Genomic DNA, 64,882 nt, shown 5'->3' on the forward strand with positions numbered 1-64,882 from the left:
CAATTTTCCATATATTTGAGGTTGATTGGATCAATCGTAACTCTTTGTAAGATGGGACCCTGATATTACATGGGTACTCAAGCCTGAAATTAACATGAATTACATTAACAATTAACATGAGTTAATTGAACAAATCTAAGTTTATTGAATCTTACAATTTTGCAGTTAAGAAGCTGCTGAATGGACCACAATTTGTCTCTTGTATTTTACTTAATACAGTTGTCCTATAGATAGATTCCTCTGAAGCAGGGCACATCACTACCATGAATCGACACCAATGAAATATAATCCTGAAACAGGTTTTCGATCCTACAATATTCTACTGCTTTATGAGTATAAAATTGTGCCTTAAAATGTACTGCACAATAGATTAGCAATATTCCGTTCTAGTAAAATATTAATGTCTTCTGTAATAGAATTTGCTTTTTTCAGGCAATTAAATTCAATAATAAACACATTCAAAATATTGGTATGACTTTAATCTCATTATTACACTGTATGCAAAAAAAATAAAGGTTCAGAAGTGATAAGATGCTGAATCAGATCCACATGCTAAAAGTCAAGGTTAAACCTAGCTTATGTCATGTCATTAAAAATATGTTTAGTCGTCTAGTCCAGCTGACCAATCACAACTTCTCATTCATCTACTGGCCCACCAACTGACCAATCCATTGAACATCCGATTCCATTCAGCTTTAAATATATATACATACCCTTAAGCTTTATCGTAATGACCACAATATAGGCATACTGTCAAGAACCGTTCTTATCAGAGCTACCAGTGACTAATGGAAAATTGTAGTCTCTTTCAGGACTATCAAATGGTGATACAATGTAAACTCTTCTATTAACGTACAAAGTTAAACGATTAAAAAGGAAAAATTAAATCAAAAGATAAGAAATCAGTCCACACTGTCTTGTACTACCAAGCTTCAGGGTAACAGAGGGTTGCTTTTATGACAATTGCTCCTCCACAAATTTCTCTGTATATATTAAAAGTGGGGGAAAGGGTTATGAAAGGGGTTTTTTCATGCAGAATCATATGAAGATTAGTATTAAGGTTGAGGAAGGTTTGAAGCTCAAGTTTGTATTTGGCTTTACGTGTGCATTTTCAGTAGGAGCAATTGCCGCAGGAGCAACTGTCATGAAACAGTAATAACAAGTTTCACATCTAAATCCTGGAATAAAAAACCCGCCAAAACACTGAACATAAAAGAGACTGAATACTCCCAATCACTGACATTGATCTTCAGACTGTAAACTCACTCATGATGCTATTAAAATAAGCAAATACATACTATACATTCCACTTAGTACTCTCAAAAATATAAATATGACTAAATGCCCAATTCACTTTATCTCCTCTAAACATTGAACAAAAGCCAAAATAATTGTTATATAGATGGCACACATTAACATTGTATTGCAGCAAAAATAATGTCCAACAAAAATTGTCAAGACTAATGCCTAATGCTTCATTTACATGGCATGGACATCAGCTCATGAATGCACTCTTGTAAAAATAAAGACAAAAAACAAACAATCAAGCAGAGTTTGTCCAATAAAACTCCATATAATTATATTCAACTCTGTACATTAAAAAAAAACGTAAATAATAGATTATTAGCAATTAGCAAAAAATAGCAATTTTCTGACCCTCTGGAAGTTTCCTGAGTCTAGATGTAGACAAAACCTTTGAACGTTTTACAAGACCTACTTACAGATGAAAAGTTTGATAGTGGAGGGAACAAATAGCTAAACACCCCCCCCCATATTTGTATAAGATTCAATCATTCAAACCCTTTATGCATGGAGTGAAAACTATGAGTCATAGGAATGAAACAGACATGTATCTTGGTGCCTAAATAGGTTTTTATCTAAAGAAAAAAAGGCGAAAAAATGATTAAGAAGAAGGAAATACAAAGGAAAAGGAGCGTTTGATTTCCCCTCATTTATTACACAGCATACCTGTAATATGTAAGTACCAGTATTGAGGAACAACTTTAGTACTACAAGCTAGGCCTGAGAATGAGAATTGAATATAAATATTTTTTTCTTCAGTTAATGTGCTGACAAAGGATAAAATATTTTCATGAAAAAAATGCAGATAGGACACATACCATAGCACTATTTAATAGTATTGCGTTCACACATGCTTCAGCACACGCATCACTTCATAGACCTTTCCAATTTTTAAAAGCCTCTAAGTTAAATTTAAAGATTATTTCATTTCATGAAATATTGAGTTTTTTTAGCTGGTGAAATGTATCATTAGTAATTTGTTAGGGTGATAAAATCCGCTATCAAAATAGACCACACAGTTATCTATAATAATTATGTGCAAAATGTTTGCTTAAATCTACAATTAACAAAAAAAAACTCCCCTGACATGTGAACCACTAATTACATGTAGAGTACATCACAATCAGCTAACTGAAATATTTAGATATAATTATTATCAATTACATGTAAAAAATAAAAATTAAGAAAAAAACATTTATAGTTTTCTTCCACTGGAAAAATGTCATTCAACAACAACTTTTATTGGTCCAATAATGAGGGGTAGGGGGTTTCTTGTCAATGTCATGAAATGCTCTTCCAAGTAGTATACTGGGTTTTTTTTCACCAATTAATGAGTACAAATACTGGGCTCTAAGCACACATGAAGCATGGTACATATACTATGACAAATTACTTTTAGATTGCCTGATAAAATATTTCAATTATTGCATCAAATAATGGCAAATACAGTTAATAAGACCTTCAAAGATTTGGACTCACTGAAATGTTCAAGGCTATTTGTCTCAATTCATGGAAAAGTTTGGCAAGAGTCAATAATTATAATCAATAAAATGCAAACAAAAATGCTAACATGGCAATAAATGAATAACTAGTAGATCTGAATAGAAATGAATAAAGGCTTGATGTAAAAAGAATAAAATTGTTAATCAATGAAAACATACCAATGAATTAATACTATGTCAGCAAGTCTAGCATTTCATGCAAGAGGTAAAATTAACAAACAAAATGAATGAATTGATTAATACATGAATTAACAAGTGTCGCTAGGGCGAGCACATAATACGCTCGCCTGTAACGCAGAAAATGGAGTTCTTGGTCAAGCAAGAAAAGTGAAAGGTGGCGACTTGACCAATGACCTTTTGACCTAAATCTCAATAGGCTTCCTGGGATCCAAGCTAGTATCATACAAACAAAATTATAGGTTAAGTTAAACTAAAGTTATCACGTTTACAAGGACTCAAGAAGGGTAAGATGAAAACCTGTCACTGTGACCTTGACCTTTGGACCTCAAAATTGATAGGCTTTCTAAGGTCCATGCTAGTATCATACACACCAACTTCTCTGGGCCTAGGTTAAGTTAAACAAAAATTATCGCGTTTACAATAACTGCAGAAGGGCAAGATGAAAACATGTCACCGTGATCTTGGCCTTTGATCTTTGGACCTTAAAATCAATAGGCTTCCTGGGATCCATGCTAGTATCATACACACCAAATTATATGAGCCTAGGTTAAATCAAACTGAAATTCTCGCATTTACAAGGAAAAGTTAAGACGGACTGGCGGACGGACTGACGGAACCCAGCGTGATGCCATAATACGTCCCGTCTAGGACGGGCATATACAAATAAAATGGCATTTGGCATCATGAAGCAGTATCTGATACAAAAGATATCACAGTACTGTGCATCATTTGCTCTTTTCGTGTAAATCTATTCAACCGGTAAGATTTGGCATACTTTTCATTTATACGTAATGCTCTTTGGTGGTCATCTAACTGGATTCTCTTCAAAATCATTTTGAGATCATTAAAATGTCATTTATGTTAAAGTCTAAACCTTATAAAGTGTAAACTGTATGCGAGAATTGGCTAAGCAGTTTATCTTATACCGCGTTCTCACTTAGCCCCAGCTCACGATTTAGACCCGCGAGGGGAGTCTAACTCGCCTTTTTTCCCCAGCAAAAAGGTAGGATCTGACCTGCAAGCTGGGGGAGACACAACAATTTTTTTGCAGAGTGGACAGAAAGCCGATTGCAAACTTGTTTTTCTACGCACGCAGTCCGTCAAGAGTACACTCGAGTTTATGCAGTCCCATACCTTACGAATTGTGTATTGTATAACTGCTTTCCATTAGTTATGTGCATGCAAGTCACGGCACTGTACTACTGGTTTATGGTTAATTTTCAAGGCAAGCGCGCGCCATAGTTTGTTTACATATTTATCGCGGAGAATTGTGGGTAATTGGCAGAACTGACAAGCAAGGCGAGTCTGCTTCACAAGCTAGGGCTAAATATGAACCCGAGGGAGAAGACGGCCCACGAGCTGATGCTGACTCGCGAGGTGAGTCTGATCTGCGAGCTTGGGCTAAGTGAGAACGCTATAATAGGTGAGTACTAGGTAACATGAATTATTGATTTGGCAAGTACTGCACTCATTATTAGGTACTACGCCTTTGACCTATTTTAAATCAACAAGGACTTGTTTCAAAATTAACCTCAAGTATTCACTGCAGGTAACAATATCAAGAGAAAGTGTTTTTCTACAAACTAAACTGTTGCATTGTTATCATACATGAGATTTACATTATCTACTACATTCTACATGTAAATAGGTAATATCAAACCAACATTAAAAGTATCTACATGTAAAGCTAAAAACCAAGTACACTGTTAAATTGCCAAAACAGATAGGCATAGATGGGTACATGTACCAGTATTGCTTAGGGGAAAAAAATCTGTAAACAAAACCAATAACGCGGCTTGCATACAAGTATTTTGCGAAGTACTATTAAAATTACTTAGATACTAGTTATTTGTACATACATGTTAAAATATTTGGCTGGCCATTTTATCAGAGGTAGGAGTGACCAACACAAATGAAAATAGCTGATATTGCAAAATATCCTACCCTTTTTTTTTTACAAAGTACACATAAAGCTGACAAAAAAAAATAGCTAAAATCAGCTAAACAGCTTAACTAAAGGAATACGCTAGCTTTTCGAATAGCCAATTAAAAATATTCTTTCAACCAAGATGAAACATGTGTTGATGAGTCAGGGTTGGGCTCAATTACTTTCTTCAATTACAATTACTTTTTCTTCAAAAATTTCAATTACAAATAACAATTACTCAAAAAAATGTAATTAATTAAGTAATTGATCGATTACTTTGTAATAGAGCCCAACCCTGGTTTGAGTACATATTAGAGGTAAAAAAAACACCCTAAATACAACCATTATTGAGAATGAAAAGCTAAAAGTACAACGCAAACCACACTTTTATCATTTTGTGTCTTGGAGTCATTAATAGAACACATAGCATATGTGAGGAAATTAAGATGGTGTTTCCAGATCTATACATTAACTACCTTTAGTTTTTTGAAGCACTAAATGATTTTTGGACACAATTTTTTTTGCTGGGCTTCACTTTTGTAATATATCACAGAAATATGTGAAAAGTGGGTCTTTGCAGCTTAGATTTTACAAGTCATATCAATGTTAGCCTATACTTTTATCTCTTACACCCAATTAATATTGGATTCTGTATGCTTTCATTTGGTGATCTTTACTACAACCCTATCCCATGATGAATTTGTTAAAACTGCTATAAAGTTATCTTCTTAAGTTTCAACCTGGCCATGGTGCAAAACATCAAGATGATTTCTCCAAGTCTCAGCCACTGACTACTCAAGCCTGAAGTTCCCTTCGACCTTGAAACAATAATAATACTCAATATTTATAACACGCTTTTCCCACATGGCCCAAAGCGCTCACAATTTCAGTTAACATATTTATACAAACAAAAAATCAGAATGACATATTAAATAAAGGCAGTTGCCTAGAACAAAAGAGTTTTAAGGGACTTCTTAAAGGACTCGATTGTTGGGGATTGTCTTAATGTGAGAGGGAGTTTGTTCCATTCCATTGAGGATGCAACAGTGAATGTTCTATCTCCTGTCTGTTTTCTTTTAGTTGGATATGTTAATTTAAGTAGGTCTTCATAGGATCTAGTTCTTTAACAAGCTCACAAAAGCATTTCACATAAGAACGTAGAGAGAGAACACATTTTTAGCCCCCATTGCTTTGAGGCACATCAAGCCCAGATGACACATAATTTTTTTACGGATGAGAAAAACAGAGGAGTAATAATAAAGAAAGTCTGTGTACTATACCTTTCTTGAGCAGACACAAAAAGTAAGACTAGTTACATTTCACTAAGACTAGCTGGTTAAACACGACATACTGTATGCATCTCATATGCAAGCAATATCGCAATGGACAAAGCAATTGAAAAGTCATTAAACATGAACATTTCCTCCCCATAAAAAGCAAAGACACTATTACACCATGTATGTTGATTGTCGATACAAACATACAAACAAATAGAAAATTGAAAGACAAAAAAAAAAAGGTGAATCCTCTTGATATAAAGCAGAAAGTGATCAGGATATGCTAGGGTGTTTGATCACTATACTTTTTTTTTAATTCTTAGAATGATGTTTAATTCAATTTCAAATCAATTTGAGTTTATTCCCTGAATATAGTACTCAAAATACAATAATACAGTGATAGATGAAATTACATGTACATGATTAAAATGGAAAATGGCTGCTGCATAAAACCCTAGATGCCTATTTCCGTTGCGATTGCGCAATCAACAGCCGAGATATGAAATTGAAAAGCCCGGCTATAGGGTTAAATTAATTTGTATAGGAAGAGAATAACCGAGAATGAATAAAACATCCCATGTTTCACCAGACAATGTTACAAGCTACTGAAAATCCTTTCATCTGATTGGCTGAGAGCTAATTAGTCAATGAAAAAATAACTGACAAAACTTTTTTCTGAAATGCACACATGGTGAGCACTTAGCATGGCATGAAATCAGGTCTATTGAAAAAAAAAAAATGCTTTAACTCATTTCCAACAGTGACTGTGTTTAGCAATGCTGTTGTTAATTATAATGTTTCTATATTAGAAAAATGGCTTGAACACATCCCCTATGATGAAATCATGGTATTATAACAAATTCTATGGAGACTGCTATTTGGTGTAGATATCATTACAAGAACCTTGATAATCTGCATCAAACAGTAGTCACCAAAGAATTCTTTGATATTTGACACACTAAATGCCTACAAGGTAAGCAATTCTCATGAATTGAACTTATTTTTTGTATGATTTCTTCCACAAAGTCAGGAACAGGTGAATGACATCCTATGAGCTCACTCAGTATCACATGTAACTTCAAACTATTCCCTGCTCTCCTTTCACCATCAATACTGATGATATCCTCAAAAAATGACCGTCCAATTTCATTATGGAGGCTAGTGACTTTAAGAGACCTGCTCATCGCTCTACGAAAAGCTGCATCCTCAACATGGTTAAAAGCGACTTTGAGGGTCTGGAAATCCCGAGAATTTTTCTCTATATGTGTTTTTAGATCTTTTAGAGTAAAGGTGCACCCCTCAACATCATTGGCGGTGTCTGGTGTTTTAATTAACTCATGGTATTTGTGACGAAAGCCTTCATGATCCTGGGTGCCTACAGCGACACCATACCTTGTGGATGGCAGCAAGCCTTGAAGAATAGCCCCTGATGGTCCTACTGGAACGGCAGCATCTCCACAGGGACAATCCAGCTTTGCAAACAGGTCAGGCTCTGTAGATCTAATGGTTACAGATGATGGTCCAGGTATGAATTCAGGACTTAGTGGCGTGTGAGGCGGAGTCATCTCAATGCTTTGCTCAGCTGATTAGAAAAAAGCATGGGAGAAATAAGACCCAAAAAAATGATTTCTATATTTTCACAAGTTCTATGAAATGTGGGGAACTTCAGGCGTTGAATTTCTTCACAAGACACATTTCTATTGGAACAGATTGGAAAAAGAAATAACACAAGAAATCTCCATGGCAACAAGGCCAATCAATGGTAATGGCTTTCAATGGCCTAAAAGATTTAGGGAGGAGAACTCCACTTGACTTGGCTTTCTACATGTCCAGTGGCTTTCTACATGTCCAGATTGATAAAGTTACATAGGTTTTTTATGAAAAACAACATATTCCAAGACATTTTGCATAGTATAATACATAGGGGTACTCCAGGCCAAAATTAATTAAACTTTTATATATAGTCAAATTTAAGAAGCAGGACAATGAAAATTTATCCAAATCTATAAAACAAAGTTTATATATTATCCAGGGTGCTACATAACTTTTTTGAAGCACTTGCCCAGTCGGGCAAGTAAATTTTCAAATAGTTGGAAAATACTTGCCCGAATATAGATTTCACTTGCCCGAAAAAATCCTTCAAAAAAATGTTTTATTGCTTCAAAACAAGTTATAGCCTTATAGTTTTACATACCATACCATTGACGGCTTTAAAAATACATTTTTCAACATGACTACTGATGTACCTTGTAGTTGTATTTCTTTTTTTTAATGATTTTTATCTTGAACATCATGACAAAATATATGGTAAATATGCTCTTTAATTAATTTCCTAATCTCATATATTTTCCATATATTTTGGAGGGGACTACGACACACAATAAAAAAAGGGGAAATCACTGAAAATAACCAGAGAAAAAAAATAAAGGGGGGAGAATGAAAGAAAAAAAGTAAGAAGAAAGACAGAAAGGACGAAGAAATAAAGAAAGAAAGAGAGAGAATGGCTGCGGGGAAGAGAAAAATGGAAAGAAAGAAAGGAAGAAAGAAGGGAAAGGAGGATGGAAAGAAAATAGAAAAAAAATGAGAGGAAGAGAAAGAAAGGAAAGAAAGGAATGAATAAAAGGAAAAAAAGAAAGAAAAAAGGTAAACAGAAAGGAAGGGAAAGGGAAAGAAAGAAAAAGACAGAAAGAAATGAAGGAAAGAGATGAAGGAAAACAGAAAGAAAAAATAAGGAGGAAAAGAAAGGATGGATGGAAAAAAAAGAAAGATCAAAGACAAAAAAAAAGAAAATCAGAAAGAAAGAAGGAAGGAAAGAAGGAAGGAAAGAAAAAAAAAATTGAGGGGATGAGAAAGGAAAGAAACGAATAAAAAAAGAAAAAGAAAGAAAAAAGGTAAGAAGAAAGAAAGAAAAAAGAAAAGGTAAAGGATTGATGGAAGGAAGGAAAAGGGAAAGAAAGAAAACGAGAGAAAGGAAAGAAGGAAGATAGGAAGAAAGAAAAGGTATAAGGATATATGGAAGGGGAAAAAAAAGATAAAATGAAAGACAGACAGAAATGAAGGAAGGAATGAAGGAAAGAGATGAAGGAAGGCAGAAAGAAAAAATAAGGAAGAAAAGAAAGGATGGATGGAAAAAAGAAAGATCAAAAGAACGAAAGACAGAAATAAAGAAAAACAGAAAGAAAGAAAGGAGAAAGAAAGACAAAAAGAAAGGAAGGAATGAAGGAAAGAAATAAAGAAAGAAAAAGAAAGAATGAAAGGGATGAAGAAAGTAAGGAAGAAAAAAGACAGGAAGAAAAGGTAAAGAATGGATGGACGGAAGGAAGACAGTAAGAAAGAATGAAAGGAAGGGGAAAATGAAGGAAGGATTAAAGAAATAGGTAAACAAAGGTTGGATGGAAGGAAGAAAGTAAAAAAAGATAGAAAGAAAAGAATGACAAAAAGAAAGACAGCTATAGTAACAGAAAAAATGAACAAAAGAAGGAGGGAAATTTAAAGAAATAAAGAGAGATTCAAAAGAAGGAAAGATAGGCAGAAAGAAAGAAAACAGAGAGGAAGAAAGCTCAAACTATCCAGTCATAAATAAAGAAGAAAATTTATCAATTTCCTTGGCTAAAGAAAATAGTTACGAAAGAAACCACGTTTATCAACATACACACAAATGCATATGTGGGACTGTCAAACAAGGTGTGTGCGATACAGACGATCATTCGAAACCCGATCTTTTTTAAGCATAACAGAAGTGAAAATTTCTCCTTAAATTACTGCTTACAAATGACAGAGCTACCCCCAATATTTAGGAAATATGGACACTACAAGAATTTTTATTGGTAAGAAATGTGAATTTTGACAGTTCTGTGGGAGATTTCTTCCAGAGCAAACTTCGTTCGTGCAGCACCGTACTCCGTAGAAACTTGACTACATGCATCGGCTGCGTGGACTACTAGTATGTGCTAGCTAGCTAGGTATGCAAGACTGCCATTGATTCTGTGTGTGTGTGTGTACGTCTCTGAGCTGTGTGTTTATTGCAGAAAATGGCGCAAATTTTGCAATTCGAAAAAAGAAATTAATGATATTGCTTTTTTGGTCTCTTTTTCTTTTCTATATTTTGATGGTGAAATATGGGGAATCTTTCTAAAATATAATTTCCATAGGAGAATTTTGCTTGCCCGATTCGGGCAAGCAGTTTTTGTCTTTGCTACAAAACACTTGCCCGACTCTAACTTTTACTTGCCCCGGGCAATCGGGCAAGCGCTTATGTCGCACCCTGTATTATCAAATTCCTAGTTTTTCAGTATCCAAGTGAAATAGTTTTACATGAATGCATGCCATCATGAATATATGCAACAAGTGAGCTGTTTGATGACTGTCATGTCCTAACTAAAAATCTAATATGTTGTTTATCATGTGTAAAAAAAGTAATAAAATCTGTAACAAAAGTAAGTTGCAGCAATGATGATGGCACATATAAATTTAGTAGTCAATCTTATTGTAACATTCCTGTGGTAAAAAAAAAATGATAAATCATAACTTATTAAATAAAAAACAAAAAAGAGAGGCCAATATCATTGGCTCACTCATTGAAAAATACATGATTACATGCTTTAACCGTTCAAGAAAAATACTGAGAAAAAAAATTAAATGCCACAACTTCATTACTTTTAATCCAAATTTAAAGGAGGGGGTCCAACCTAATAGTATACTGAAATACTAGTAATTGGAGAGAAAAACAATCTGGAAAAGGGGTTGTTTGAGTTTTTTAAAAAATAACAAGGAATAAGAAACTAATTGCGGAACTTAAGAAGTGAAGATTAAAGTCACCAAAATAAACAAATGTAAATCTCAAAATCAGCACTCTCCCATGATTTTCTCCACAAAGCATATTTTCCATCTGGGCCACAGTCAAAAATATTACAAGTAGTGTATTCTCTTATGTCCTCATGACAAAAAAAATTATACAATTCTGATTAAAAATTTTGAAAATGAAGCTATTCTGGGATTTTTGCGATCGATTGATGTATTAGACATTCACGTCTACAAAAGAAATGAACTTTACAAATGAGATGACAAATATAAACAAGTGGAATGCCTCTGGCCGTCTCACCTGCATCACGCGATTCAATATAGCAGCAGTGCTGATTTTGAAAACTACTATAACTCGCACAAGATGTTCAGTGATACTTGGTTACTCTTATTTCCACGTTTTATGAACTAGACCAATACACTTATAGAGATATGATGGCAATTCAACAAATACCCCCAACGTGGCCAAAGTTCTTTGACCTTACATGACCTTTGACCTTGATCATGTGACCTGAAACTCGCACAGGATGTTCAGTGATACTTGATTACTATTATGTCCAAGTTTTATGAACTAGACCAACACACTTTCAAATTTATGGCTGTAATTCAACAAATACCCCAATTTGGCCAAAGTTCATTGACCCTAAATGACCTTTGACCTTGATCATGTGACCTGAAACTTGCACAGGATGTTCAGTAATACTTGATTACTATTATGTCCAAGTTTCATGAATCAGATCCATAAACTTTCAAAGTTATGATGGTAATTTAACAGAAACCCCCAATTCGGCCAAAGTTCATTGACCCTAAATGACCTTTGACCTTGGTCATGTGATGTGAAACTCATGCAGGATGTTCAGTGATACTTGATTAACCTTATGTATAAGTTTCATGAACTAGGTCCATATATTTTCTAAGTTATGATGACATTTCAAAAACTTAACCTTAGGTTAAGATTTTGATGTTGATTCCCCCAACATGGTCTAAGTTCATTGACCCTAAATGACCTTTGACCTTGGTCATGTGACATGAAACTCAGGCAGGATGTTCAGTAATACTTGATTAACATTATGGCCAAGTTTCATGAACTAGGTCCATATACTTTCTAAGTTATGCTGTCATTTCAAAAACTTAACCTCAGGTTAAGATTTGGTGTTGACGCCGCCGCCGCCGCCGTCGCCGCCGTCGCCGCCGCCGTCGGAAAAGCGGCGCCTATAGTCTCACTCTGCTATGCAGGTGAGACAAAAAGCATGTGCAAGTGTTGGTACTAAACATTAGCAAACAATCCCTAAACAAGCCTTTTCACTAGCAGTGCTAACTTTGAAAACTACTATAAAATAATCATTCACAAAAACACCATTCATAGAATGACATAATACCACGTTCATTGACCATAGATGACATTTGAACAGTGACTTGTCAACTACACCCATGTCCACATTTCATTCACTCTATCCATAAACTTTCAAAGTTATGATGGCAATTCAACAATTACCCCAACATGGCCTAAGTTTATTGACCTTAACTGACCGTTGACCTTGGTTTTGTGACCTGAAACTCACAGGGGATGTTCAGTGATACTTGATTACTCTTATATCCCAAGTTTTATGAAATAGATCCATAATCTTCAGAGTTAGGATGGTAATTCAACAAATACCCCCAACACGGCCAAAGTTCATTGACCTTAAATGACCTTTGACCATGGTCATGTGACCTGAAACTCGTACAGGATGTTCAGTGATACTCGATTACTCTTATGTCCAAGTTTTATGAACTAGATCCATAAACCTCCAGAGTTAGGATGGTAATTTAACAAAGACCCCCAACACGGCCAAAGTTCATTGACCTTAAATGACCATTGACCATGGTCATGAGACCTGAAACTCGCACAGGATATTCAGTGGTACTTGATTAACCTAATGTATAAGTTTCATGAACTAGATCCATAAATTTTCAAAGTTATGGTAGTAATTCAACCAATACCCCCAACTTGACCAAAGTTCATTGACCCTAAATGACCTTTGACCTTGGTCATGTGACCTGAAACTCGAGCAGGATGTTCACTAATACTTGATTAACCTTATGCCCAAGTTTCATGAACTAGGTCCATATACTTTCTAAGTTATGATGTCATTTCAAAAACGTAATCTTCGGTTAAGATTTTGAAAATAATTCTCCCAATATGGTCTAAGTTCATTGACCCTAAATGACCTTTGACCTTAGTCATGTGACCTGAAACTCAGGCAGAATGTTTAGTAATACTTGATTAACCTTACGTCCAAGTTTCATGAACTATGTCCATATACTTTCTAAGTTATGATGTCATTTCAAAAACTTAACCTTAAGATTTGATGTTGACGCCGCCGCCGTCGGAAAAGCAGCGCCTATAGTCTCGCTCTGCTATGCAGGCGAGACAAAAATGATTACATCTAAACTTACGAGAAAATATATAAGATTCAGAAACATCGTACCTTAGACCGCAGTAACCGCTAATTCCTTTCAAATGATGATCAAAACTTAGTCATCCTCGATTCCTTCGTTGGTCATCGTAAGTTGCCATCTTGGATGACGTCATCATCTTTACAGACGTATTTACCAGTCGCTATTATACCGCGATTCGTGCCGCTTCTTTGCGCTTGTCTATGTGCGTGCGTTCTGAACTTGTTGCTCGCATTGATTGGCCAGGATTTATTCTAATCGGAAAGCCTCGATAAAAGCATAACTCAATGAACGTAGTGGTAGTGCGCGCGTTTATAATAATAGCAAATATCTCGGGAAATATCTCTCACTCGGTCGATCGACATGCATGAGGGGGAAAAAGAAGGACTTTCCAGTTTTTTAATACACAGAAATCAGGTAAAGTCGGAAATAGGGAAATAAGACAGATAGCAGGAAAAAAGCCAGACTTCCGTATAAAGATGGAAAAGTGGCATCCCTGTAATTAGGCAATACATATTTCAACTTTAGGCAATACAATCAAGTTTGACAGCTATAGAACAGGGTTGTCATGCAGTCAAGCTATGCTCACAGTGACGACCCCTGTAACTTTTTTACTTGATATGTTATACAAAATAAAACTTTAATTATTTTCCTCATAATTAGAAATTATTTTATTTTAAATCTCTTTGATACAAATCAAATATTTTGTTACATAATCTGTTCATTGTATTTACTTTGTTAATTTGTATATGAAAAAGTTGCAGATAAACATGGAATTGAAATAAAATAAAATGAGAAAAATGAGATGAAATGATGAAATGCAATGAGATGAGATGAAATGAGCCGAAATGAGATGAAATGAAATGAGATGAAATGAGATGAAATAAGATGAGATGAAATGAGATGGAATGAGATGAGATGAGATGAGATGAAATGAGATGAAATGAGATGAGATGAAAAGAAGTGAGATGAAATGAGATGGAATAAGATGAGATGGAATGAGATGAGATGAAACAAAATGAAATGAAATAAGATGAAATGAGATGGAATGAAATAGTCTGAAACTCAACCTCCCACCCACATCTTCAATTACATTCCTGCACCTTACCTATCATTGGCTCACTTGACGGTGACGGAACTACACACTGATTCTTCATGCACTTGTGTCTCCTGATACAATATACTGCACAACAACCTACAATGACTGCAAAAACTCCAGATAGCCAGTAGATGACACGTATAGATATGTGTGGCAATGGGGAGCCATCTGAATAAAAACAATGAATAAAAGTAGTTTCTCAAGGTGATTATGAATTAACACATTCTACAAGTGTGTCATTACAAAGGTATGAGTGTAAGAAAAGTCCAGGGGTGGTATTCTGAAAACGTTCTTATCTTTGTTCTTATCTTTTATCTTATCTCATTGAGATAAGAAGACGCTAAAATCATTGCAAATCGGTATTCTGAAAACCTTCTTAACGCGTTCTTATCTTTGTAAGGACTGCCTCCTTCTTATCTTCAACACGCCCATTTTTAGGATATTACAATCAAAATGCGCTTTATATTGGCAGTTTAACCAATAGAAGCGTTCCTTATGTCAAGAGAATATCATGGGCGCTGTGCGTACACTGTTTCTGGCGCATTGCGCGAAATAGGCATTTTATACGCAATGACTGATAATTATTTCGAGACACGTGCACAAAATAAAGAAAGAAAAAAAGTAAATAAAGCAGGTACGAATAAACAATAAAATATGAAGAGAGACAGTAAGTAGACAGAAGGGTGTCAGAATGAAGCAGAAATTAAAAAAAAAGATGAAAGGAACAAAGCAGAAAATAATGAAAGAAATAAAGAGTAAACGAAAGTAAGCAATCAAAAAGGACTTAATAAAAAAAATATATAATAAAAATAAGGAAATAGAAATAGAACGATTATCAATGATAAAGTGAGGAAGAAAAAATAAAGAAAGAAAAGAAAGAAACTTAAAGGAAAAAAGTAAAAGGACAAAATAAAAAAGATTAAAAGAGGATAAAATGAAGTAATGAAGAAGTGAAAAAGAAAAGTTTGAAAAAAAAGACAGTGTGAAAGAAAGAGAAAACGAAAGAATAAAAAAATGTAAAAAGTGAAGGAAGAGAGGAAAAGGAAAATGAAACAAAGAAATAAAGATGAGAGAGAAAAAAATAAAGGAAAATTAAAGCAAAAATAAAGATTACAGAAAGATAAAAGAATACCCATAATAAAAGAAAGAACAAACGAATGAACGAACGAAAAAAAGAAAAAAAAACCCCAAAAATAAAAAGGAAAAATAAAAAATAAAAAAATAAGGGGAAAAAATAATATTAAGGGAAGGAAGAAAGAAAGAAAAAGGGGAAAAAAGGAAAAGCACATATAAAGACGAAAGAATGAAAGAAAAAAATAAGGAAGAAATAAAAAGATTACAAAAATGTGACGGAAGAAAGAAAAATGAAAAGAAAAGGAAAGGAAGAGAGAAAGGGGAAAGAATAAAAGCAGAAATAAAGACTTATTCAAGAAAAGAAAGAAAGGGATAAAATTAAAAGGGAAAATAAAAAAGGAAGAACGATGAAGAATAAATGAAACAAATCGAAAGAAAAGTAAAGAAATTAAAAGATTCAAAAGAATAAAACAAAAAATATAAAAGAAGAATGAACTTAAAGAAAGGAAGAAAGACAGACACATAGAAAGGAAGAAAGACAGACAGATAGAAAGGAAGAAAAAGAGAAAATAAATAAAGAAAGAAAGAAAGAAAAAAGGGATAGAAAAAAGAGACGGGAAAATAAAGGGTGAATGAAAGAAAGGGTGGGAGAAATACTTGTGGGTACTTGTTACTACTAGTGGCCATCGATTTTAAGCAAAAAAGAACGCGGACATCGTGAGATGTGATAACCCTCTAGCTATCTTAAATATCATCATAAATATCGTGAAAGATAAGAAAGAGAAAAGATAAGAACGTTTTCAGAATACCACTTATCTTCATTTTGTTCTTATCTTTTTAGCGCGCTTTTGTATTATATGCGCGAGTAATACATTTACGCGCTCAGCATAGGATGTTTAGCAAGATAAGAAAAAGATAAGAACAAAAGATAAGAAAAAGATAAGAACGTTTTCAGAATACCAATTTGAGATCGTGACGTAGATAAGAACAAAATTAAGATAAGAACGTTTTCAGAATACCGCCCCAGGACTTGGGCTTATCTTACATTCATATCATAGCGCCCTCTCTCATTACTTCTACTATTTACTACAGAAGTCTACCATGTATATGAATGTCAGAATGACCCAAGTCCATGATTCTAAAAACGACCCGAATCCACCAGACAAAAGGCCCCACCCACAAGAAACATAAATATTAATGTTCATAAAAATGTACTCTTAAATTTGTTCTTGATGTTCTCTGATGTCTTTTGGCCAAATATACTTTAATTGCCCAAATAAAAAAAAATATCAATTTTTTTTAATTTTCTCGAAATGACCTATGGACTTAGGCCTTTTTTAAATTCAGATACTCAATATCAAACTTCAATGGGTTCAAGACTTCATGCAGATTAAAAGTTATGCCTTTTCATTGGCGAGGTACAATACACACATCCAATAAAATGTCTAAAAACTGTACACGAGTGAACCATGGTATATGATTTATCCATTTGATCTTGGCCACACTTGTTATTATGCCTAGATGCCGTTATATCTGCCAGATCAAATGAATATTTACTTTACATTTCTTGTTTCATTATCAGAATTCACTTTTGTCTGGTCTGATATCAACCGAATAAAGGCTATAGTTATCAATTCATAACAGTAAAATATTATTAAAGCAGACACGAATCAGTAGCAACCTAACGCCCTTAATTACCCAAATCTGGCCAGGTTGCTAACCTCTACTGCAACATTCTGAGCAGTGTAGTCTTTTAATTTAGACCCATTGGAGTGATAACACACTGATTATTGGAGTGATAACACACTGATTCACTAATCAAAACATTAATAATGCAATACCGTAACTATTTGTTTACCAAGTAGGTTAACAGGTACTTTTCCTCTCAAAATAATTAAGCTTCTCTGGAATTGTAAAATTGAAAGCTGATATATTTTTCTGTATTATAAATAATTACCTCAAAGGGCATAATTTTAAGACTAGCTTTTTATAACAGACAATGAATGAGAGACCATGCACAGTTCGCTCCCTCTTTAACAATGGCCATCAAGTGGAATTCAAAGCTAACATTGCAGAATAGAGCTTTATTCCAACAATGAGCAATATCATCAGCAACATCAAATGCTCAAGTTGCTTCATACCTTTGCTCTATATAAATTCTATAATTCTGCATCACTTTTTTCAAAATATCCTAAGTAGGAATCTCACCAATTTGAGGATTGGTGGGTATATTTGGTATATAGCCTGGATCTATAATGTTAGTGTGGCAATGAGCCATGACCTCTTTGACCTTGTAACCACAAACATAATCAAATCATATTTGCTCCAATATGCATGCAGAGCCACTTTGGACATTGAAATTGTTTGGTTCAATCAATCAATTCAAACTTTATAAAAAAACACGAGTCACAGCCTAATGGCTGAATTGGTCATTGGTTACATAATTACATATTTTAAACAGTAAAACACTGTATACACTGAGATAAGAAATGTCTACCGGTACTTAAAAAGGCAAAATTGCTTAGGTAATGAAAATAAATAAACATTGAATAATAATTATTTTTAGAAAAGGGACTATAAGACAGGAAATGATTCCAGTCGAGGTCGAGCTGAAATTTCATATTTCATGGATACGGGTGAAAGACAGCACTTGTAATTCTTGAAATGAGGGAGAATCCCAGGATAGACAGATTGAAGCAAGATTGTCGCAAAAATAATCAAAATTTAGTACAAAATATTAAATGAATTTATGACAGTTTGAAATCATTGATTTGTATTTTACTCTGGTGATTCCATTACTGGCAATGTTGCTTCAAATAACATTTTTTTGTTGTTGTTTGTTTTTTAAACATTCCTCTCAGAAGCCATCAGTCCTCACAGTAGATATTGTTTGTTTGTTTTTAATCTGTTTTAACAAAAAAAAGAATTGCAATTAATCCTGATCAGATATAAATGAAAAAAACATGATTTTCATGACATGAGAGAATTTGGAAACATTGAAAGTCAAGAAGTTCAGAGGAACCTAAAACACTCAGCCATTTTTTTTTGTCAATTCAAATATAATCAAAATCCAAATACACTCAATCTAAACTTGAATTGATCGTTTTCTGTTTATTTCATGAAGATGCTTTCAAGTGAAAAATAATAGCATACCAGTGGGGCTTGGCTTTGTTGAGGAAACAGAGGTAGTACTCCCAGATATAGTCGTTTGTGTCGATGTTCCCTTGGTTGTTGTGGATGGAGCTTCAGTAGTTAAATCTGAAGAATATTAAACATATCAAATATAATAGAACTTTTTTTATTAACATGATGTGCACACTTGTAGACTTGTTATGCTGGCTATTTTTTCATGAAATATACCGTAACTGATATGATACCTAATTCCTCTGGAATATGTAAGCAGTATTTCTAGTTTCTTCACAGGCTAAATCCATTTCGTCTACAATTATTAAATTTATTTTTCATTTCATTTGGTCTGATACCCATTTAGTCTAATTCTCATTTATATGTAGTCTATATTTCATTTAAAAGTCTAATGCCAAGATACGCTTGATTTTCACTTCATATACTCAAATTTGGTTCATAACTGTTCATCTACATAGACTAAGTGGTGTCGAACCAAGTTGATATTAAAATGAAATGGGACTATATATATATCCAATTATAAATGGAAAATGAACTAAATGGCAATAAAACCAAATGGTAAACTCGTAGACAAAATGGTTATGTATCTAGGATTAGACACTTATACATGCATAACTTTGGTTTTCATGAGGCAAGAACTTTGATTTTGGTCTCATTTTACAGCTAAATATTACAGGAATAATAACAATACACATCTTTATAAAAATAAACGTCATAGAATCATTTATAAATTATGATTTGTTTTTATATTTATTTTATTCTTTAATTTGTAAGTTCTATCATGTGGAATGTTACTTTGCATTGCTGCATGCCAGGTTGTGAAAACCATGATTTCAATTCAATTTGATTCAGTCAATCCTACAGAATTGCATTTTAAATCTTAAATCTTTATAAAATGGATATAAGGAATGTAGATGCATACCTAGGGTAGTTGGGGAAGCTGTTGTTACATCACAGCTATTGGATGGAGCTGATGCACTTTTGTCACTGATTTCTTCTGGACAGCGATAAGGACATGGTACATTTTCGCAGTCCTCCGGGTGTGATATACTCGGGTCCTTCAACTGTTCAATGCTACATGGGGAACATTCTTTAATCCGCCCTGAGCCAAACTTATCACAGTATTCTCTGAATAAAATGAGAGGATGTAAATATGGTATGTAAAAAAATAAAAATAGGAAACAAGAAAGTGGATTGCTCTGGTAAAAGTTGCTAATTTTGAAAATCTGCACATTATTAGGGATGAATTACATGTGATTTCACCAAAATACAAAAAATGTGCTTCTGACGGAAAAAGATGTATAACATATTATTTCTCTTCCAAATGTATAATAAAATACAAGATAACCTGAACTTTTTAGACAAACTGATAGGCATTAATTATCTAATAAGACAACAAATGCCAAAGGGTTATAATGTACAGGATCTAACGGCACACTGTACATGTATACATGTACATGTAGGTGGTCCTAGTCTGCAGGCACAGACCCTGATTGAAACTTTGATAAACAAGTGTGTCTCCACGCAAAGACTAGCACATACAAATCTCAAGAGGACCTTCAGTACACAAGGCAAGAGTAAGCTGCAGTTCAGACCCTTTACTCGAGTGAAGGGTTTGCCCAGCAGACTAAAGGTGGTCCAGTGCAGCAGCGTGTGCGAAGCATGGAGGCCATGCCTGCCAGACAAATTTTTTAATGTTATGGTGGTGCAAAATCATAGATGATGAATAGCTGACCACTGAGCTTCATAAAGTTAGAGCTGCCCATTGCTATGCAATTTTGATTGAATTAGTAATGATCTTTGACTTGAATCCTAGAAAATGTTACTACTGACTTTAAACTGAATATGAACCCAACCCCAAACTTGACCCTCACCTTAATCCTAATCATGTTATCATGGTAAGAAATTCTTCAGAGCGATAGGCAATTTTGCCCTTATGTATTAGTCAAAATAACCCCTAGAATTTGCAAAATGGAATGCTTTGGGGTGATCATCTTTTCTAGTTTCCCTAAGATCAGCTATAAATGATAATCAGGAACATTAAAAAAATAAATATCCTACTGCATACAGTGCTCAGAATAAGATTAATTTTACCACATAATTGCTTGAGCAAAAAAAGTAGCCTTTGAAATGAAAGATATGGCCCTTGAACTTGGCAATCGCCCTAATGTAGCAAAAAATAGCTCCTAAAAATCATAATTATTTTCCTACCATGCAACTGTATCATGTCTTGAGAAAAATTGAAGATATCGAACAGTCGCAGGAAAAAATTGGGGTCACCTTTAAAGTTTAAGCTACAAATGCAACTGAAAACATAATTAGGAACTCAAATAGTATTATACAGAGATTTGACAAACCATGCTTCACAGCACTGTCCTATGGTATGAATGGTACAGACAGAATCTTCCATATCAACACATAAATCAATTCCTATACTTGATTTCCATTCATTGTACTGCTTATGGTACCCAATATGCCTTTGGCAGATAAACAAATAAATAGATCATTCTATAAAGAATCCAGCTACATAATGAAGTGTATTATTATAGACTAACCAATAATCAAAGTATGCCCTGTCCAGAATAGAAAATTAATAATCTATGAGGTCTAACTTACCCAAAATGTGGAGCTCGTGGACATTCCGCACCTAGACTAGGATCTGGTATTTGCCAAAAGCGAGGACCACATTCAGTCAACTATTAAAAACAAAGTCATAGTCATACAGGGCTGTATTTTTCAAGTGTCTTGTTAACTGAAAACATTCATTGCCGGCCGCACAGAAATGTTGTTAGCCTAACAGTGAGCCCAGTCACATCTTTCGGACTGTGAAGTCAAAACATGTTTGTCAATGTGTAAGTAATGCATTGTTGTGACATCAGGCATCACTGGTACATTACCGGTTTAACAGGGTCTCTGTTAGCGCACTGTTAACGCTAACGTTTCTGTGTGGTCAGTGCAGGTGTTGACATATACATATTGTACATGAACTGAGGGTTGTTTCCATCAGTGCATGTATATATGTGTACCAGGGTGACCAGATTTGGGCAGTACAAATATGGGACACACCTTGAAGTCAATTGGAATTTAGCCTCCCTGGCCACTATTTTCAAATGATACAAAAGATTAATGTTTCAATCAAATGGCCCTCACCTTGCATTATGAATATTGGACCTCATGACTTATGGTCCTGAGTTTATGAACCCCCTTTCCCTATTATGACTAGCAAACCTTCAGGTATAGGAACTTCCACATTATGAATAGCGGTCCTTATGACAAGAGGGTATTATGATTAGTGGTCCTTATGACTAGAGAGTATTATGATTAGTGGTCCTTATGACTAGTGGGCTTACCCTGGTGGAATATATTTTTTTATATTATCTTAAAATCTATCACCTATCGTATTTTCATTGTACACAGTTGGAAGTTTCATTTGCTATTAGTATTAATTAGAATTGTAAAGATTTTCCCCACATACACTGTATGAATGAAATACCAATAATGGATACAAAGACTTTGGATAGACCAATGCTAAAAAGCAGAGGCGCAAAAAAATCTGCTTTTATAACTTCTGTATAACTACTGCTGAACTTTTTCTCTACTTAGGTTTAACCAAAAAAAATGAATAATGCATTTAAGATTACAGACATTTTCATCATGTTTTACTTTTTTTCTTGTTTATAACACTGTATAAAAAGATGAATATTTTCACAAGAATGTGTTCAAAATTGTGAAATATAGGACAAAACAGCATCCTGGGCTGCTTGTGATGGATCACACTAATAGCGCCGCTTGGGGATGGCTATGGGGAGTTCCCTTTCCCATACAAAATCAATTCAGTGGCGGACGTGACCCAGAGGAGACAATGATTGGAGGGGCACGATATTGTTTGTGAGCAATCTTGTGCCCCTCCAATGCTTTGTCTCCTCCGGGTAACAGTCCTCCACTGGTAGGGATGCTAGTAAATTTTCTAAATGGGCCTAAAAAGAAGCCAAAACACATCAAGCTTCATATATACTGTACAATACAAAGTAAAAAAAAAAATGCCTGAAATGGGAGGTTGCCAGAGCCTAAAATTGATTCAGGCAAAATACCTGAATTTTGGCATCTCTGTAATTAAGCCCTAATTGTCTTTTCAGGTTTTCACAACATGCAGAAATCTGCGGATACGCAGGAGAAAAGGATCATGCCTGCTTTTATCTTCTTTTTTTTGTATACGGAAGAGGGAGGGCAGGATTCGTATTTGTTTTTCTTTTATCAGCAGTTAGAAAAGATTAATTGCTAAATGAGACATGAGGAGAGGCCAAATGTACATGGACTGTAGGTACATCAAATGTCCCAACAGAAACATCTCAATTTTATTCCCTTATTCTACTTCATTACGGTTATATTGTCATAGTAACATAGAAGATTGAAGATTGGCAGTCCAATCTTGGCACCGATCAAATCCAGTGCACATTTATTCTAAATGATTTGAGTTTTGCCACAAGAAAGAATGTGAAATGACCTTACTTGCAAAAGATTTATTGCATTGAAGAATATAAGAAGAGGAGACCACACATCCGTCATCTTCTTGCTTGTTAGTCCATCTGAAGAAAAGAAGTAAATGCATAAATTGAAATTCTGCATTGTGGTCACACTTTAGAGTCCAGGGGCACTAAAGGAAAATGTGTAAAAGGACTCTTTTGTTTTCTAGTGAAACATGTAATGGTGTTTCATATAGGTCATATGCTGCTGATTGTGTCTCACCCATATGGAACTCCATTGCTATGTAACAGAATCGTATCCATGTGTACTTGGCTCATTGTGACATACTTGCCATATTATGTAAGTAACATCCCATTAAATCTCAGAAATCTCATGAAATCCTAAAAAAATAAGTCCCTTTTATATACTTCTTATTCTCCCTTATGAGTACCAGGTATTACATTGGTGTGTAGGTTCTATTTAAATGTGTTTAACGGTTGCAGAGTAATTTTTCTGACACTCTTGCAGCTAATAAGCCTGGAAATGATAGCATGTCACCTCTGGAGGCACCCAAAAAAAACATGTCATCATGGAACGGTAACCTCGTGGTTTTTGTTGAAAAGACTGATGGTTAAACAGATGTAATTGAAAATTCTTGCAGGTAAACTCTAATAAGACTTTAGATGACCTTCAGGGAATAATTTTCCTGGTATCGCATCGCAATTTGCTCCACATTTTTGAAAGACTGCTATGCATTAAAGTCTGTTGTATAGCACATTTTTACATAGGACTGTACATTACTTAGTCAAGAGCTTTTCTCTAATGACCAAAAATGCCATTGCAAGGAAAATTATTCCCTGACCTTTGATCTTTGTCTGAAGGCATCACACTATCACAGCAAATCCCTAAAGCCCAAGTCTGAATAAAACAAAAAGAACTCATTAAAAGATAAGTTGAAAAATTGTTTCAATAATTTATACAAGCTCAAGGGCTTTCAAATTCCAGAAACCAGAAAGAGGGCATAGACATTTGTCAAGTGAGGAAATTGGTTGGCATCATTTATTTTCCATCATGTCAATAGAACAGGGGGGGTATTCTGAAAAGTCTCGTAAGTTTCCACTTAAGTTTCCTCATAAGTTACCCATTTAATGGAGCGCTAATAATGTACCTCCAAATTCGTATTCTGAAAACTCTATTAGCGCTCAATCAACTCCCTTTAGGCCACGCCCCTACTGAGCCGAATTAGCCAATCAAATGCGCTCTTACAACGTAAAATTGTCTCCCAGCGCGTAGTGTCTCTTCACTTTGCTGGCTTGCAGCGCAGCGCCCGGCTGCTGCAGGTGGACTGCACCACGATATTGATACAAAAAAAATTTGCTGAAAAATAATGCTAAAAGCATTTGCATCGGAGATTAACAGGAGGGTCATTATGTTGTTGAAGCTAACTGTTGTCTTTTCCCTTTCTCTCATTTATTGTACCTTTGTGATTTTCTCTTTTTTTTCGAACGCGTTCTGATTTCACATCCACCTATTGTAGCTTTCTTTGTTTTGTTTTTTTTACAATATTTTATTTGCCTCTGTCTCGGGGTCATGATGGGGGGGGGGGTTCTTCTTTAACTTAATTCCTACTTATTTTTAAAATAACATACTTTTCATTTTTATGAGAAATCTTCTTCAACAAAATGCTGATTTGAATAAAATGATTTTAAAAATCAAACTAGCATAATCGTTAAAAAAGCCGAAATTTTATTGAAATTGGATGTACAAATGTTATGATATTTAAGATTTTATAGGTGGGGAAAACGATGGCATCCCTCACTATTTTTTTTCTTTTGTACCAAAGGGGTCAATGCTTATTTTTTCATTGTCGGAAACAAGGTTTGATTCCCCCCTGAACATTGCTGCATCTATTGTTACTTGGCAATCTCATTATTGTCAAAATAATGTGCAAAAATACTTTATGATGCTTATAATAAAAGAAAATATAGAAAAATAATAGTCATATTTCCCCTATAAGTACACAATTTCTGTTTTCTTTTTCCTTCTTTTCTAATTTCTTTATTACCAAATATAGCCCCCATTCCTTATTTTACTTGTATAAATTGTGAATATTTTTTGAACAAATTTAAGCCTGAAACATATTGTTTAAAAGTCCGCCAAGTTTGGACACCCATACCACCTTCTTTCCCTTTATTCCCTTTTTATACCTTTCTCCTTTATTCTCTTGCTTCCTCCTAAATTTGGTCGCAGTATTAAACCGATTTGATGATATTTATACGAAATGAAAGCCACATTTAGCAAGAGAAAATGAGACTTAATGGACCTCTTATCACCATTATCTTTCCCCACTGGAAAGTCCGCTAATTGAGCGCTAAGAGACTTTTCAGAATACCAAAAGTCTCGTAACTACTCAATTAAGTCTTCGCGCGGTCATAACGCGTACTGTTGCAAGTGCGCGCAACGCAACCCTGCCAAATAAGGAAAGGGGCACTTAAGTGACTTTTCAGAATACCAAAATGCTAATTGAGCGCTAATTGGCCGCTAATTGAGCTTTCAGAATACCGCCCCAGACACACACATGAAGAGCAAAGAGGGAGGTATCTACATGAAAATGGCAAGCACGCACCTACATGTACTCTCTTTATAGAGTGTACAGTATAATCTACATGTATAGGATATTACCTGTTATAAGGCGTATACAAATGTTATGTGTTTGTGGTGTGGATGGGAACAGGATATACTACTTTTTTCAACCTCTACCAACTTGGATATCAGCATTTCACAGGTGACCACTCAAGATAATTTTTTTCAGCGATACCGTGACACGTCAACAGGAGAAATCAAGATCGTCCACACAAATACCATAAAAGGATCTTGCAAGATCGCCAAAGATCACTTTTGAAGGATGAATGGTTCAAAGATCACAACATTTAGAGGGCACCTCTGCGAAGTAATCTGGTGAAATCAAGTTGTCACGAACCGGTACCCCACAATCAAGGCCTTTTTCGATCTACTCCATGAACACTATTCACTGTGGCAAAAACCAAACCTGGAGATCAAGGTGCCATAGTTGTAAATATCAAACCAGACAAAAGGGAACTCTCAAATACAATGTAATAATAAGGACTGCTACTGACACTCCCTGAGTGATGGGTGGACCTCAAGGCAAGCTATGCACTTTGTTTACAAATGATAAAAACTATGCCAGTTCTTTATATACGTACAAATTATCTTTCACTATTTGTGGTAAATATTCTAAAGAACCTTCAACCAAGAAGAAAATATCACAAAACTCACTAATATGAAAATCCCGCTGTGTTTTCCGAACACCTCTTGCTTTATATGCCGCCCGCTGTACAAGGGATCCTAAAGCTACGCACTTGATTTATCATCGCTGATGTGGTTTACGGTACACCATGTGAAGTGTTGTAGAAACAGTGGATAGGAGAAGAGAAGAAATGGATAGGCGAGAAAGTGGAGATTTGAGAGTAGAGTATTCTTTCTTGAAAGTAGTCCTGAAAAGGACTGTAAACCAGGAAAGATGATGAGTTGAGAACAGCTTGAGTAGTAGAGCTAGTGAGGAGATGCTGGCTTGAGTCGGCGAGTAGAGATGATGAGTAGTAGAGAGACTCGACGTTTCGGGCAGGTTGACTGTCCGTCTTCTTGCATTTATCATGCAAAGAAATAGTATTTCCTGTGCATCAATTTCTAAAATATGTTCATTAATTATTATATAGGAAAATATGAAATCAAAGTGAAACTGAATATACAGCAACTCCAAAATTCCAAAGAGTTGCTGGTTTTTCTCTGCATTTAGTGATTTGTTGCAGCCTCTGAAGAATAAATTGGATAGGAATCATTTGTCACTTTGCAGTCACAGTAGGTCAATACACAGAGCACGCATCTTGCCATTGAAGATGCATGCGCGATGAGTAGTCAGTAGCTTTCGGACCAACGTAGCTTCAGGACCCCTTACCATATCCCAAGACCATCCCCAGAATGGAACCTTCTCGGTGAGGATGCCAAAAACTCCAAAGACATATATATTAGAAAGTATGGAAAGTATGGAAAGTATGGATATCAACACCCTTTTCTAAAAAAAAAGCACAATCAAAATAAACCCAAATGTACGCAACAACCAGATGGTGGTGATTGTACGTCAGATACAGATACAGATTGTTTAATACATGGCATGCAGTCCCAGAGAGAATTGTGCAAAGGAGCCGTCGGAAGATTCTGTCTTCCCCAAAATGGAACTCAGAAGACATACGAGTATTCCAACTAATATTAGAAAGTATGAATATCAACATCCTTTTCTCAAAAAAAGCACAATCAAAATGAACTGCGATTAGCGCTTGACCCCTAAACCCAAATGTACGCAACAACCAGATAGTGGTGATTGTACGTCAGATACAGATTGTGTGATACATGGCATGCAGTCCCAACAACCAATTACCGGTAAGGCCTATTATTATTATAATAATTATTATTATTATAATAATAATTATTAAGTTTTAAATTTTATTAATAGTTTAATAATAATTTTTATCTATAAATTGTTCTTCAAAAACGACATTTTGTAACGTCGCTTATTGAAGCTACGTCATAACGAAGCGTTAGTTTCAAGGGTCAAGCCTATTTTATATGTGGTGTTTACGAATGGATCAAGGGATCTACAATAGATCGGTATGGTAAGAAACCTCAAATTTTTCATATTTATACTAACAGTTTTTTTGTACCTTCATACGCATAAGGCGTATGAATGGGTAGAGATCAATAAAATCCAACAAATTTACGTGATTTCTAGGGAAATCCATGATCCATGTTTATATACCTGATTAGGCAAGTATAGGATCTACATGTAAGGTTACAAGGCTCCGTGATGTAAAAGTACACTGTACAGTGCGTCCCAAAAAAAACTATACACTTTTGAAATGGCTGCCAAATAAAAAAATGTACCACTTTGGGGGAAAAGACTTATATATATGGAAAGCCTATAAAGTCAACTTTCAAATGACACCAAAAAGTTGGAAAACTTTTCATGCTTGAGCGAGCACTGCCCACTGAAACAAAGGGTATGAAAATTAGGGTGGGCTGGAATTAGCCTTCCAATTTCTTTCAGTTTTTTTTGTTTGGTACTTGCAAAGTTGATGGTTATTTGGTGAATTAAAGATCAGTTGTGATCAGTTTGTTGTTTGTGAAAATTTAATGCGTTATTAAATTGAAATTTAATGCATGAGTGATCATGAATTGGGTGCAGCATTTTGTCTTATCATGTGGATCTCAACAATGTGTTCACGACAGTCAGGAGAAGAGGGGGTAATATGACTTAGGTAGGTGAAGTACGTTGATGGGATAAAGGTCAACAGAACATTTAGCAACCCCTCTCTCAATCTCACCCCCCCCCCCTTCTCTCCTCCTGAGAGACTAAGCTCAGCTAAAGTAGGATGGGCAGGAATTAGCCTTACAGTTTTTTGAGTGGTTAGTCCTTTGGAACTTGTTAAGCTAAATTAATGAGTGAGATAAGTTTTGGTTTCTTAGGCAAATCTCATGAGTTACTAAATTGAAATGTAATGCATGAGTGAACAGGAATTGTAATTTTATTGTAGCATATTCATCTTGTGAACCTCAAAAGTGTGTTCGTGAGAGTCAGAGTAATGTGATGGTGCCTGTTACAAGCAAGAGGGCGAGATATGCTAAGACTTGGTTAAAAGGGCATTCCTCTTCTTTTTTTTCCTTTTACAAATTAAAAGTCATATGTACCCTCCCCTCTCCACCTCCATTTCCCAGCCCCCCCCCCCCCCTCTCTCTGTCTCACTTCCTGCATCATTTGTAGCCTATTCAAAACTTAACTGCCAAGTGACCGGTGGCTGATGGTCAGTTTTTTTTTTTCAATGACTACCAAGAAATTTAATGATTATGATGATTAATGAAATAATTAATTGAAAAAAACTGAATGTTTGATTGATCACATTGCACATTGAATAAGTTGATTTACTGATAAATTGTTGATTAAATGATTGATAGGAAAAAGTTGATGTCCCAATTCAGAATTAATCATTAAATCAACATTCTGCTCTGGACTTCACGCGTACATGACAATAGCCATCAGTCTCTCAACAGGAGGGAGGGCGGGAGAGAGGGAGGGGGCGGGGGCTGAATGTTCTGTTGACCCTTATTCCATCAACCTACTTCTCTCACTTAAGTCCTATCTCACCCCCTATTCTCCCGACGCCCATGAACACATTGCTGAGATCCACATGATAAATTTGAAATGCTGCCCAAAAAGAGATCCAAATGATAAAGTTTAAATGCTCCCCAAAAAGTGTACCTTGTGTTCACTCATGCATTGAAGTTCAATTTAATAATTTATAAAATTTGCTTAAGCAACCAAAACTGGTCATGGTTGATCATTAATTTATCACATCGCCCTTAACTTTGCAAGTTCGAAAGGATTTGCCTCTCAAAAACTTACATAAATTGGAAGGCTAATTCCAGCCCACCCTAATTTTCATACCCTTTGTTTCAGTGGGCAGTGCTCGCTCAAGCATGAATAGTTTTCCAACTTTTTGGTGTCATTTGAAAGTTGACTTTATTGGCTTTTCATATATGTAAGTCTTTTTCCCCAAAGTGCTACATTTTTTATTTGGCAGCCATTTCAAAAGTGTATAGTTTTTTTTGGGACGCACTGTATATGTAAAAATATTTTAAAATATCATCACGGAGTCCTCAAGGCAACAACCTTTGCCAAAAATGTTTATTTTTACATGTTTCTCATTGAAAATGTTGAATTGAGTGCAATAATGAACAAAATCTGCATTAGTACAGAAGATGTTGATCATCGTGGTAGTATAGAATTGGTAAGGGAAATAATCTGTTGTCTCACGACGTGGCAAACTGAAATTGCGATGTTCGACTGCACCTGCTAGTTTTCGTCAGGCAATGAGGTGGACAATCGCTGTGTGCGCCTCGGTTGCTCCGACCAATCATAGCGCGGCGGTTCCGGCACCGACGGCACGCAGCTTACGGTATAAAAGGCGCATGCAGTGATTGTTGTTGTGTATTTATATTCAGGCTTATAAATTTATTAGGCTGATTTTGTAGTTGTATGTCGCATGTATAGACCTAAGTAATAGGGAGGGAAAAAAAGAAAAGCATTTATATCTGGAGATTCTATCAGGAATTTCATGAAGATACCATTTTCTTTCTTCTTCTGTTCTATATTTTTTACTCGGGTTTTTAGATATGGAGTAAGGAGTGCTTTTATAAATACTTTCGAAAAACACATTACTAAAACCAATTAACTAACATCCATGAAAGGAAAACACAAGCACGAGTACTTACTGTTAAATCTAACAAACAATGCTTATTAAACAAAATACTAAAAAGATTTAAATACTCCACAACGCCTTTCCTCAGTGAATCTATATCTCATACACAGTGCAATTAATAGCAAAATCAAATGACGAGAGCTGTACAAGGGAGGGTGAAATCCCTCTTGCTTAGCCTGGCGGAAATCATCGGATATCGATGGATAGCGCCACCGCCACACTAAAACTCAAACAACCTGTCCACCTCAATGCCTGCAAAGACTGGCAGGTGCAGTCAAAACGACATAATTTCAGTTTGCCACATCGTGAGACAACAGATTATTTCCTTTACCGATTAAAATCTGCATTGTCCCTGGTTTTATCCCATAGTTCAAAATTTTATTATTTTACATACCGGTACATATATTCAAAGCTGTAGAACATGAGTTCTTATTCTTAGCAAAAATGCTAAAGGACTACTAAATTCTAATTTCATTGTTCTAAAAGAAATCATTCAAATAAACTTGCAACTTTTTCCCAATAAGTCACAGCTTGGCAAATCAATGCTTTAAACAGTCACAAAGCTCCAAACATGGCTTAAATAAAAAAGGAGGTTTAAACAAACAAAAAGAAATGTATTGTGTAGTTTTCTTTAACACATGATTTTCAGTCCTTGGCTTGAAAATCGAGAATGTTTCTCTTTGGAGAATGTGAATCTCCGAGTCATGTAATTCATCCAAAGAAACTGATCCTTATTTCATGTTTGAATAAGAACACTAATATTAGCTGTACCAAGGTGATCCTCAACTTGGACCAAACCAGTCAATAGGATTAGGAGTTAAATACTATACCCTTAGGGACAGTGATTTTCCGCGATCGCGGAAAACGACGGAATTCACGGAAAGGGCCTTTTGAAACGGAAAGTGGCATTTCAAACGGAAAATCACGGAAAACATATTTTCCCTCAAAATACACAGAATAGCAACAGAAATTACTCCAAAATCACAACAAAATGAGAATATTAAATGGCCACAAAACCCCAGAAAACACGATCTCACTTCGCTACTATCATGACAATTCACACATCGTGACTGCACTCGACATCAGCACACTCGATTGTACCTATACCTGTACCTACTCCGCACCCAGCCGGCCGGGTTGGGCTTCACATGCACACATATCGTTCAACTACACGGTCGTGTGTTGCTGCCCTCTACGTACATTTGAAGATGTAACAGCACGATATCGAGGTACGTCTTCAAATCCAAGATGGCGGATTGGCAAAAACCGTTGACTGATGATAACGATGTCCAAAAAACCCAAAAATTATCGATGAAATATCATTTCACCGTGAAATAATGCTAATAATGTGAAAGGTGAGGATGTATGCATGCTAAATGGGTTTGTAAAAATATTTTATGCACCCGCATAGATCCGATTAGAACGGATTCTATTGTGTTGTTGGTACAGTAGCAGATACAAATTTTGACCAGTGCGAGTGTACGTGTTGTGATTTTGCTATTCAATGTGTAAACGGAATTGTCACTTTTCCGTGTGTACAAAGCATAGACAAATAAATACGTATAGACGGAAAGGTAGCACCCGCGGAAAAGCCTCATTTAAATAACATTTGCATATAACGTACAGATACTCCATAGAAGCTCCATGGTGATAAGCGTATTTTTTACCACTTTCGGCCACACCCCCTGGGAGACATTTGAACCGAATCCTAAGCCCCCATTTGCATATTTTTTCTTTGCGTACTCGCAAGATACTGTGATTTGATTGGACCTTACCTTATGAATAATGTATTTTTCTATTGAAATTCGTACGTCATAATTTGACCCCATCGTCACTTCCGCTTAATTAAGGGCTGAAAGATGACGTCACCCGCTCGGAAGAACATTATTTCCTTGAAAGATTTTTGGTGAGTACTGTCAGATTAACGCTGAATTTTAATTCATTTACAAAAATAAATCAAAAGATCTTATGTTACATGAGATCTTGAGAAGTCTGGGAACAACATGAATTAATTTGTGTTTATAAAAAGTGAACAATTAGGAAGCAAACGACTTGCGAAATCTCAAAACTATTTCCATCGTCGTGAGCTAAAAATGTAGGCTAGATTACATGTAAATCTCCATCTGCTACCATTTGAGACCTCGTATTAATTATTACGCCACACTTTCGGGCGAGAGTTTCTCTGAAATTTCGACGCCTACCGAGATCTCGGCAGGCATGGAAAGAACTAACCCGCGGGGCTCTGGCCCCCTGGGTTAGGAAAGATCTAGATTTATAGGCTCGATGTTGTCTGGGATCTATCGCGCATCCATATTGACTTTATAGAAAGACATTCACTCCATTAACCCGTTCCCTTCTTTGAATTCACATATCAATAGGAGTTAGGACCGGAGCCTAGTCCTTGATCATTTTGTATAAAGATGTTTCATTTCCCAAAGGCAAAGAAAAAGTCCAAATTTATTTCTAGTTCTTTCATGTTTTCTTTTATTTTTCTAAACTTGAAAGTTAATAATAGGCCTAGGCCTACAGTTATTGGCTAAACTTAAGCTAAAAGGAAACTTTTCTACCTCTTATCCTATCTGTTCTCTAGCTTAGGTCTATACCTAGAGTCCTACAACAAAGCGACCTCCTGTATAATCTATATAGGCCTAGGCCTGGTATTATTTCAGTCACTGAGTCAGGGTCTAAGTTAAGGATTTATTTATTGGAGGTTAGCTTTTGTTTGGCCTAACGTGTAGATTTTCCATCGGAGCATTTGTCGTCGGAGCAAATGTCATGAAACCATTTTAAAAACCCTGGGTCAAGACAGCTTTAGTTTAGATCTAACACTTGTATGATTCAATAACATTGAAATTTCGCAGAATGGTAGGTTTAACAACAAGGCAAACGCCAAGCGTTGTCTCGCCTGCATATTGCAGTCCTGAAGAGACTGCATGTCAAAACTATGCTATATGACATCTGAGGCTGTCAGCAGTTTAGGGGGTGAATTGTGGTATTGACAGTTTACATATGCATTAATGGTATAGGCCTACTTTATCCCTAGAAAATCAGATAACGCTAAGAATGCTGTTAATACTATGAAGCTATAATTATTTCCATGCAAGTAAGGAAATGAATGTTAGTGAAAAAGAATGTAATTAATAATAATGTGAGTAAAATTTTAGAATTAAATTAATTATTAAGGTGTTAAGGCAAACTTATTGTTTGAAAAAATGAAGGAAAGATTGTGCATGAAAGATAAATATAAAAACTTAATGTGTGTGATTTTTAGCCATCTTGCCTTCATTTTAGCAGTAGGGTTTTCTAAATTGATCTGTGTGCATATGATAAGTAAATGATGCAAGAGTGAAGTACTACAAGATAAAATAAGCAAGAGGGTATGAGTAGGAAGTTTAAAAGAGTGCAGTTTTTTTATAAGCACATTTTGATTAAAGGCTATGATAGATGTGAGGGCAAAATGTCCTGTACCTTCAAGAGATGGACCTCTGTTACAAGTTTGGCGATCCCACCTCGAAGCTATAGAAAGTTATTGTGTGTACAACACAGCACAGTGCCAGTCATGGAAAGTTCATTGACCTTTGACCTTAATCAAATTCAACTCACATTCGAACTTGACCTGCACCTTCAAAAGATGGACCCCTTGTATGAATTTGGCAATCCTACCTCGAAGATATAGAAAGTTATTGTGTGTACAGCACAGCACAGTGCCAGTTATGGAAAGTTCATTGACCTTTGACCCTTGACCTTATTCAAATTTGACTCATATTCGAACTTGACCATTGCCGTCAGGAGATGGACCTCTGTTATGAATTTGGCGATCTCACTTCGAAGCTTTAGAAAGTTATTGTGTGTACAACACAGCACAGTGCCAGTCATGGAAAGTTCATTGACCTTTGACCCTTGACCTTATTCAAATTCGACTCATATTCGAACTTGACCTGTGCCTTCAGGAGATGGACCTCTGTTATGAATTTGGCGATCTCACTTCAAAGCTTTAGAAAGTTATTGTGTGTACAACACAGCACAGTGCCAGTCATGGAAAGTTCATTGACCTTTGACCTTATTCAAATTCGACTCATATTCGAACTTGACCTGTGCCTTCAGGAGATGGACCTCTGGTATGAATTTGGTGATCCTACCTTGAAGCTATAGAAAGTTATTGGGTGTACAACATAGCACAGTGCCAGTCATGGAAAGTTCATTGACCTTTGACCTTTGACCTTAATCAAATTCGACTCATATTCAAACTTGACCTGTGCCTTCAAGAGATGGACCTCTGGTATGAATTTGGTGATCCTACCTCGAAGCTATAGAAAGTTATTGGGTGTACAACATAGCACAGTGCCAGTCATGGAAAGTTCATTGACCTTTGACCTTTGACCTTAATCAAATTCGACTCATATTCAAACTTGACCTGTGCCTTCAAGAGATGGACCTCTGGTATGAATTTGGTGATCCTACCTCGAAGCTATAGAAAGTTATTGGGTGTACAACACAATTGTTGCCGACGACGACGACGACGCCGGAAATAGTGATACCTATGTCTCGCTCCGCTACGCAGGCGAGACAAAAATGAAATTTAAATCTACTTTTGATGCAGATCTAGATCTACTTACATTTAGTTCCAGATCTATGTACGTCAGAGTCTATGATTAGATCTAGATATATACGCTATAGTCCAAGTGTTATGTGTTTTTTTTTTTTTTTTACAACAGCTTGTATTGCTGACATTTCTGTCTGTGTGTATTGTTCTATTCAACAGACAGAACAGTCATGATGCTGCTTCACATCCTCTTTTAGAGACTCAGGATTACAAGACCAAATTAAGCTGCAGGACCCTCCTGATTCAAAAAGGTAAAAAAAAACACAATAATCATTATCAAACTGAATGACTTCATGTATTTACAGACCAAATGACTGTATCCAAGAATGAGTCCAGATGTCAATGATTTCATTATCCTAAAAGGGTTATATTAAAATCCATTTCAAATTTCAATACCCATGTTCAATAATTTACAAGATAATATTTTAGTAATTTTAGCCATGCCTTATTTCGGTGCAAATCAAAATCTACATCTCTGCAAAGAATACATACTGACTATCTAAACATGAATATGGTATCAAATTATTTGGGAGAATATACTTTTTCTAGTGGTATATAATTATTATGTGTTCATGACATATTTTTATCTTAAATTGTGGTTTTGTGAGGTGTCCTTTTTTTTTTTTTGGGGGGGGGGCTCACACAGTAGACCAAGATCTAAGTTGTATTGACTAAATGAAAATAAAATCAGCTCAGAGACTAGGCTGGAGTCGTATTGACAGGCTCCATTTTAATTTTCACCTGTCATATTTTCAGGGGACAATTAATATCACCTACCAGTAGATCTAGCTTGTCAAAATTAAATAAGAAAATCAGAATATACTAGGCTAAGCAAGTGGAAAATCATATGTAATCAATTTATTTGCTTCCTACCCACTCATGAATTCTTCAATCCACACCAGATTTGTAAAGGTGACTCATTCGGCTTGTGGTTTCATTTCATTTCATTTCATTTATTTTATTTCAACACGGTAAACGAACTTCAGCCAATGGCTGTTCTTCTGAACGTCCTTTTATATACCGGTATATATATATTTTTTTTGTATGATGGCTTGATTGAATTGCTAACATTTCTGTCGTTTTTTTTGTGTTTTTTTTTTCAACAGACATGGAACATGACTCTGCTTCACATCCTCTGTTTTAGAGACTCAAGAAATACAAGCCAAAATTAAGGGTTTGCTTTTTAATTCCAATAATAATTTTCTGGAGGAAGAATAAGGGAATAATGCATTGACAATATGCCAAACATCCTATATTAAACTGAATTACTGCATGTATTTACAATAGAGTGTTGTAACCGCCCCCCCCCCCTCACACTACTGACCAAACAAAACCCATAAACAATTTAAGAGGGATAGGGTTATTTTAGGGGTAATTATACTTGCTGATTGCAGCAGTAGTTTTTACAATTATGGATGTAGATAATCATAATATTTATAATAATAATACTTAGAATAATAAATTTATTACAATGACATAACAGGAATGATAAAGAAAAATTCAGCAATATAATATGAACATGAAAATGTGTAACAATTTTGGCAATGAAGAATTTTTAACAAAAATAATGATCAATGAATTCGGAGGGTGGGGGGGGGCATGTGACATTGCATCTGTGTTTGTGAGGACAGTAGGCTCTTTCACACCATTTCATCTTAAGCAGATGGGAACGAGCTCTGATCAAAATTTGATCTCTAAACTCAAGAGGAAAACAATTGTTACCTGATTTATGTATTTGGAATAAAATGAATTGAAATAATAATTTTGTCATTGTCACTGAATTAACAAGTCTTCTATGATTCTTTTTAGCTGAGAGTTTAGGTGAATCAAGTCATTTGAGGAGAGACTGGAAATACCAGTAGAATTAATGGACGAGCAATAGTGAACAAGCAGCATAAAGTTAAGAGTAATGAGACCTACATTTTGCAGCCATGGATCAAGGTTGGAGGGGGTGGTAGTTGCAGGTTTTCTCTGTAAAAATCACCCACATTAAAAAAACATACAACATAACAAATAATATATAAAGATATAAAAAATAAAAAATGAATAAATTTGAAAATAAAATAGAAAACAATCCTTTTGAGAACCAGGACTTTAAGGGGGAGGGCAAAAGACCCCCCCCCCCCTTAAAGAATTTTTGATCCATGGCTGTTATGTAGATGTGATAGAGAATTTCTAAAAATATATTTTTTTTAATGAGAAAGATACATGGGTGATTTCAAGTTTGCTGTTGAACTTTTGGTGTGGCGTCTTACAAGTTTTACATCATCATCACAGCACCAAAATTACAATCAAATTGATTCATAGATTCATCTCACTTGATGTTGAGCTATTAATGTGATTTGGATTATTTTTGTAAACTCACATTAGGTTTTGGAGGAAGGAAGAACTAAATTGTGCTACCAACGCCAAAGTTGGAATCACCCAGTGTATTTTCTTTTTTTTAATGAATTGCAAGAAGAGATGAGAGGTGGAAAATATAAGAGAAAGAGTTGTGTGTGATTGAATAATGAGAGTGCGATATGGCAAAGAGAGAGCTGAAGAGAGATTAAAAGAATAGATAATGTGTTATAATAATAATGTGAAGGGGCATAGGGTGCACAAGAGAGTGGACAGAGCCAATTTACAATTTACCCACAGGGAGAAACCATAAAGGGCCATTTTATTCTTTATTTATTTTGAGAGGAGGCGGGGATAAATGAGGGAGAAACAATTTTGTAAAGAGTGGGGAAGAGGAATAAGATGAATAGAGATGACTTTTAAAGACAAAGATTAGGCCAATCAGAGTGTGTGTGGGGGGGGGGGGCAAAGCCGACCAGTGCGCCCCCCCCCCCCCCCCTTTGACAGGCTCAATTAAAAATTGTAATGTAAAATTCCGTTAAAACAGAAGTGTGTCCCCCTTTTGAAAATGAAGACCCCCCTTTTTTTTTGCTTGTCAAATTTTTCCTTGGGAAAATGTGCCCCCCCCCCTTTGGAAAAAATCCTAGATCCGCCCTGCCTGAAATTGATGAGGTTTGGTAATGACATGTCACTTATCTGTGCTCTTAAAAAGAGTGAACACAAAGAAATTAGATTACCCCCCCCCCCAGAATTAAATGATCATTATCAATAATTGGAAAGGCCTAGTGTAAAAAACACACTATTGATTACAGAAAATTAATAGGTTCTAATTAAATCCAATCCTATTTTCTAAAGAAATTTTGGATTCAGAATTTGTTTTTACTATATCATTACTAACGATTACACTGCGATGTGAAACATGCCTCTAGTGATTCTGATCTGGAGACCAGCAGAGAAAGGTCGTATTTAAAAAAAAATGAAAGAAACTAATTACAAAACCAGTAAGTGAAACGTTCAAACTGAAATACATTATTATTATTTATATTGGCTTATTGTTATTGTGAAATAAACTATTTCGTAAATATCTTCCCCTTTCATTTACACCGATGTTAAAGAGAAGATAAAAAAATCGGCCGATTCACCCCCCCCCCCCCATGTCTGGGTTAAACAAGATTAAGAAAAGTGTCAGGCTGCGGTGCTAGTGTACGTTGCATGTAAACTGCATTTTATGCACGGATTGAAAAACGATGCATGCATGATGACTCATTGTAGTGAAGAACGCTGATTGGTCAATAGTAGTAAGAAGTAGATTAATCACGTGATGAATATATTAAATTCATGAATAATTAACGGAAAGTTGACCTCGCTCAATGCGCATGCGTGACGCTGATCTCCACTTTCTGCTTCGTCATATAAAGAGTCTATTGGGATGTGTGGAGCAGCGAACTGATGAATTATTCATGTATATGCAAATGGGTGCTTAGGATTTGCCCAAATGTCTCCGACAAAATGGCGGAGCTTCGGGGGCCTGGTACAAAGTCTATGGGGAAACGGAATTTCCGTTTTCTGACATGCTGAAACGGAATTTGAGATTTTCTGAAACGGAAAATCACTGTCCCTATACCCTACACAAGAGGAAGCGGAAAACAGCATCTTCATCATGACTTACATCATATTCTATAATCTATATAAATTCTATTTTTAAATGGATTTTATTATGAAATAGAGTAAAAGTCAATATAATTATAGTTGTGAAATGTATGATTTTGAAAACGATTTCAATGCAAGGGTTATACATGTATTTGTGATGCTTCACCTTTGCTTTAGAAATCGTTGTTTACAAAAAAAAAATCTGATTTGAATTTAAAAAAATTTCTGAATTCTGATTTATATATTTATATTTATTTATATATCCGATTTTCTTAATTAAAAAAAAATTAAATAAAAAAATCGCCAAACCTGCCTTTTTTTAAAGTTAATTGTAGACCTCTAAACATGCTAAATTTAGTCTAATAAATACAGGACTGAAAAAAAAATATATAAAAACTCCTGCGAAACAGCAGATTTTTCAGTCTAACTTTACTACAAAACTTACTTGATAGACTACATAAACTGGAAACCGTGCAGATGTAGATTTACTAAGGCCTCAATTGTCAGTGATGTCAGAGCCAAAGGCAAAGCCAAGCTTCCACCACTGCACTCTCCAGCTCCAGATCCAGCTAGCTCCAATCGAATCCTCGATCCTCCCACTGCCTCTGCCTCTGGCTCTGACTCTGAGACTGGGCTGCCTCTGCCCTGGCCTCGGCTAGCTCTGGTCCTCGGCTCGGGACTCGTGTACTGGGCCTGGGGTGGGAGTAAGAAGAGTATGCAGCAGAGCTTTTGCTAAAACTTTGTATTGCTTAATCCCCTTTAACTGTAGTATCTTTGGTATTAATATTGCTGTTATTCTGATGCGACCAGGAGGCCAGGAGGGAGCTGAGAAAGCGGACACCTGATTCGGATCGCCACATAGAGATGTATACTAGTGGATCGCCATCACTTTTTCAGATAATGTCATATCATCGATCATGAGAAAGTCTGTTGTGCGCCGCGCGCGCCCCGGGCGCGAATATTTTTTTTCCGTAGGATGGGGGGTCGGGTGTCCGGACAGCGCGTTTCCGTTTTACACCCTGGCGAAGGCATTTTCCGCAAAAATAGCCACAAAGCGACTAGTGAAGAGTCTACACACGTCGCTGGTTGCAGCGTGCGACACAAGCGAGTCCCACACCACCGCATGCAATCTGCACAGTTTCTAAATATAAATTATTAACTAAATGAATAGAATGACAGACAAAATAAAAATAAACAGATACATATAATAGAAAGAAAATTGAAGTTTGATGGATTGATACACTTAGATGCCGAAAGATAGATATAGAAGACTGATAAATAGATATAGAGACATATATAGATATATAGATAGATAAATAGATAGATAGAAGTAGAGAGAGAGAGAGAAAGACAGAGAGATGGATAGATAGATAGATAGATAGATGGGGGAGAGAACTTGAGAGATGGAGAGATAGAGAATCTGAGAGATAGATAGATGTTAGATACACTGGCGTACCTAGGATTTTCCAGGATTTTCGTCAGGGGGGGGGGGGCAAAAAGGTCTTTCAAGCTCGTCAGGGGGGCAGGGATACATGCATGGGTGGTGGCTTTGCATGGGTGGTGGCTCGTCAGGGGGGCAGACTGCCCCTCTGCCCCCCCCCCCCCGTAGGTACGCTAGTGGTTAGATAGATAGATAAAGAATGAGAGAGACAGAGAAGATAGACAAATTAACAGATAAATATAAACTGTAGTTACATAGATAGCTAGATAAATAGATCGATAGAAGATAGAGAGAGAGAAATAGAGAAAGACAGACAGATGGATAGATAGATAGAGGGGGGAGAGAGAGATAGAGAATTTGAGAGATAGGTACATGTTAGATAGATAGATAGATAGATAGATAGATATATAGATAGATAGATAGATAGATAGATAGATAGATAGATAGATAGATAGATAGATAGATAGATAGATAGATAGATAGATAGATAGATAGATAGATAGATAGATAGATAGATAGATAGATAGATAGATAGATAGATAAATAAATAAATAAAGAATGAGAGAGACAGAGAAGATAGATAAATTAACAGATAGATAGATACTGTAGTTACATAGATAGATAAATAGATAAAAGATAGATAGATAGATATATAGATAGATAGATAAATAGATAGATAGATAGATAAAGAATGAGAGAGACAGAGGAGATAGACAAATTAACAGATAGATAGATACTGTAGTTACATAGATAGATAGATAAATAGATAGATAGAAGATAGATAGATAGAGAGAAATAGAGAAAGGCAGACGGATGGATAGATAGATAGAGAGAGGGAGAGAGAGAGATAGAGAGAATTTGAGAGATAGGTAGATGTTAGATGGATAGATAGATAAAGAATGAGAGAGACAGAGAAGAGCGACAAATTAACAGATCGATAGATACTGCAGTTACATATAGATAGATAGATAGATAGAAGATAGATAGATAGATTGATAGAGAGAGAGAGAACTAGAGAAAGACATTATGGATAGATAGAGCGAGAGAGACAGAGAAGATTAATATATAGATACTGTAGTTACATAGATAGATAGATAGATAGATAGATAGATAGATAGATAGATAGATAGATAGATAGATAGATAGATAGATAGATAGATAGATAGATAGATAGATAGATAGATAGATAGATAATTTGAGAGATAGATGCATAGACGGATAGAGAGAAAAAGACAGACAGATGGATAGATAGATAGAGAGAGAGAATTAGAGAGACAGACAGACAGATGGATAGAGAGAATTCGAGAGATAGATAGACGGATAGAGAGAAACAGAGAGAGAGAAAAAGACAGACATATGGATAGATAGAGAGAATTTGATATATATATATATATATATATATATATATATATATTGGATTTTATTGCAATAAAAACTATCAAAATACAATCACAAGCAGTCAAAGACTGAAATAAGTGAATGTTTACATATAAATAGAATCATAACAAAATATAAAGTAAACATTATAAATAAATATCAAATACAATACAAATTCATACAGATAAAAAAGAAATGAATCATAAATAAATACAAAAGGCCAAAAGTAAAGTGTCACCAAAGAAGAAAAAAGCGGAATGAAAGATTAAGAAGAAAGAGGTGAGAGAAGGGAAAGAAATTGGGATAAGACAAAGAGAAGGGAAAGCAAGAGGTGGAATTTGAAAGAGAATAGGAGGCAACCTCAGAAAAAAAAACTCATTATGCAATACAAGACATTTAACAATGGTAACAAGTAAATAAAGTAGTAATTGAATCGAATCGAGCACAAAAAAGGGAAAAGTAGAGCTGAGGAAATAGACTCCCGAAGGAAGTCGAAGCAGTGTTGATATTGCACATGAGTAGATTAACAGATGGATAGAGAGAAATAAAAGAGAGACAGATGGATAGATAGAGAATTTGAGAGATAGATGTTAGATGGATAGATAGATAGACAGATAGATAGGTAGATAGAGAATGAGAGAGACAGAGTAGATAGACAAATTAACAGATAGATATATCATGTAGTACCATAGATTGATTTATAGATAGTGGATAGACAGATATGATAGATATAAGGATAGATATAATATGAAAAAAAAAGTAATTATGTGTTTTATTTTTCAATATTTTAGCTATTATTCGTTTTCATTCATATAAACGATTATGTGCGATAAAGTAAAAAAAATCATGACGCCAACGTATATAGTTCAGCGGAACAACCAAAATACAGAGACTGAAGCTTTTGGTCTATAAGCTCAGCTGCATTTGCACGTATGTTCGGCGGATATCTTCGGTGCGGACTTTTGGATCGCGCGCCCAGCTGATTATGTAAACAAACGTAGACGTAGACTCTTCAATAGTCGCTTTGTGGCTATTTTTCCGGAAAATGCCTTCGCCAGGGTGTAAAACGGAAACGCGCGTCCGGACACTTATTTTGAAGCCCTCTGTTTTGTCTATGGATCGATTACACTAAAAATATGACTTCAATAGTTGTAATCATCTACTATTTTGTTCTCTATAATATTTCCTAACAATTTGGACTAAAAATTGATGAAACTTCGCTTGTAATTTTTTCCAAATGCTTTTCTAAAATAATTTATGAAAATCCATTGCACAAATTGAATCATTGTTTATGCTCAAGATATTTCATTAAAACAAAATTAGAGCTATTTGCCAGATAAAATTCATGAAGATATAATATCCTAAAAATGGCAAGGCTTGCAATTAACCTCTGATAAAATGATAAAAAGTGTGAAGTTAATTTTTGTCAAAGACTGAGACGTTCTCTGAATATAGTTACGGTACCCCAAAATGATAATGAACTTGCGACTTTTTATAATTATATTGGACATTATTATATTGCGCAACATGAATAAGATCCATCACAATAGACCCACTGTAATAAAGCCGGTATGGATATTTTTTTACTCACTGTTAATATAGGCTTACTAGGTACTACCTTTAGAAAGGATCAGGCTATATGTCCCCTGTTAATAGTTAAACTTGGGTGATTTTGGTATATAGCTCTTTGATATAACCAACCACTTTATCAGTGAGCAGTCTGTGGCGGCACCAAGGGGGGGGGGGCAACGGGGGCATTTGCCCCCCAGTCAAGACCGTTGCCCCTCCCCCAAAACGGAAGAAAAAAAATTAAGTAAGTGCTATCATAAACATCCTACTCAAGCTATAAAGTGCTCCAAAGCAACGTTTTATTGACACTTTATTATTGATGGTCAAGAAATTACTAACCCAGAAACAATTTCAAATGCATTTAATGATTATTTCACTAATGTAGGTCCCAATCTGGCCTCAAACATTCAAGTTAATGATTCACATTTCACTAAATTCCTATCTCCAGCATGTGAAAACTCACTCTTTTTAAGTCCAACTAAGTGAAATAATTAGTATTGTTCAACAACTGAACTTCTTGTGGGCATGACGGAATTAGCGTTTATTTGCTTAAACAAATTATTCATTACATTGCTCATCCACTATCCAATATTTAATCTCTCTCTTTCGACAGGCAAATGCCCGGATTCCCTGAAACTCGCACAAGTAATACCAATTTATAAAAAAGAAGATTCCTCCTTAATCAGCAATTACAGGCCCATATCTTTACTACCATCAATATCTAAAATTATTGAAAAAATATTTATAAACGACACTTTACTTGTCTGAAAAACAATGATATTTTTATTCCTAATCAGTTCGGTTTTAGAGAAGGACACTCAACAGATTATGCCTTATTATATATGTACGACAAAATTATTGAAGCTTTCACCAGAAAGGAACATTTGATTGGAATTTACATGGATCTTTCGATACAATCGACCACAAAATATTAATTCATAAATTAAAATCATATGGATATGGGGACAAGCATTATCCTGGTTTGAAGACTATTTATATAATCGACAACAATACGTACATTTCCAATCTCAAAACTCACAAAAACAAAATATCAAGTGCGGCGTACCACAGGGATCAATTCTGGGACCCCTACTTTTTATTATCTATACACAACAAAAAAAGTAAGTCCCCCCTAAATCAAATTGCTGTAACTTTTGAACGGAATTATTTTGAGATATGATATTCCGTAGGTGGTTTTCTACACTCATTGAGCAACTCCTGGGGAAAAATAAGATTGATCGGTTGAGTCATGCATCAGTAATTAAAGATTGAATTAAAAATGACCATTTTTGAAAGTCACAAGAGTCGTTTTTCAGATTGTGCAAATACAAAGTTGGGCAAATGTTGTCTTTAGGTGAATTTTATGGTGTTATGCTGTTTTACTATATCATTTAGCCACTCCACACACAATTTTGATATCATAATGTTCATGGTTAAGTGAGCATAATGTAATGCAGGGGCCGCGGAAGCGGGGGGGGGGGGCTGGGCGGGGAGCTTCAGTCCCCCCCCCCCCCCACTTTTTTCCAAAAGCATGTACAAAAATGTAAAAATGACCATACGATTGTGATTTTTTGCATGGCCAGCCCCCCCCCCCCCCCCACTTTGAAAACCCTTCCCCGGCCCCTGTATTGTGACGTATCATCATAGGGGTTTATGGTAGTATCCTCTACAACTTGTTAGATCATGTTAAAATTTGAAAATATTGGTGGCTCCCCCGATTATAGGCCCCTCCCCCATTTTAAAATTCTGGACCTACCACTGATTTGTCCATAGATTAAACTGATCATGAGGAATTGTTAGGAAAAGAATACATTTATGCAGTATAAAGAGTATTCATTCCTAAGTTTTCGAATGTGCTCGCTCAGCCATGAAAATGTTTAAAGTTCGGAAAGTGTGTGGTGATAGAAATGATGGATGATAAAAACAATAGCAATTTGAAACCGAATTTGCCCCCAATATTCACTTTATTACCCTTTAAAATGAGTCTGTGACATTGAATATACTAATTTTCCCACTTTGATGCGTGCTCACTCATCTATAAATAAACAAATCGATTTCATTTTTGCACAGAATTCTGCCCATAGGTTGATAAACAGTACTGCCAAATGACATTGCTAAAGACAGCCGTGAAAAAAAGTTCCACTATATTGAATAAGGGGTTACTTATTCTTAAACAGGTGCACCCATAATGTACACAAGTCTATGAGAGACGAAGTCAAAATTTTAACAAATATGAAATGAGGGTTTGTTTCATGGACGGTTTTTGTTACTTCTGCCAATAGTTATTTCATGAAACTTCGTACATGGCTTCAGAGTAACACTATCCAAAAGGCGCGCACACCAAAATAACCATTCGATACGACACAGAGTGGGGCCAAGGCCTTGAACTTTCTTCTCATTTGCATAATTTTCGAATATTGTGTGCTCACTGATGCATTAAACATCGGGATTTTCATAAAAATCAAATCAAATGAACTATGCAAGGAGGTTTGTGACAGATATCCATAGTAACAAATTGCATTTTTTCCAATAACGTAAAAAAGAGCTAATCGCATTCCACATGTTCATTCAAGCGTGGATATTTAATTAAACGCGTTTGAATAGCTGAAGCATGTTAATTGGTCATGAACATAACGAAAAAGTTGAGAAAAGATCATTTTCAGTTCCCAAAATGAACCAATACTTGCCTATGATATTTGAAAATCGTATTTTTTTGTTTTCAATAAATGTCCATTGAACCGTGAAACGATGAATATTGTTGAAGAAATTCTTCCAAAAATAACTGTCATCATATTCTATCATTTTTATTGATATAAATGTGTAAAAAATCCAATTAGAGCAAATTTGGACTTGTGTTTATTCAACCGTGAAATTTAGCCAAACAAGTTGTATCGTCTTTTAGAGAGTAACTTTTACAAGCCTTCTGACTATTTTTTATGATGAGAATGTAAAATTAGTTCCAATAAAATGGAATCAAAGTCATGATATTTGGCTTGTGACTTTTGAAAAGTGACATTTTTGCCTTCTGACGGTGCTCACTGAAGCATGAAGTGAAATACGTCCATAACGTTTACTCAGAGGGTAGCTTATAAAATTACCTACATGCACGCTATTGTAAAAATATATTAAGAACTCGCTTTGGTTCGGAAATAATTGATGTTTGTTTAAGGGGTACTTACTTTTTTTGTTGTGTATATATAAATGATATCATTTATCCCCAATTCTAAATTTCATAATTTTTGCCGACAATACAATTTAGATACTCTAACTCATATTCTTAATTCAGAACTCTTTAAAATATCCCAATGGTTTAAAACAAACAAACTTTCACTTAACATAAGCAAAACCAATTTTATGCACTTTCGAGAAGCTAATCCACACTTACCAGCTCCCAATTTATCAATTGACGATTTACCTCTAACTGAAAAGCACTCTACCAAATTCTTGGGTGTAACAATTGACTCCAATCTAAAGTGGAATGAACACATACACAATGTACATACATCTATATCAAGAAACATAGGAATAATTTACAAATTAAAAGACTTTCTTTCTGAAAAATCATTATTGGTTATAACTCCCTAGTACTTTCACATATGATGTATTGCAATATTGTGTGGGTTAACTGTAGTATAACGAATATAAACTCTCTTCTACTTCTTCAAAAGCGAGCAATTCGTAACCTTACTCATTCACATTATTTTTCCCACTAGAACCTCTATTTCAGCGTTTAAATGCACTTAAAATACAGATATTCAAACTCTACAAACAGGTATATATTTATGTTTAGATACACTTACAATAATCTTCCATCATTATTCCAAAATCTATTCAATTTAAATTCAAATATACATGCATATCCAACCCGCCATTCTTCCGATTATCATTTACACAACCCCAAACTTATTCATGCTCAAAAATCAGTTCGCCATCATGGACCAGATACCTAGAATTCCTTACCACAATACTTAAAACAATGTCCCTCTCTTAACTCATTCAAATCATCCTTTGAAAAATGTATGATACGCAAATACAATTCTGATTAATTTATAAATATATATAAAAGAGTTCTTCGGGTCTTGGTCAATTTTCAATTTTCTTTGTCAATTTTTAATTTCTATCTGATCTCATAAACTGTTACATCAGAAAAATCCATGTTTTGAAAAATAGTCATAGTATCAAACTTTTCTATCATTTCAAGCTGTAATCCTGCATGGAACCATTCAATAATTCCTAATTAATACTACCCCCACGCCCTCATATATCGACACACACACATACACACCCTATTTTAAATGTACATTTGCACACACGCACACCTTTGCACATGCACAAACACATGCAAACATGTCAACTGTGCACATAATACAAGGTCCTTGCATGCATGTAAATATCGTATTAATAATATCCGTAGATAATTTTTAAGTCAATGCCCGATTATTTTGTATGCGACTTCGTTTTCTTTTTTGTTTATTTCGCTATTACGTTTGAGGCCGCTACCCTAGTCAAGCACTGCTTATGGTAGCGGTCTCCAGCATTTTTTTTTGTCTATACTCAACAAAGTACAACTTATAATATTGCAAACTAATACTATCAATATATACATTTTTGCCAATGAATTATTATTTGTATTTATATTTGTAAAAAGAAATGTATCACTTTTTTTTTATGTTGTACATTATATTTGTTAATAATTTCTGTTGGAAAATGCTGAAATCAAATCAAATCAAATCAAATTTTGTCATCATGCCACTGTTAGCTCCCAACAATATTAGTCTCTAACACAAAATATCTATCAGGTCATTATATTCAAAGTTTCATCGCGCTTGATCGCGCTCGCAGTGGCTGTTGATTGCAAATAAATGCGCTCAATATGATAACATGCGACTTTAAAATCCAGTTTTCAAGTCGATTTGCACAAATCCTTCTTCTCGAGATTAGAGTTTGCATTATTTGTTTTAGCAAGATATACACATCCTGTATGTTCATAATTGCATGAATGTTAAACATTTTTAGCTACACGCTCGCATCTTTACAGTTCTTAACAGGTCCATTTTCCAGTCAGTAGTGCCTATATTAGAAATGTTAGCTCGATCGTGCTTTGCACTCGCGATTTTGCCCCCCCCCCCCCCCCCCCGTTTGAAAATCCTGGTGCTTCCACTAGCTGCACTGGGAACAATAATTTCTTCAATTGGTCAGCAGACAGTCAGTAGGGGGCCTGAAACGACCCCCCCCCCTCCCTCCCAAGAGTCCAAGAATAATAACACATCCCTACATTATAACAATTTTATTAGAAGTGCAGTTATTTTTTTTTGGCTATCATCCATATTCTTCTTCTTGTTGTTTTTATTATTAATATTGTTATCATATTATTATCAATATTATTATTACCATTATTATTATTATTATTATTATCATTATTACTATATTATTATCATTATTATTTTATTATTTTATTATTATTATCATCATCATCATCATCATTATCAAGTCCTGTACAGGGTATATAGCCTGCAGACTGTTTACCTATATTATAGGGCCCCGTTACGTGTCCACACATACAAAAAGCAAAGGACAACAAAAAATAGAACGATACAACAAAAAGAAAATATGCCTATAAAAACATATGGTAAGCTTTCAAAAAGACAAAATAAACATCACGAAGACAACTTATAATTTTCAATAAAAAGAAAAAAATCTCATGGTAGCACTTGGAGCTAAGGTTGACAAATTAATCAACTACGTCTTGTACAGCAAAATGAATGAAAATGGCTTCATACCTGGAAGATTACACGACACAGTATATAGCATATAATATTATGTGAATTGTTTATGATTAGATTAGCACAAGAACCTTTTTATTGAATATGAACATAAAATCGATCAACGTGATTGTGTAAACCAATATAGCGATGGAAATTACATTCAGAGTCATGAGAAAGTTGCCTTTTAAGTTTGACTTCTTGACAGTTGAGGAAAACTTCAGCTGTGCGAATATTTAGCTGTTCCATTGATCAATTAGTCAAGAGTATATCGACAAATTTGAGCGGAGAGCGAGGGTGGATGGGGGGGGGAGGAGAGATGGGATAGAAGGGGAGAGATTGCAAGAGGGAGGTTGAGAAAAACAGATTAGAGTGCAAGAGAGATAGGTGGCGATGACATTAAACACCCGGGTTTTGCAAGTCCATTCAGTCAAGTTTCATAAAGAAACGGAGCTCTGGAGGAGAGAAAGATTGCATGCAAGGGGGGAGCAAATAGAAAGAGGACTTGGCTATATATAGATAAAATTAAAAGAAGTTTAGATGGAGGGGTGGCGAGGACATTCAGTGTGAGGACAAATTGATGAAGCTATAGAACAGTCGTTGAGGTCATGCGCCTGCGCACTTCATTTTTTTAGCTCAACTTATGAATAATTCATGTACCATAGCGTTTCCACGTAGGCTACCATGCTACGGAAAAGATATTCGCACGCGGGATCAGGATGCGTATACATCTCTATGGGATGCGCCAATCCGGGGCGCGAAATTATTTTTCCCACCGAGTTCTGGACCAATATATGAATATTCATGACTTGCGTCTTCGGATTAAGAGTACGCATGCGCGCGGACTTTGCCTCGACCATGCCGGTCGTAATACCCCCATCTCACTAGATGGCGATTCCACTGCGATCGTCAAAAATCGACAAAGCGTGGTATAACGTGGCTTGATCGTGCCTTGATCTTTTCAATCTTCTCCGTCGTACCTTGATCTTTTCTGAAGCGGCAAGGATCGCCACCATCTTTATGGTCGCCACAAAATTTTGAACATGTTCAAAACTTACGTAGCGAGATCGCGGAGGTGCTAAAGCGCATCACAATCGAGTCATGAGCGTATTACAAACGACATATTCGTAGCTGTAACGGAGCCACAACGCATAAAGCGTAGTATAAGCGCATTAAAAGCGGCACCGATCGCCCGTGGTTTTCAGGCCCGTTCCCAAGACAATTCTGCTACGCTGCTTCCGTGTACAAGGCGAATGCCTTGCGCTCGACACGCTTCACACAGCTTCCACCACGACGCTTCCTTCTTTGGGTGGCATGTGGCACACGTTCTCAGCCCGCTACAGGCGTTCGCGTTGCGCTTTTGCTGCGCCGCTGATGACTGGGCAGCGATTGCGCAACAACCGTCCGCGCTGCTATAAAACGCCGTGCCGATGGTGGCGGATTATCATATTTGCAACAGATTACGAGGCGATACCACGGCGTTTTCAAACATACCTCCCAGAAAAAGGACCAGAAAAGGGAAAGCTGCCCAAGCTACCCCTCTTAGGCCGGCGGTCGAAGAGGAAGATCAAGGGGTTATGGTGGTGGTAGAGGAGGAGGAGGTAGAGGAGGAAGAGGAGGGGGTACAGGAGGAGGATGGAATTCTTACTGCTTAGCCAGCTGGAAAGAGAAAAAAGACGCTCACATGTCTTGATGACGAAATGAGTTACCTCTGCAGAAATAAATAAATTGATTATGTTTTGAAAAAAAATTGAATTCTAACCACAGTGACAGTAGACAACATCAAATTTTGTTAATGATGCGATCACTAATGTATTGATTGGGAAAGGCAATCTTTAGGGAGATTCTGGCATTGTGCCCCCCTCCCCCTCCCTTTTTATGCGTGCTCTCACATCAGTAGACTACTTCTTGTCAGCAAATTTGAAAGGAATTTACCAAATATTTTTGAGTGACAAACTTTGTGGAAAAAAATAAACAGAATATCAAAGATTTTTATGCTCTTTTATGAAATTCTGGATGCATCCCTCATATTAACTATTAGGCTCATCGACATCTTTTGAATGAATTTTAGAAATATTGTATATTATGACTTAGGTGACAGCCAGGATCGGACCCTGTATCTTTTTGGCCTCCTCCTTCTCCTGTCCTCGCATTCAACTTTTAACTGTTGTTCTTTTAGAATGCCAAGATGTATAAGTCCAACCTAATTCTGGACATCCATGTTGGTCGGAGGTTGGCAATCGACTGAAAAATGTGCCATGTGCCGCGATTAGTATGCCGATTGCTTGAAATCGTTTCAAGAGCCCATCATGAACGTAACATAATCGCTTCATTCGTAGCACCACCGTACCGAGGTCCTAATTAGCGTATGAGCCTCGTTGTACGATCGCTTTGATCGCAGAAGCAGCGCATCACATCTGCCTCGAATCTTCGCAAGAAAGTGGCATCGTCGTACTTTCAGCGTATTACCATCGCCTTCAGCGCAGGTCGGTCGCATAGAAGTTGCAGTGCAATCGTCTCGCAGGCTAAAAATAGAATTCGAGGAAGATTCTGCTACGATTTGCGGGATTTACACAGATCGCCATGGTCGCCACGATCGCCTTCCTAGTGAGATGGGGGCCTAAGCATTCACGTTCAGTTGCTCAGAATGAATTAGCATCGTCAAATTACCAGTACCCTTACATAGTTACATAGGCCTTACAGGCTTAGATCTATATATATATACATGTATATCCAATTCTTAAACACTTATCAAACTAGCTGCCATTAATGGCAAGACATGTGCTAGGCTAGGGCTCGCTTATAGGCTAGCGCATTAACTTTACCTCAAATCTGGACCTGTCTAATGCCTATTACTAAATATAGCCGACTAATTAATGCCATGGTTAACTTCGAACTGGGTAATTCCGAACTTTACGTTTAATTAGGTTTAGACAAATGTTAGCTTATTTGCCATGGTTTGTCTAGTCCGTATACAAAACCAGTCCTAGATCCAAAAAAAATTATCTTAGTTCGAGTCTAGTCTCTAGATCTAGACTCTGATCTACGCTGTATCAGCATGGAACCACTAGTGTACCAAAGGGGGGGGGCAGACTGCCCCTCTGACGAGTCACAACTGATTCAGGGTCCCCTTTGAGAAGCCAAATTAATAATTTGTAATGTAAAAATGCAATGAAAAAGATGTATGTCCCCTCTTTTGAATGTGAAGATCTTTTTTTTTTTTTTTTTTTTTTTGGGGGGGGGGGGGCTTGTCACATTTTTTCGCAGACGAAACATACTCCAAAAAATTGCCCCCCTTTTGGAAAATCCTAGGTACGCCAGTGCATCAGTGGCGGAGCTACGTGGGGGGGGGGGCACGTGCCCCCCCCCCCCCCAGAAAAAAAGGGCTTGTCACAAATAAGCTAACATTTGTCTAAACCTAATTAAACGTAAAGTTCGGAATTACCCAGTTCGAAGTTAACCATGGCATTGGTCGGCTATATTTAGTACTAGGCATTAGACAGGTCCAGATTTGAGGTAAAGTTAATGCGCTAGCCTATAAGCGAGCCCTAGCCTAGCACATGTCTTGCCATTAATGGCAGCTAGTTTGATAAGTGTTTAAGAATTGGATATACATGTATATATATATAGATCTAAGCCTATAAGGCCTATGTAACTATGTCAGGGTACCGGGGGTACCGGTAATTTGACGATGCTAATTCATTCTGAGGCTGAGCAACTGAACGTGAATGCTTACGACAGCGTCCACGCGCATGCGTACTCTTAATCCGAAGACGCAAGTCATGAATATTCATATATTGGTCCAGAACTCGGTGGGAAAAATAATTTCGCATCCGGTGCACCTTCATTATGATCACGAACATCGTAAGGTAAGGCGAAGTACAGGAGTGGGCTACACGTGGGTCAAAAATATTTTTTTGGTCATTTTAATACATAATGGTTAGTCGCGTGCATTTGAGTGTCCGAAAGTCCACACTCACAGCTTCAACACAGGGAACACTTGGTTTTCAGTGGCGTAACAGAGGGGGGGGGGGAAGCTGCCCCCTGGCGGATTTCACCGGGAAAACAAAAGAAAAACGGGGAAAAAAAGGAGGGAGAAAGAAAGGGAAAGGGGAAGGAAAGGGGAAAAGGAAAGGAGGAAAAGGAAAGGGAAAAGGGAAAAGAAAACGACGATTTTTTTTTTTAAGGAAGAAAAGCGGGAAAATGTACAAAAGAAGAACATTTGAGAAAAAACAAATCATTCCGAAATAGGCCTATGTAATGCAATAGCACGATGGGAAATAAATTAAAAGATGACAAAATGGCAAACAATAGCGGGAAACGAAGGTAGAATGTAATTAATCAAAAGCTAAATTGGAAAACAAAGAAAAGGACAAGAAAAAAAATAATAACACGACCGGGCTGCCGATGATTGAAATTAAAGAGCAGGAAGAAAAATGGACTGCATACAACAATGTGCAATAAGCTTGCTAAATTTTATGCAAATAAGTTATCCCAGACCCCACGCAGTAGGGGCTCTTCATTTAAAACCTTCAAATGGCTCAGTAACGCCCCCCCCCCCCCCCCCCCCCCGTTGCAATCACGTTCAATCACTGGCATACAGGCGCGGGGGGGTCTTGGTTCCACACCCAAGAGGAAATTAAAAAAAATCATAGAAGACAACGTATAAAGAAATGAATGGAAACAATGAAATGTGTAATTTGCTGAATATAATGGAAAAATCTATCACATAATTAGAATTTAATTTCAATAGGCAATTTTTTCCAGCTCGCTTTGCACGCTGGCGATTTAAAAAAAAACTTTCCCACCCCTGATTGCTATGTTTTGACCCCTCAAAGTATTTGGTTTATCACGCAACTGGGTTAAAGAAATGTGTTGTGTAAAAGCTATATTCTGTATATGCTTGATTAAAATAGCCACAATCTGCGAGGTGTAAATGGCTTACATATCAAGAAGTTCCGGGGGCTCCGCCCCGGACCCCAACCGCACTGCACTGTGTATGGAAGGGTTGGGCAATGGCCCCAAAAAGTTCTACCAACAAGAACAAAAAAAAAGAGGATAGAAAAGCAAAGGAAAAGTGTAGGACGTGATTTTATTTACTGAATATAATGTCAAAAATAGCTCAAAGTTAGATTCTCATAAAAAGGTGATTTTTTCTCGCTCGCTTCGCTCGCTCGGGACTTATATAAAACAGCTTTTTAGCACATGTGCTATACTGCGCCCCTCGTTTTTTTGTGTGTGGTTTTTTTTTTACTCTTCACGCTACTGCCGCAAAGAACACTGTTCACAGTGGCGTACAGACCACAAAAAAAAAGGAATCTGAAGAGAGAAAAATGAAATATATTCTACTTTGGATATCATGTCAAAATCTATCACAAAATTGGATTTTTGTATCAAAAAGGTCAAAAATTTCGCTCGCTCGCAAGATAAATTCTGCCCGATACGCAATATCTGACCTTCTCAAAATAGTCGCCTCATTACACCATTACCCCTGTTCATACCATGATATGACCGGGAAATTTTTGGCTCATGCCCCCCATGGCCACCGACCCCTGTTACGCCTCTGATCGGGAGACCAGTGTTCAGGTCTTAAAATCCAAAGTTTTAGCTCGCATCGACTGTTGAGTTATACAGTGCGTATCAAAAAAAGTTTACACTTTAAAAAAGCCCTGGGAATAAAAAATATACAACATGTGGGTAATTTTTTTCACATATTATCTTGGGTTTGGGTCTCATCTATCATGTCTATCCAATGAAAGTAAAAGTTTTGACAGAATGTTACACTTAAGTGAGCACTGTCCATTTTCGTAAAGCTCTCAGAAATCTGTTTGCGCAGAAATGCTCATTTTCACGCTGGGGGGGTCTTATTTTTATTTGGCAACCAGTCAAATTTGTCTATTTTCGCCATCATAAATATTATATTATTAACGTTTGCTTTCTTTGAAAAAAAAAATGAATAAAGTAAAATTCAAATATTTATTTCTTTTTCCTTTCTTTCTTCTTTTCTATTCTATATGTTTTGTTAATAGGATATCTACTAGGATTTAAAGTCGAGTAGGTGTATCTCACAATTTAAAACCAGGGGCGGTATTCTGAAAACGTTCTTATCTTTGTTCTTATCTTTTATCTTATCTCATTGAGATAAGAAGACGCTAAAATCATCATGCAAATCGGTATTCTGACAATCTTCTTAACGCGTTCTTATCTCTGTAAGCCTCCTTCTTATCTTCAACACGCCCATTTTTAGGATATTACCAATCAAAATGCGCTTTATATTGGCAGTTTAACCAATAGAAGTGTTCCTTATGTCAAGAGAATATCATGGGCGCTGCGCGTACACTGTTTCTGGCGCATTGCGCGAAATATGCATTTTACTGGTTTAAATCCAGGGCTGTGTCAAGGGGAAAGGTAGCCTTTTGTCAAGGCCCTCGCGACTTGGCTCTATCCTAATCAGGTAGTGGCTGAAACGAGACTAGCGGCCTACGAACATAACTGGCGATACCCGAGTGAACCACTGAACTAGAAATACGTGGAAGTCGTGTTCACCCAAGCAAAACATTGCCGGCGAACTCGATAAGTCACGTGACCGCCGCCATTTTGCTAGGTCAATTCTTCGAGAACGCGCCGTAGAAGGCAATTGAAAGTATACGCAGTTGTTGTGTGTCCGGACGATCAATTTTAGAAAGTCATTTGGAAAAAATTACAAGCGAAGTTTCATCAATTTTTAGTACAAAATGTTAGAAAATATTATAGAGAACAAAAAAGAAGGCTTCAAAAATATAAAGTGTCCGGACAACCGACCCCCCATCCTATGTACAAGATGCAATATGTTTTCTCTATAAATATAAAATTAATACTAATGTACTTAGTGTGGCAAAGTGTATTTTAATGTCATTAAGCCAATCATGTACAAACATATTTCTATATGCACAAATGTGGGACCTGGTAATTCATGTAGTTAAAAAAAAACCGGTTTATATGTGTTATTGTAATTCAATTCATGAAATATCATTGACATGTCTATCAATTTTGTTTCGAATATGAATACAAAATGGTGACCAGATTTCACAAAATGAAATGCGAGACAATCGATAAAAAAGATCATCAAAGAAGGCTACACAGTGTTATACTTGTGAAAAAATAGAATTGGAAGGGAGGGTGAACGAAAGAATGAAGGAGAGAAAGAAAAGAAATGAAATGAGAAAGAAGAAAGAAAAAATGAAGGGGAAAAAATGAAAGAAAGTTAGAATAATTAAAAGGACGATGAAAGAAAGAATAAAAGAGAAAAAAGGGTTTCCGTCATTCTTTGAATTCATCGAATATAGAAAGAAAGAAAAAGAAAAAAAGGGAAGATGAGTGAAAGACAAAATAAAGGTGAGAAAGAAAAAGTAAGAAAAAGGGGAAGGAGGAAACAAAGAATAATGGAAAGAAAAATGTTTTCATTCTTTGAAAGAAACAAAGAAAGAAGAAAACAGAAAGGGTGAAGGAACGAAGGGAGGGAAAGAAGGAAAGAATAAGGGGAAAGAATTAGAAGGAAAAATAAAATAAAGAATGAAAGAGAGGGAGGAGAGAGTAAAAAACAATAATGGAAGGAGAGAAAAAACGAAAAGAAAAAGGTGAGGAAGGGAGAAGGAAGTAAATAAAAGTATAAGGAAAGAAAGAATGAACGAAATAAAAAGGGCAGATAAGAGAAAGAAGGAAAGAAAAAAATTAACACACAGAAAGGATCAGGAAAGAAAGGTAGGAAATATTAAAAGATAGATGGAACAAAAAAAGCAAGCAGGAATTAAGGATAGAAGGATGAAGGATAAAAATGAAAGAGGAAAAAGTTCAAACTTCAAGCAAACAAAAGCAATCCAATAATCTAACAGAAATGATAATGATATTAGGTGTTTTTTTAGATATATCTTTAAAATTTTGAAAAACTAAGTGGTTTAGAAATGAATAAAATTTCAAAGTGAAACATTGTCAACTTACAAATTAGACTGTTAGATAAAACAGCACCGACATCCTACACAACAAGACTCAAAACGAAAGCTAAAACAACTACAGGGGCCGCGGAACCGGGGGGGGCTGGGGGGGGGGCTTCAGCCCCCCCCCCCCCCACTTTTTTCCAAAACCGTGTACAAAAACGTAAAAATGACCATATGATTGTGATTTTTAGCATGGTCAGCCCCCCCCCCCCCCCACTTTTGGCTCAGCCCCCCCACTTTGAAAACCGTTCCGCGGCCCCTGAACTACATGTAGATCCAGTTATGAAAACTAAAAAAACTTGTTCCTCCTATTAAATCACTAATCTGAGAATCTATAATAATTATGATCATAAAAATTTCCCGCCGATTTTGTGATTATTTTGGTGGAAAACTGTTTATCATGTGAGATTGTTTGCACCATTGAGAATCTGCTCCGATCCTATACATGCATAGAGCCTGCCACACACAGGCAGGGAGCCAGCTCGTTTGCAATGTATTGGGTTAGGATAAAAATCACCCGCAGAACTTGCAAAAGTTTAGTTATCGATTTATTGTTGTCTCTGCTTCGTCATCTGTTTTATTTATTTATTTATTTATTACGTCTTATTTTACCAGGGTGACTCTGTCAGTGGTTCAAACACTGTTATACTTAGAGGCCCTGGAATACAATAACAAAAAATACATTAGAAAACAATTACAGAACATGCACATAAAACTTATTGTCATCTACATATTATAGTTCAGTGGAGTGGAATCAGCAACCACATGGTGTCAGGCACGTGAAATTGTTTATTGGTATACTAAAATTGGTTAGAAATATAGATATGTAAGATATATTTTACTGTATTAGGTGAGTTAGTCATTTACTAAAGGAATTTCATGAGGGGTATTACCTAGTTTTGGGTCACTTTCCAGAATCTTGCAGTAAATGTGTGTTTAGAAGGTGCCTGCCTTATATCATGCGGTAAACGATTCCACTCCACTGCACCAACATGGGAAAAAGCTTGTTTGCCAGAATTTGTCCTTGCTTTTGGTCAGTGGCGTAACAGGCGGTGGGGCAGGGGGGGGCAAGTTGCCCCCCCTGGCGGATTTCACCGGGAAAATAAAAGAAAAACGGGAAAAAGAAAAAAAGGAGGGGGAAAGAAAGGGAAAGGGGAGGAAGGGGGAAAAGGAAAGGAGAAAAGGAAAAGGGGAAAAGGAAAGGGAAAGAAAAGTGAAAAGAAAACGAAGAAAAAACTTTTTTAATGGAAAAGGAAGGAAAGCGGGAAAATGTACGAAAAAGGAACATTTGAGAAAGAACAAATCATTCCGAAATAGGCCTATGTAATGCAATAGCACGGTGGAAAATAAATTTAAAGATGACAAAATGGCAAACAATAGCGGGAAACGAATGTAGAATGTAATACGTTAAACTGAATTTGAAAACAAAGAAAAGGGACAAGAAAAAAAGTAATAACATGACCGGGCTGCCGATGATTGAAATTAAAGAGCGGGAAAAAAGAAGGACTGCATATACATACAACATTGTGATATAAGCTTGCTAAATTTTATTCAAATAAGCCTTTGCCCTAGACCCCACGCAGTAGGGGCTCTTCATTTATGACCTTCAAATGGCTCTATAACGCCCCTGTTCAATCACGTTCAATCACTGGCATACAGGCGGGGGGGTCTTGGTTCCATACCCAAATAAAATAAATTACAGGAGACAACGTAAAATAAAATGAATGGAGACAATGAATTTGCTGAATAAAATGGAAAAATCTATCACATAATTAGAATTTAATTTCAATAGGCAATTTTTTCCAGCTCCCTTTGCACGCTAGCGACTTTTTACAAATTTTCCCCACATTGCTATGTTTTGCCCCCCTCAATATACTTGGTTTATTAAGCAACTGGGTTGAATAAATGTGTTTTGTAAAAGCTATATTCTGTATATGCCCGCGATTTGAATAAAATAGCGGCAATCTGCAAGGTTCAAATGGCTTTAATTTTAAGAAGTTCTGGGAAGAGCCCCAGACCCCAACCGCACAGCACTGCGTATGGAAGGGTTGGGCTATGGTCCCAAAAAGTTAAACAAGAACAAAAAAGGAGGAAAGAAAAGCAAAGGAAAAGTGTAGGATATGATTTTATTTACTGAATATATAGCTCAAAAGAAAAGTAGATTCTCGATGAAAAGGTGATTTTTTCTCGCTCGCTTCGCTCGCTCGGGACTTATATAAAGCAGCTTTTTAGCACATGTGCCATACTGCGCCCATCGTTTTTTTTTCACTCTTCACGCTACTGCCGCAAAGAATCCTGTTCACAGTGGCGTACAGACCACAAAAAGGAATGTAAAGAGAGAAGATCTGTGAAATATATTGTTGTCTGGATATCATGTCAAAATCTATCACAAAATTAGATTTTTGTATTAAAAAGGTCAAAATTTTTGCTCGCTCGCTTCGCTCGCTCGCAACCTTTTTTTAAAAGATAAATTCTGCCCGATACGCAATATCTGGCCTTCTCAAAATAGTCGCCTCATTACACCATTACGCCTGTTCGTACGATGATATGACCGGGAAATTTTTTGCTCTTGCCCCCCCCCCCCCCCCTGGCCACCGACCCCTGTTACGCCGCTGCTTTTGGTACCAAAAGTCCATCAGTTATTGCAGCTCTGGTTCTGTAACCATGAATAGAATTCGCTTTGTCAAATAAATTGGTCAGGTATTTTGGTGCCTGTCCATTTATAGCTTTGTATACCAGCAATTACATCTTTGCATTTTCCACCGATTTTCAATTGATGTCCAGTTCAACTGACTCAAAACATAATCTGTGGAAGTACGTGTACCAACTCCAAGGACATTTCGTGCCATTCTTTTATGTTGTTTTACAAGCGACTCTTTGGTCGTAATTGCACAATTTGACCAAGCAGTGCTAGAGTAGTCGAACAATGGCAATACCAGAGCATTTGCTAGCATCTTGATACTATCTAGTGGTAAAAATCTGTTTGGTTATTTGATGAAAATTCGTCCCTTTTAAATGTATCAACTATACATTTTGTTCAATATTCTAAAAATACGGGACGCCGGGACAAAGGAGCAAAATATGACGGGACGATCCCGGGAAATACGTATTTCTAGTTCAGTGGTTCACTCGGGTATCGCCAATTATATACGTAGTCTGCTAGTCTCGTTTCAGCCACTACCTGACTAGGATAGAGCCAAGTCGCGAGGGCCTTGACAAAAGGCTAGGGGAAAGGGTGAAATCAAACTTACCCTACAAAACATTTATCATATACATTCCCTTGCACCTTTAGTCAATTGAAATAAAACGGATACATTCAAGCATTTTGTAACAATTTTGCCACCCAAATTGAAATTTCAACACTTAGTAAGCTAGCACAACCATGACAACCTTTACCTGTGCCAGCTGGATCTGAGGACATATCTGAATCTGAACAAAAGTTTATATTAGACATCTCCAGCATGTTTTCACTAAGTTTTTATCATTTAGAGTGGGTTTACATTTTTTTTTTCTTTTAAAAATAATTTTATTGATAAATAATCACATGTGATAGTTACATAAAATGTTAACAATGTCATACAAAGCATGAAATATTTTCTTGAACAGGACTGTTTTCAAAAATACACAAATTTTTACTTTTACAACGCTTCTCTATTTCTAAACGATTACAAATCAACCTTTTGAATAAACAAAGTATACCAAACTCATGGAATCTACAACTCCGACTTTCTGTTCGAATAAAAATTGAATAAATAGCATACCTTGCATACATAATTAGAAGATTCAAAATTCTATACTTTTTGTTTTTCAACTCATATCCTTTTATCAGAGTAGCAACATTAAAGTCAAATTTAATGCCTACAACTTTATACACGATACTGCTAAATATTTTCCAGAATAATTGTGTTTTTTTACAAGTTACAAATAAATGTACGCTGTCATGTATTTCATTGTCATGTGAACATAAAGGATTATCTCTTAACTTCCATTTATACAAATTATATCTATGAGGTAAAAGATTATGTAATAACTTATAATTAAACTCTATTATTCTATTTTCTTTGACAGTTTGTAGATTAAATAACCATACAGATTTCCAATCAATCTCTTCTTGTAAAATATTTTCCCATCTTTCTTCAGCTTTAGGCTTAATACTTATTTTGTTTGAAATAATGGTGTAAAATAACTTTGAACCTCTTTTCCTATTTACATTCATCAAAATATTCTGTAGAATGTCTTCACTTTTAGGTTGAAGAATCTCAAAAAATAACTCAAATCTGGTCTTTTTCCAAACATTCGGTATTGCATTCATTACAATGTTATACTCCTGAAAAAGACTTGCATACTTTTTTTCAAATAAAACTTCTATTTCCTTTAATGATTTGAATTTGGAATCTGAAATAATGTCTTTTACTTTTAGAATTCCAATATCGAACCATCTTTTAAAAAACAATACATTTCCATTGCGATCTTTTATATTCGAATTAAGCCACAAACTTTCCTTCTCGATCTGGGTTTTTTGAAAACCTGATTTATTTTGAACAGTTTGCTTAAAATTCAACCAAGCGTAAATGATCGCCTTATAATAATATGGCATTTTTATTTTATCTATATGTACTTTAATTTCTTTTTCTGTACAGTTACTATGTAATACAAAATCAAAACCTCCAAATTGAGAAAGATAACTATCAATAATTGTACTAAATTTCGATTCTTTGTTATTATAATAATACAGGATCCATTTCAATAAAAAACTTTGGAGTAACATATTCAAATCAACCATTTTGAGTCCACCTAGATCATATTGCTTACAAACAACATTTCTCTTTACTTTATCAATCTTTCCATTCCAAAGAAAGGAAAACAATAAGGAAGTTAAAAGTTTTACAACTTTCTCTGGCATTATAATCATTTGAGCATTATACAAAATTTGAGAGATGAGAAATGTTTTAATTACAAGTATTTTTCCTATTAAAGTTAGGTGACGTGCCTTCCATGATTTAATCAAACGTTCTACTTTCAATATCTTCGAGCTCCAGTTCAGATCAGAGAGATTTTGTTCATCCCCTCCAAAATAAACACCTAAAATTTTGACATTTGAATTAGTCCAAGGAATGTTTTTAACGTTTTCATTAACTGATCCATCTTTTAGATTTATTATGGAACATTTTGTTTTGTTTAAATACAATCCTGAAAAAGAACTATACTTTTCTACTTCGTTAATAGCTTTGTGTAAAGCAATAGTATCGTTAACGAATATTGATGCATCGTCTGCAAACTGCAAAATTTTGATTTCAACTGATTTAAAAAGTTTGATACCTGCAATTTCTGGATCATTTCTTATCTTCACAGCTAATACTTCTGCAGCCAGGATAAAAAGCAATGCCGAAAGGGGGCACCCTTGGCGCACACCTCTTGATATACTAATGTTTTCTGTTAGCCATCCGTTTATGTTAACAGAACTTTTTACATTATTATAAAAAGTTTTAACCCATCTGCAAAAATCATCTTTAAATCCATATCTTTGCAAACATTCAAATAAAAAATCTCTACTAAGGCAATCAAAGGCTTTTCTAAAATCAGTCAGTAATGCAATTCCTCCTTTGGCATGATTTTTAACGTAATAAAATATATCCTCAATCAATCTAACGTTTTCAGCTATACTTCTTCCTTTTATATAACCTACCTGGTTATCTGAAATTAATGTAGATATTACCTTTTGTAATCTTTGAGCAATAACTGAAGCTGCAATTTTATAATCATAGTTTAGGAGGGAGATAGGTCTCCAATTTTCCAATCTAGATTTGTCACCTTTTTTGTACAATAATTTTATTATGGCTTGTCTTTGAGAGTTTGATAATTCGTTGCACTCAAAACTTTCATTTAGAGCAGGCAAAAGTAGAACTTTAATTTCTGTCCAAAACATTTGATAAAATTCTATGTTAAAACCATCACTCCCTGGTGACTTATTTTTTTCAAAACCAAATACAACTTTTTTGCACTCTGATTCAGATAAAATTCCTTCACACATATCAGCTAAATCGCTAGATAACTTTGGAAGTTGTAAATCAAGAAAATATTCTACCAAGTCTTGACATTCTTTTGACTTATATAGTTCTGAATAATATTCATATACATACTTTCTAATGTGTTGCTGATTTGTTATGTTTTTACCTTTATCGTTACATAATAACAAAATTGAATTATTATCAATATTTCTCTTTTCTAATGACATAAAATATCTTGAGCACCTTTCACCTTCCTCAAACCAATTTACTCTTGACCTAATAATTGAACCCATACATTTTTGTTTATATATTTTTTCTAATTGTTCAGTAGTCTTTTCATAATCTTTTATAATTTCTTCATCTTTATCATTTTTTTAGTTCCAAATTTTTTCGTTCAGCTTTAAGAGTTTTTCTTCTAAGATGCCTTCGTCCTTTTCATATTTTTTCGTATGTTTTGCATATCTAATGGAGTATTCTCGTATTCTTATTTTGCACAATTCCCAGGTTTGACGCCAGGACATTGATAATTCTGTCTTTTCACGGACTAGATCGCCTATGATTTGTCTTACCTCTTCACAATAATCATTGTTTGTTAATAAATTTGTATTTAATTTCCAAACGCCTGGACCTTTATTCGTTCCATTAATTTTGATTGTAATGGTGACAGCGTTATGGTCACCATTGACTACTGGTCTTATATCAGTTTTAAGTATGTTACTTTTTAAATCTTTACTAATTAATATCATATCAATTCTTGATGATATTTGCAAGTATTTATTACGCCACGTAAATTGTCTTTTATTACCGTGAACCTTTCTCCAGACATCAACAAGATATAGTTTTTTCATAAGCTTTTTTAGAGAACAAGGAGTTTTGTATTTGCTTCGTCAATACTTGGATTTAACACGCAGTTGAAGTCTCCGCTTAAAATTAAATGTGATTTTCCGTCATCTGGACAAAACTTTTGTTTCAGTGTATTGTAAACATCCCTGAAAAATATTTCTCTTTTTAAATGGATGTTTGGTGCATAAATATTAACAACTACGTATTTAATCGACTGTATTTCACATTCTACAATAAGGAACCTTCCAGCACAATCTTTATGTTCTGATCTATATTTCATCTCAGTCTGTCTTTTAAGCAATATTGCTACCCCACGTGCATTCGTATTGCCGTGGCTGAAAAACACCGGACCATTCCACTCATTTCGTATAATATTTTCAATATCTTTAGTCCAATGAGTTTCTTGAATTAAGACAATATCAGTAATTTGCTTTTTAAACCATTTAAAACACATTTGTCGTTTCAATTTGTTTCGTAGTCCGTTACAATTCTGGGAAATTGCTAAAATAGACGTAGTCATGTATTAGATGTTCTTCGTTAGCGTTTCATCATTCGTTATCCTTTGATCACAACTTTTTTCCATTTTTACGTTTTCGCTTTCTACATTTTCGAGCACGATGTGGATCAGCAATCGCTTGATTTACTGCATCTACTGTAGCTTCAGTTAGCTCATCCTCGGTATTCACTTCTGATTCATCTGATTCAGAGGAGGAAGATCGCTCAATGTATTGTGTGATCTTACTTTGGCCACCGATGGTTGGCGCGCTGTTGCTACGC

General features: G+C 35.7%; 1 protein-coding gene across 1 annotated transcript; it reads right to left on the minus strand.

The window, feature by feature from the left end:
• Nucleotides 1–2,756: 2,756 nt before the first annotated feature.
• On the minus strand, nucleotides 2,757–23,328 carry LOC129260923 (uncharacterized). The gene is made up of 6 exons (XM_064114619.1): nucleotides 23,254–23,328; nucleotides 21,361–21,440; nucleotides 19,667–19,872; nucleotides 18,754–18,858; nucleotides 14,536–14,694; nucleotides 2,757–7,770 (listed from the first exon to the last, which is right to left on the minus strand). Exons 1-6 carry the CDS (start codon nucleotides 23,308–23,310, stop codon nucleotides 7,106–7,108), a joined length of 1,272 nt encoding a protein of 423 aa, XP_063970689.1. The 5' UTR covers nucleotides 23,311–23,328; the 3' UTR covers nucleotides 2,757–7,105.
• Between the last annotated feature and the right edge of the window lie 41,554 nt (nucleotides 23,329–64,882).

This window comes from Lytechinus pictus, unplaced genomic scaffold (genome assembly GCF_037042905.1).
Source record: "Lytechinus pictus isolate F3 Inbred unplaced genomic scaffold, Lp3.0 scaffold_19, whole genome shotgun sequence".
Classification (NCBI taxonomy): Eukaryota; Metazoa; Echinodermata; class Echinoidea; order Temnopleuroida; family Toxopneustidae; genus Lytechinus; species Lytechinus pictus.

Excerpts from the sequence above, each read along its gene's own strand:
- LOC129260923 (XM_064114619.1), bottom strand. The coding sequence starts at position 23,310 with ATGACGGATGTGTGGTCTCCTCTTCTTATATTCTTCAATGCAATAAAT. Across the intron at positions 19,873-21,360 it reads CCACGAGCTCCACATTTTGG|AGAATACTGTGATAAGTTTG; the intron begins GTAAGTTAGACC and ends CATTTTATTCAG. Across the intron at positions 18,859-19,666 it reads AGCTTCCCCAACTACCCTAG|ATTTAACTACTGAAGCTCCA; the intron begins GTATGCATCTAC and ends AATATTCTTCAG.